Consider the following 72089-nt stretch of genomic DNA (forward strand, 5'->3'; position numbering starts at 1 on the left):
GCGTGCCAAGGTGTGTTTCATGTTAGCCATCAGATTGGGGGCTATACCGAGCCTGTTCATTATATCTTGCATGAAGCTGTGCAGTTCCGATCTGTAAAAGCTCACTTCGGTTCGGATTGATTCTATACTATTCCTCATGGTGGTAATGTACTCGTGCAGTTCAGCGTTGCTTCTCCAAAGAGCGATTATTTTACGGTCAAGTTCCTGTTGCCACTGGAACTCTTCTACCGGGTAGGGGATTTGTACGGACGCTGCCACAATCGCTCGTTTTTTGGGTGCGGGGGAGGCAGTTTCTTGATCGGTGGAATTTGGCTGCGAGATTGCTGCGTTTTGGCGGCCCACCTTGAGGAGTTCTTGTTTTAGGTCATTTTTTTTCTTTCCTAAGAGCTGCCTTGTCTGCTCTGATGTTGGTTATTGCATCTATTAGCTGTTTATGGAAGTTTAGAGGGGCTGGGAACAGGTGCTCTGGTGGGAGGCCTCACCATCGAAGCTTAGAGATTTTTCGTTTTTCGCTGTCTTCTGTGGTGTCGCAGGAGGGTTGGCCAACCTCGTAGAGTTTGATGTGGAGCGTCCGGCCGATGGAGATCTTGCCTTGTGTTTGGACAGCGATCTTGAAAGGGCTCTTCCTCTTTCCGGGGTCTGTGTCCTGGGGGGTTCACAGCCTGAAAGGGCGGGCCGATCTCGCCTGTTTCGAGCGTTCAGCGGGGCGTCTTTTTTTTCTTTCCCGTCCTTCGTTGTTTCTGGTGGCGGCAGGGGCCAACGTGGTTCGAAGCGCAGCAGGCACTATGTGGACACCGTGAGTTGGGCTCCTCCGCACACAATACACTTCGGCTTGCACGGGTGTTTCTCACTGGGGTTGGCGATGCCGCACTTGGGGCAAATAGTCGTTGGGTTGGGTCAGACGTAATGTGGGACCTTGCTGCCAGCACTGCGTTGAAGCTTCTTTGTGCCGGAATGTTGTGCAATGGTAGACGGAGTAGCCATATCGAATCCAAAACGGGCCCTTGTATCCGTCGGATAAGATTTGAGCGGCGTTTTTGCTTTCTAGTTGATTGACCGATGGGAAGGGCAGGTCTGGGTTGAAGTCTACCACGTTCCGAGATATTTCTTCGGTAGCATCTTCTTCGGTAATTTTGAAAATATTTCCCAGCACCGTGTTGGCGGGGGCGGATACGTGCGTAGGCATTTCGTACTGCTTGTTTTTGAGAACAATGAATGGGATGGTTGCGAAATTTCCGGTTCGTAATGGTCGGGGGTACTGATGAGAATGTAGTTGGAGTTTTAGTGCACCCGAATTTGGTATTCTGGACTCAGGGGGACTGGAGCCGATTTAAATATGGTACAGGTGATATTTGCCGGTGCTACTGACCTTAGATCGGGCGCCCCTCGTTAGATCGAGCCCTCCTCGTCGAGCTCTTCTTGGCAAGCGCTACATCGGTGGACCTTGGCGACGTAGCAGCCGGCATTTGAGGGTAGTTGGTGCAACCACTTCTGTCGACGTGTTGGCATTTGGGGTTGTTGAGGTACTCTTCAGGTTCAAGGCTCGGTGCTTGCGCCCAACTTTGGCCCATTCCCCGCTTACGACTTTCTCGGGTGGGGTGGGGGGATCACTTCACCGTCTACAACGACCTCCATCGCTGCAGCGCGAGAGGGTTCCTCAGGGTGATGGGAGGCTGCGGAGCGAGCACGTGGCAATCGACCACGGCAGGCTCCGGTGCACGCCCTGGTGGCTGCTATGGCCTCTGGTGGCTTCTAAACTTGGCGTGGCAATCCTCGCCTGAGAATTTTAACTCGACGGAAAATTTCACGTGGTCCACTTCCCGACTTGAGTCTAGGCTTGTCAGATGGCACTCATTCCGAGGAATCGGGCGGTGCCCATTTATCCACCTGATGGCAGATTTAACCGAGAATTGAGCGGGTTTACACGGCAGCCCATGCGCCGCACCTCAACTAGAAGTGCTTTATATACGAGACGGGAGGAAAGTCATGTCGGGAGAACCTGCCTGGTTTCTCATTCTGCATGTGCTAGCCAGTTGAAGATGTTTTAAGCCCCCCCATTCAGCGTACTGGTGGCTGGAGCTAGCAATTTGTGTACCGTGCAACGCTTTTTGTTTTGTCGTCAAGCAGGCAATAATAAAAAAGACTCCCTACGACGGAACAGCGGGCTCTACTTCAGTTCGCTATCTCGCAGCCCCGCCTGATTCCGGCAGTCATTTAACGTCGACCGTTACAGCGAGCTACGACGAAAAGGCGAGTGCTTCATAACGGCTTACTTGGTCAGTAAGGCTGGGCGACCGATCATGCTTAAGTCGGCACATCTTTAGCGAAAGAAAACAAAAACTTAGCAACAAATGCCTATTGCTTTTCTTGCAGGGGGGGTAGTCTGTTACGTATGCAAATAAACTATTTTCTCGGTTACATTGATGCACGTAACGTTTTGTACGCTCAGTATAACGTTATTACGGTATTGGGCAAGCGAATAATGGCGGTTATGTTAATCTACAATCCTACAATTTAAATGACGCTTGTTATCTCAAACCTGACTGTTATCGAGAGCATGTTTTACCGGACAGTTTTAACTGTTTACAAAACCCCTGTAGATAGCAGTGGAAGCACCTGATGTATTGGCGCAGTTATATTTTTGCTCTCGCTCTATATTCGAAGTTGGGGCTATTTGCGATCTGCGAAATTTACCAAAACTCTAAATTATGAGAAACTGATTGCTCGCGTATTATTTGAACTTAGCTGAACGGCATTAAACGTTTCACATTCGCCTGATTGCAGACATGGTTACGCATGAAACAATAATCCTGTTGGGTTTTTTAGTGCGCTCATTATCTATCGCTTCATTTCTTATTAGATCCATCCATCCATCCATCTATCCATCCATCCATCCATCCATCCATCCATCCATCCATCCATCCATCCATCCATCCATCCATCCATCCATCCATCCATCCATCCATCCATCCATCCATCCATCAATCCATCCATCCATCCATCCATCAATCCATCCATCCATCCACACACCCACCCATCCGTCCGTCCGTCCGTCCGTCCATCCATCCGTCCATCCATCCATCCATCCATCCATCCATCCATCCATCCATCCATCCATCCATCCGTCCATCCATCCGTCCATCCGTCCGTCCGTCCGTCCGTCCGTCCATCCATCCATCCATCCACCCATCCATCCATCCATCCATCCATCCATCCATCCATCCATCCGTCCGTCCGTCCGTCCGTCCGTCCGTCCATCCATCCACCCATCCCTCCGTCCGTCCGTCCGTCCATCCATCCATCCATCCATCCATCCATCCATCCATCCATCCATCCATCCATCCGTCCATCCGTCCGTCCGTCCGTCCATCCATCCATCCATCCATCCGGCCGTCCGTCCGTCCGTCCGTCCGTCCGTCCGTCCGTCCGCCCGTCCCCTCATCCACCCGTCTAATGTCTTTATCTATATTACTAAAATAAACAAAACATGTGCGGGGAAATTTAGGTTTGTTTACCTGGTCCGAATAGCAAGTCTTTTGCTCCCCATACTTGTTTAAAGCTGCATCATGTTGCTTCTCTTTGATTGCTTTGTACTCTGACAGGAATTACTCCGACAGTTCGACTGACCGCAATTCACGCGGTAGCAACGTACGGTCAACAGATCATCCGCGTGAATATGTTCTCCTCACGGGCCCTGGCTTTCACCGGTTACGCGGTAGTAATGTGTCTATTTATGGTGCCACTGTGTCACCGTGCGAGTTAGCGGACCTGGTTGCGGACTGGTTCCCATTCTCACTACCCGAGTTGACCTTCCGCCCTTTTTTGATGGGTTTTAAAGCGAAGCTTTAGCTGATAGGCGAAAAGAACAGGGGTCCTGTGTACGAGGAACAGTACGATGCAGCCAGATAAGCATGTGCAAAAAATATAGGTGGGAGATGATTTGGAAACAAAGGGAGAGACAATAGTTGAGTGCATCTTTCCGGCTGCAGAGCGTGCTCGGTGAGCTACTCTGTGACGCACAGATTAGCGATACCTACGAGCAGGGCGGTGAAAATGTGCCAATGGAAACAGGGGCTGCACGTTACTTCAGATAGGTGTCGGTTGCCGTATAGATCATCATCATCATCAGCACCAGCCTATCTACGCCCACTGCAGGGCAAAGGCCTCTCCCACTATTCTCCAATTATCTCGGTCCTGTGTCAACTCGGTCCCGCAAACTTCTTGATCGCATCTGCCCATCTAACTTTCTGCCACCCCCTGCAACGCTTGCCTTCTCTGGGGATCCACTCTGTTACCCTTAATGACCAGCGGTTATCTTGCCTTCGCATTACATGCCCTGCCCACGTCCATTTCTTCTTCTTAATTTCTACTAATATGTCTTTAACGCCAGTTTGCTCCCTGACCCACTCCGCTCTCTTCTTGCCCCTGAATGTTACACCTATCATTTACCGCTCCATTGCCCGCTGAGTCGTTCTCAATTTAAGTTGTACCCTCTTAGTGAGTTGTACCCTCCAAGTTTCTGTTCCGTAGGTGAGTACCGGTAAGATGCAGCTGTCATACACTTTCTTCTTCAGCGACAATGGTAGGCTGCTATTCATTATCTGAGAATGTCTGCCGTATGCACCCCACCCCATTCTGATCCTTCTAAGTATATCTGCCTCATGGTTGGGATCTGGGGTCACAACTTGGCCTAAGTAGATATATTCGCTTACCACTTCCACTGCCTCGCCACCTATCTCAAACTGCTGTGCTGTCCCGAGGTTATTGATCATTACTTTAGTTTTCTGCGTATTAATTTTCAGGCCCACGGTTCTACTCTCTCGCCCAGTGCGGAAAGCATGCTTTGCAATTCATCCCCCGAGTTACTTAGCCAGGCAACGTCATCAGCAAATCTGAGGTTACTGAGGTATTCTCCAATAACACTTACTCCCACCTGTTCCCAATCCAACGTTCTGAATACTTCTTGTTAGCATGCTGTGAATAACATTGGAGAGATTGTGTCTCCTTGTCTGACACCCTTCCTTATAGTTGTTTTACTGCTCTCCCTATAGGTTGCCGTATAGATGAAAGTATAAATTAGCTGCTTTTGTGCTTCAGGGATGTCGTCGTAGTCAGAGGTCAGTGAGCTAGTTCGGTAAGGAATTACGCCAGATAATAATGACACCTGTTAAATGCAAAAAAAAATTACTGAAAAGCAATGCATTCAGGTACACCGACCATTTCTGGTAAATGAACGGTGACAGCAGGGATCTCAGCTTCATCGGTAGTTGATTCAAATACATTCCACCCACACTACCCTCCTATATCAAATATACAAACAAAGTCCCGGCTGATATTACGGATCTGGCTATACCGGAAGATATACTGCAAGTCACCTTCGACGTTGCTTCCTTCTTAGAATTATTCCACACTTAAAAGTCGTCACATCTTTCATCAACACGGGCAATGATGCACCACTAGACAACAATACTTGATGGGGAAACGCTCGGAGTAGTTCTTAAAGCTTGCGTTGAAGCTAAACACCTCTGAGTTCAACAACACGCTTTACGTGCAAGTCGATGAACCCTCGACAGAAACAAGGATGGGTCCCCACTAGCCTAATATTTCGATGGACAAAATAGAGCCGGAATTTTTATGCAGCGCACAGCTTCACTTTTATTTTTATCGAAGGTTAGTTCACCGCATTTTTCTCCTTTGGTGCAACTTGAAAAAGAGGATTTCATTTAAATTCGCACCGCTTTCAAGAACTCCCACGCAAACATTTATTTCTCTAACTCACATCGGGAATCTGCAATTAAATGTCTCCGTGTTTTAGAGAGGATATCGGACAGCAAGCTGCTGAGCTCAGAGTATAGGAAGCCAACTTAACGACACCAATACGTCCATTTTAAAAGCAGCCACATTAAAAACTGTAAACGGGGCATACCATGCTGTCAGTCTCCACGTTTTAGAGGGGTATGCTATGACCCGGCTAATTTTGCCTCTTTCAACAGCTAAGTAATGACGTAACATACAGCAATGCCCACTGTCATCAATGATGCTATTAAGAAGTCTGAAAAACCAGACCACCGGCGCCTAATAAACAACACGAAAGCCGAATGTTTGAATATTACACCCAACCTCGTTCTAACTTAATCTGCGTTTTTATACAACATACTTTCTCAAAGCGACGGGTTACGAAGAGTTTTCCCTGCGTCTCCCCGTGTCGTATACAGACGGGCGAACAATATTGGAGATATTGTGTCGTCATCTAAGGGGAACATTACCAAGTTCACAAGCACCTGACGCTGCACCCAGTGACGTCTAATCTCAAAACATCCTTACCGTGGAGTTCGTGAATCGTACCTCATCGACAAGTTTGCTCTGTGTAAACACAGGCCGATCATGTTGCTTGCCCAGTCATGTAGTAGAGAGCGCTGACGCTACAAAGAACGGCGTAACTTTGTTCTGAAATAAAAGATTTTTCATTTTTCGCATATTTGCCGCACCCATACATACGAACGTACACACATGGACAAATTAACCGCGAACACGAAAATGTCAACCAGAACGCACAAATAGCGCGTCTTTCCATGCACATCAAACGAATGCGTGGCTCAGTTACAGTAACAAAGGTGGTGAATGTGGCTTTCTAAATATACCAATACCACGCCATTATTGGTCGTTCACGACCAGCACTTTCAATGTGGCGTGTTATCCTTATGTTTTTGTGCTCGAGTTGCGTTTGTCCATGACTGCACATAAAATTCACTATTGTGCCCCTTTTAGTCTTGTTGGACTCAATTGCTGTCGCGTAATATCGCACTCCTTTTCTGTTTCCCGTTTATACGTTTTTCCCACCCATCTTTTTCTTAGGCCTCTTTTTGGTTTATGCGATTGCACAGGATCTTCCGCGATTGCTATTCGAGGGCCACACGTGGAAATGTGTTTTTTTTTTGTATGTGGGCTAGCCCTACTTCCAATAATTCTTTATTTGTGTGCTCAGTCCTGCATGACCAATGTGAGCTTGTTCCCCTTCCACGTCTCTGATTTGATTGATTGGGGGGTTTAACGAGCCGAAGCAACGCAGGCGATGAAGTGCGCCGTAGTGGATAGCTCCGGATTAATTTTGGCCACCTGGGGATCTCTAACGTGCGCCGAAATCTCGTACACACGGGCGTTTGTGCTTTTCGCCTCTATCAGAAAAGCAGCCGCCGCGACAGGGAATCGAACCCGCGACCTCGCCTTCAGCAGCGCAACGCTTTAGCCACTGAACCACAGCGGCGGTTCCCCCTTCCACGACTCATCGAAGACACCTGCTGCTTGTACACTCGAAAATGTCACCGTCATGCCAGCTCATATGAAACCAATAGTTTGGGGTCTGTTTCAACCGTTTTTATTTCCACATTTTCCCGCCGCGTTTCTAGCTCTGCTCTCGCTTTTCCCAATTTTTCCTTTTACTCTCGGGCTCCGTGATTTTTGTCGTTCCGCCCTACCTGTGTTTCTTGTACCCGCTATTTTCTTCAGAGGTTTTTTCTATATCCCCATATTTTGTTAAATTCTGTGTTTTCCCATCCCTGTGTGGGTTCCATATTGGACTGTGGCCACACTGTTTTCTGAAAGAGAGCAGCAGGCGACCGTACCTGGAGGGTTGTGGTGCACGAAAGCCCATGATATCAAACGCCCTGTATAAATCTTCCGGATCCGGACCCCCCCGCTTCCCCCTCGCATATGCCCGTCTAAGGTAGCTCCTTACTCATAAGCCCCCGACAAATTTGCCTCGTGCCGGTAGCCCCGCAGCAAAAGATCTGCACTTTAAAAGAGAGAGATACTTTATTGAATAGCAGAGAGTTTGCCTGCGTTCCTAGCAGCTTGCACGCTTCTCTGCTCACGATTAAGGTTTCAGGAAGAAAACACGCAAGATAAAGCTCAGCAGGAAAAGAAAGAAAACAACCGTGGTGTACTTGTCGTGATGACGGACGTACTCGCATTTGTGTTTTTGTTCTAAGCTTGGACCACATAATTTAAAATTTGAAAGTACCCAATATCATACACATGAGAAAATAAACTATTGAAAGCTTGCCGCTTCTTCGAATGACATCTTCATGGTCTTGAAATAGTCTTGAGATTTATTGGTCCTTCTTCTATACGTTCGAGGTCTCCGCGAAAGTGCGATCTGAGTCCACTGTAGGCCGGGAGGTCTGAAAAATTATGTTAACTCTTTCAGCTCAAGAAAAATTATTGCAGTACTGGTTTACAATTGCTCTAGTACGAAATGGTTAATTTTATGTGTGTGCAAAATTGAGCTGTGCACGATGATGTCGATGATGTCCAAATGTCGGATACTCATAATCTAAGCTCAAAGTATATTGAGCAAGTGCGGTATATGAGAGGAGACCTACAAACTGGAGTACAAAATTAATGAGAAAGGAACTGTGACCTATTTTGCCGGCTTGTCTAGTGGTTAATGTTTTCATCGTCTATAAGCTCGGGTCTTTCAATTGACAATTTAATTAATAATGTCCTGTTACATGTTGGGGTGTCATATTTATATTCATGTGTGAGGAGCGCGTTCTGCTCTTTTCTGGTCTGAATAAGCTGCATGGCTAAGTAATTGATTTAGTGCTGAAAGTCACGCTCCCTCGACCAGGCTCTGGAACAGCCGTTGTCGCGCCCCCAGAGAACTCCAGGTCGATTTTCGATTGTAGGGTTTCAGTCGTCGACGCAACGCCAGCGATGAGGTGCGCCGTAGTGGAGTGCTCCGGATTAATTTTGACCACCAGGGGATCATCACCGTGCACCGAAATCTCGAAAACACGGGCGTTTTCGCTTTTCGCATCCATCAGAAAAGCGGCTGCCACGACCGGGACTCATACCCGCGTCCTCGTGCTCAGCAGCGCAATTCCTTAGCTACTGAGCCACGGCGGCAGATACAGAGACTTCTATGTGACACTGGGCTTTGCCACAAACACTAGTACAACACTCTTTACTGCTTGGATTTACCTTGGCAGCAGTGGGTTCCTAGTACACCCTACTTAGACCGCGCATCTAAATTAGTGCTGATAAGAGGCGAAGACATGCAATCCTTGTGGTGGTTTTGGAGAGGGGGCTATAGGTCACGTTTTGGTAACCACGCGATTAAAATGACTTTTCAGGCAGCTCCTTCCTTTATCTTCGTTTCCATGTTCTCTTTAGTAGTAGATAACTGAGCCAGTAGGTAGCAATTCATTGTGCCGGCAGGTATTCTCAGATAATGAATGGCAGCCTACCATTGTCCCTGTTGAAGAATGGTGATGATAGTTGGATGTTAATGGCGCAAGGCCAACTAGGGCAAAGAGCGCCAAAGCAGTGGTTAAATATGAGAGGTGAGAATGTAAACAGTAAAATCAGTAAGCAAGAACAAAAGTAAAATCAATAAAATATAGTGACGATGGCTGGTGTATAAGGCCAGGTTGTGATCATGCGTGGTAAGAAACTAAGTCTAAGAATTTAACTTCTGCTAAATATTTAAAAACGCACTTGACAGAAAACGTAGAATCATCAGAGAGCAAAAACGCTGGCTGTAAGGGGATGTGTTGTCTGTAAAGTTAGGTGAAGTGTTTGTGTCGTGTTGTGTCGAGTGCTTCGCATTGGAGTAGTACGTGGATTACAGATAGGGCCTTGCCACAGCCGCTACAAAGGGGTCTTGGAGGTCCTGTGAGCAGGTGGGAGTGTGTTTTATGAGTGTGGCCTATCCGTAACCTAGCAAGGGCAACTTCAGTGTGTCTGTTGTGTGTGTCAGTCGTGTATGGTCCCAAGAGCAGCTTTATTATGTGTAGTTTGTTATCTGTCTGTTGATTCCATAGTGCTTGCCATGTTTCGCGAAGGTGTTGTCTGATGTGTGGCTTGAGGTCAGTGTAGGGTACTGTTGCTATGTCCGGTGTATTTGTATGTGCAGCAGCAGCGGCCATCTGATCCGCGGTCTCATTTCCCGCGGTTCCAGAGTGGCCTGGAACCCAACACGTGATCACCTCGAGTTTAATGCATACGCTGACATAATGGTTTTATACACTACATTAGGAACATGGTTTTTAGAAGACTTATTGGATTGTCACGCATGTACAACACTCAGTGAATCCGTGAAAATAATAGACTTGGGTATTTTCTGTTGGACTATGCGATTTAAAACAAGTAATACGCCATGGGCTTCTGCCGTAAAAATGCTGGTTTTCGAGTTCAGGGTGTTAGAGACGCTAAAATCGGGCTCGCGCGCCGCAAACGACAGAGTAAGGGCAGTTCTTGATGCGTCGGTGCAAAATTCTGCACATCGATACTTATACTGCAGGGACAAGAAGTGCTGCGAATTAGCAGTTTGTGGTACCCTGGTTTTATCAATTTTCATGAAGGACAAGTAAGAAAGTTGGTAAAAGGTCTGTAAAGAAGGTGTATAAATGTCTAAACAGAGGATGTTGAAACCCGAAGCTTCCTTTCTCACACTAAGTAAGAACAGCAAAGAAATGGACCAGCGAATTACAAACACTGGTCATGCGGTTGTAGCAATAAAATCACGTTTAAAGTGATAGTTATTCAGCGATGAAACTTTAAAAGCGTAGAGCAAGTCCATGTACGTTCACTGGTCCTCAAGGCACCACTTGTTACACTCAGCATACAAACTTTGGATGGGGCCAAAACAGAAAGAACCCGTCGCAAGGCAAAACCCCAAGTGCAGCACTGAGTCGAGCATTCCTAATGCTGGTTTCGTGGTCGGCCCATACACCACACTGCGATATTCCAAACGAGACCCAAGCAAAGCTCATACTAAGCCACCGAGCTGATAATGCTCAAACGCTTACATCAGCCCAGCAAATAAGCCACATTTTATGGACCTCGGCATGCCTCACGCTACAAATGCAATGTTTGATGACGCGGCCTACAAAAATTCAGTAGTAGATGTTTTGAAACAGCGCCTAAGCGCGAGGCCGAGACAGTACCAAAGACACAACACGACGCTCAAAATAAAATAGCGGAGATAGCTGCTAAGGAAAATGAATACGCGATGGCACTAAAGAACCAAAACTCTGGAGTTATGTGGAACAACCTAGAAGGTACACTGTACTTTTCTGAAACGTGGGCTCTCCTTAATTAAAGTAGATCCAATACAGTGCAACTAGCAACAAAAATACAAAGTATTCAAAATACACACCATTTCCGGCATAGCAGAAATAAAAGCCAGCCCAAGTAAATAAATACAGTTGAACCTCGTTAAATTGAACAATAATATTGCCAATTATCGGGTATAGAGAACTGTACGAAATTTGGTTGGCCACGCTTTACCCGCCTCGGTGGCTCAACACCTAAGGCGTTGCACTGCTCATCATGAGGTCGCGGGTTCGATACCCCCGAACGCGGCGGCTGTAGTGTTCGCGGAGTGCGAGAAACGCTCAACAGACACGTTTGGCGTTCAGTCTGAGAGTGCCTTTTAAGTGCGAATGCACTTCTTAAGCGACCCTGAATCACGCGTCCACCGCCGTCCGTCCGTCCGCACGACATACCCACTTAGGGCGATTGGCCAAGAAGAGTTCCTAATTTCTTTAGCACATACCCACTTAGGGCGATTGGCCAAGTAATCTGAATCACGCATCCACCGCCATCCGTCCGTCCGCACCACATACCCACTTAGGGCGATTGGACAAGAAGAGTTACTAATTTATTTAGCAGATACCCACTTAGCGCGATTGGCCAAGTAATCTGAATCACGCGTCCACCGCCGTCCGTCCGTCCGCACCACATACCCACATAGGGCGATTGGCCAAGAAAAGTTCCTAATTTCTTTAGTACATACCCACTTAGGGCGATTGGCCAAGACTCGGGCGTGAGAAGGGCTAATGCACCCGCTTAAAGGAGTACTGACACGAAATTTCAAAGCTGAGATCCGCTCTAGAAATCAAGTACAACGACAACACAAATAGGGGTCTGTGCATGGCACATACCCACGTGGGGGATTGGCCAGGAATCGGGCGTGAGAAGGGCTAATGCACCCGCTTAAAGAAGCACTGACACGAAATTTCAAAGCTGAGATCCGCTCTAGCAATCAAGTACAACGACAACACAAATAGGTGTCTGTGAATAAATGCATCTTTCTTTCTTTGTAGTTGTGTGTGTGTGTGTGATCTCTCTTTCGCGAACATTACCGAACCGCGCAAATTCAACTCCTGCATTCGTACTTTCACATTCTTCCCCTCGGGGAAATGCGAGGAAATTTCTTTATTTTTGGGTTCCCCTCCCCGGGTCGCGCCCTCGTAATTCCTTCGTCGGGCGGGCCGAGCCGCCGGCTGCGCGCCGTCGGCTCAGGTATATTTATTTATTTATTTATTGCGAATACTGCAAGCCACATTTTCTGGCCCAAGCAGGAGGGGCAACTGGCAATACACAATCATTTATACAAGGATCAAACTTTTTTTTAAAGTAAGAAAACCAACAAACAAAAAAATAAGGCACATCGCTAAATGCTTGGCACACCGTACAATGCACATACTCAGTGACAAATACTCGCATGGAGCGCTTCGGAAAAATTTCTGGCTTGAACAACTGTTTCCGGAAGTGCATTCCATTCAGAAATAGCACGGGGGAAAAAACTAAGCTTGAACTGGTTTGTTTTTGCGAAAATAGGCTGAAGGGATTGCGTATACGTGTGTCGTGTCCTTCTTGTGCTTAAGGGTTGAACTAAAGTCGATGGAGTTATTTGCACTTTAGACGTAACAATATTATGCAAGAATGATAACCGGGCCAAGCGTCTTCGAGATTCTAGGGATTGAATGCCACTGTCAGACATGAGCTTCGAAGGAGACTCGTAACGCCCATATTTGCAAATAATAAACCGTACTGCTTTTCTTTGGACGAGCTCTAGCATGTAAATATCCTTTTTAAAGGGCGGATCCCAAACCACGAAGGCATATTACAGTTTGGCTCTAACAAAAGTATTGTACGCTAAAAGCTTGACGTGACCTGGGGCATGTCTTAATTTGCGCCTCAAAAAACACAACTTCGTAAATGCAGCTGAGCAAATGCGTGATACATGGGACGACCAAGTTGAAGTAGAGTTTAGAGTGATGCCGAGGTATTTATACTCTGCTACGTCTGTGATTGCAGTGTTCTGGAGAAAATACTGAGAACGAAAGAAAACTTTTTTTCGTGTAATTCTTAAAAAAGCACATTTTGCGGCATTAAGCATCATTCCCCACTCGTCACACCACCTCTCTATTTGTACTAGGGATTCTTGCAACACAACACAGTCGTCAGGTGATCGAAAGTTATCAATACAATCGTCGGCAAACAGCCTCACAGAGACCCCTTCAGGAATTACAGACACCAAATCATTTATATAAAGAAGGAACAACAGTGGCCCCAGCACACTGCCCTGGGGTACATCAGACGTGACAGCAAGAGAATGGGAGAAACAACCAGTAATATCAACATACTGTTTTTTGTTTGATAAATAAGCTCTAATCCAGTTCAAAATACAATCGGGAAGGCCAATGAATTCAAGTTTATACAAAAGCCTATCATGCGGCACTTTGTCAAAGGCCTTACTAAAATCTAGGAACACCACATCGACTTGTCCGGACTCATCCAAAGCTGCAGAGAAGTGATGCACTGTTGTGACCAATTGCGTAACAGTAGACATTTCTGTCGCGCCTTGTTGGTGGCCTTTTGGAGGGTCAGCTCCGCTTCTAGCTGCATTCGTTGAGACAGCGTGCGGTCCCTGATGCCCACTACTATCCGGTCCCGGATCATCTCGTCATGCAGTGCTCCGAAAGTGCACAACTTGACCAGTCGGTGTAGTTGAGTGACGAACTCTTCGACACCTTCTACTTTCCGCTGTCCTCTTCTGAAGAATGTCGCTCTTTCGTACACGACATTTCTTCGAACTACGAACCCAGTCGAAAAACACAACAGAAAAATACGACAGAATGATCCTGTGAGGGAATGGGACATCCTGTAGTCTGTAGTAAACCCTGTCCTGTAGTCTGTAGTAAATCCGGTCCTGTAGTCTGTAGTAAATCCTGTCCTGTATTCTGAAGTAAATCCTGTCCTGTAGTCTGTAGTTAATCCTGTCTTGTAGTCTGTCGTAAATCCTGTCCTGTAGTCTGTAGTAAATCCTGTCATGTAGTCTATGGTAAATCCTGTCCTGTAGTCTGTATTAAATCCTGTTCTGTAGTCTGTAGTAAATCCTGTCATGTCTCCAATTTCAACTAAGAAATTTATAAGAAATTTACTTCCCGTGATGTTTTATCTATTAAGTACCTGAAGTATGCAGGATATGCATAACAATTTCAATAAAAATATGACGAACAAACATAAGCATTTGGGGTCATTCTTGCCTTTCTGGTACAAGCTTGAAATTGTTTTCAGTGAATAACTGATTTCAGAAAGCTGTACCAAAAGGCATTTAAGCAATGCAACTAGTGGTACATTCATGCATGCAATACAAAAGTTTGATGTTACGCAGCCTGCACATGCCTGATCACAGTACGAAAAAAAAGCAGTTTGCGGTGCTTATTCATTTTATTTTCCTCTTTTTACAACACTGTTCCTGGGCACTACCGTGGCTTCACTTTTTGTCATGGAGAGGCTTTTACAGCCCTCTGATGTTGCTGTTACACCAAACAAATAATTTTTATTTCATTGCCAAATATAAAAACAAAATATGGCGCGTTATTTGTATGCTCCATGATCGTGCTGACTTGGAAACGGTCAGAACTATAATTTCTTTTAGTACAAAACACCTTTCATCCGCACGTCATGCGAAACTGCGCCTGCTGCAAATTCACGGGAACCTGGACGCTGGTACACGCCGGACGCGGAAACTCGTGGATCCAGCAGCCGCTGGAACATAACGCTGGAACACGCCCGAGACCACGCCATCTCCAGCGAATAGCGTGGCCGATGCTCGCGCTCGGCCTTTTTTTCTTTAATAGCCGTGTAATTGCAAACCCGCGTAGCTGTTAACAAGAAATGCAGAAGTCATTCCTTCAGGGAAACCTCAGTAGCGCTACAAAATTTAGCCAGACTCATTTGGGCACTTTTCAGCTGATTTGGCCGTGCTTCGGAAGCAGGGCCAAATCGCGTCCCATCATCGCGTTCGTCAATGACGCTCAACCTGTTCATAAAAGCAAATTAATTCTCCCCGATAAAAAAAACAATATTAAACGAGCATCGACAATAACCGTCGAAAATTCGTTCCTTATATTAGTTACGGCCATTAAAGCACAAGTGAACAAATATTTCTTTTACACTGCAAAACGTGAGAGAACGTGAGAAAATTAAAATGGAAAGTCAATCTTTAGCTGGAATGCTTGCCTTTGTGAACCTTGTTCCATTGCATTCGCACAGCAAGGCGTGGAAGGGTATCCTGTGGCGAAAAGCGCACGTCTCTGTGGTGCTGCACTATCTTGAAGAGTACGCACGCACGATACCTGCCGAAGTCACGCAGGGATCGTTGCAAGTTCAGTCGATTGTCGAAGCACATCGCACGTATTCCAAACCACGCTGCCTGCGAGATTCGTCGCATTCACTCACATTAAAGTGCCAATTATCCCAAGCACCCCGGTTTGTCGTCGCTGGAGGAGTCCTCACATCGAGATGCTTGAAATCCGGACCACTGATCTTGCTTTTACCACAGCTTCCGAAGCATCAAATGTTGCTGCTGACACTCCATGGAGACATAAGATGCACGTTTTTACAAAAAAGTTAAGCCTAACTTCAACTACGCAAAGCGCCGATGTGAAATGTGAACGAGCCACTGGGCCACGCAGCCACGGCATATTTTGACCGGGAGACGAAAAGCAGGAGGGAAGAAAGGAACGGTAAGGAGGGAATCGGCCGATCACGAGCAGTTGTTTCGCGACCCCTCCTCACCCCTCTCGATTCTTCGTATTGTGGTCTCCCCGTCCCGCGAGTTCTGTCGTGCCGCGACATGCCTTCAGTGGTGACGATGCTTCCCCGAACTTCTTCCGAAGGGCCGGGCTAGAGGGAAGGCGCGCCTTTTCTTTCTTTCTAAAATTATTTTTTTAACACATCTCGGTAATGCAGCGAGTTCACTGGCGCCGTTTCTTTTTTTTCACACAGGTAGCGGCAACTGGTTCGCTGTTTTTAAAATCTAATTTTAACTATTTCGGCTTGATTGGGCACATGTTTCGCGTTAAAATAAACAAATTACTCGCTAAAAAAATAAAACAACAGCACGCAGATTGAAATGGGGCTCTCAAAGACACCCAGAAATACATGTCAGAATGTGCACTGCAATTATTACACCACGTCTTCAAAAAGCACATCTTGCTTGTTTTTTATGCGTCCGTTTTGCCGAGGGGCTACCCTTGTTTCCTGATTCTTTTATCAAACATTGTCCACAGTACAATATATGCAATTGCAATTTACTCAAAGAACCCAAGGAATTTCCGAAGTTCTCTATGTATCCATTTTTTTTTAATGGGGCTACGCTTAGATGCTCCAACATTAGTGTGATTTGTGCTAAGTTGCGTTGTTAATTGCAAATTTGTAGCGAAGGTTTTTTCCAACACGGCCGGAATGCTAATGGCCGCAATGCAACAAACGTTCATTACAACAGACGCTTGCAATGCAATTGAACGAGATGACCGTCACCCGCACGCAGCATTGTTTCCGTGCAGCGCACGCTAAAAACGTGAGATTTTGCGGCACCGCACGGGCCGCAAACACCAAGTTTCGGAACATCTGCGTCGATCGCGGCGCTGGAATACAACCAGTCCACCCCTTAAAGGGACCCTGCAACACTCTTTGAGCAGTGCAAGTAAACCTGCGCGACGTTTAGATTACACTGCCGGGAATACCTGAGCCAAATATTACACGTGCACGTGAAGCGGTGAGCGTGCAAATCGATGTGAAAGACGCGGAAAAACCAACCGCTCTCTCTTCAGTTGTCCTCATTATGCATGGCCTAAGGGACGTCACATAGGCCACGGCTGCCCGATCGGCTGTCACTGGTCAACTTCGCTGCTAGATTCTCCCATTTCCGTCGTCGTCATCGCTGCGTACGAACCTCTTCCATGCCTGAACCTGTAGGCACAGTTTTGCCGTTTCTTTTGTGTTTTGAGTGCGCTCGGAGTTTGAGTGATGAGCTCAATACTTCCCTTTCAACGCGACCACTCGACTACAAACGTTTATTGCTTCAAAAACGCCCTACCAGCCCGAGCGCGCACTTGCGAGCAGGCACCCATGCCTGCTTTTTTGTGGCACCAGACCGGAAATAGTCCCCTCCGCGTTGCGAAGAAAAGGAGGAAACTACCCGGCATGTGATATATCGAAGGCCGCCGAGGAGAACGCCGCGCGCCGCCCGCCTCTCCGGGAGAGAGCGCGCAGCTTTCGTCGCGTTGCCCGCGGTCGAGTTGAGAGGGAACGATTATGCGCGATTTCTCATCGCGCGTAGTTTCGTTAATTGTGAACGGATTTTCATAATTCTTGCGGGAGGAGATTTCTGGGACAATAGACTTTATCCCAAAATACATTACTAGTAGTCGATGGCAAGTGTTGCAAAGCGCGGCATTCCCGTGTCCAGCCAAGCAGCGGCACCATACCATCCCGTACTATCCCGTTAGTGCTATCCCCTTCGCATTGGCTGAAGCCCTGTCCCCAAAGGCAACGTCCCCATGTTATTCGATGCTCTCCAGCAACCTCCCCGCGTTGGTGTCGTTCAGCGCGGCGTTTTCCTGTGTATTCCGTTCTTTCCGAGCTATTCCATCGCTCTCCTAATGCCGGAAAACGCGGGGTTTTCCGACATGGTAAGCAAGAGATTTTGTAGGAATACTGAACGGTCTGCCATGTGACACTTTCGCAATGGATCTAAACTTCTCTTTCACGCTATAAAAATCTGCAGGGACTACAAAATGATCTGTCGCATGGCAGATAATAATGGTAATTACGGAATGCTGAATGTAGTGGCTGAAGGACAGTCTGTGGGCCAACAGAAGTCTGTGTAGTGCCTACAGGGTGTTGCACAATAACTGTAGTACAACAGAAATGTCTCATGCGACAGAAATTTTGTAGTTCTATTACAAAGGTGTTTGTAGTGGGGACTGCAGAATGTCGGTCGCATGATAGATATGTCTGTTGTACTACATAAATTTCTGTCGTACGACAGACATTCTGTCATCATTCTGCAGAGATTCCTGTCTCACAACAGACCATCCTGAATTCTCAACAGAAATTCCTGTTGTGCGACAGAAATGCCTGTCGTACGACAGATTTTCTGTAGTTGTACTACAGAAATTTCGGTCTCACGACAGGCCACCCTGTAGTTCCAACAGAAATTTCTGTCGTGCGACAGAAATGCCTGTCGTACGACAGATTTTCTGTAGTTGTACTACAGAACTTCCTGTCGCACGACAGACCATCCCAACAGAAATCCCTGTCGTGCGACAGAAATTCCTGTTGTGTTTTTCGACTGGGAAGTGGTTCTGGAACGCCTGCAAAACGTCGTTGTAGCTGTTCTTCTGTGCCTCTGTCAACTTGAATAAGGCAAGGATATCTTCTGCCTTGTCGCCCATAAAGTAGACCAATGCGTAGACTTGTTCAACCGCGCATTTTGACGCGAGGCCACTCACAATGCGAAGACGTTCAAAACGCCGTTTCCAATAAGGGCACTCACTTGGGCTTGCGAAAGAAAATTCCTCCGGAGGCTTGCATTGAAAACTGGATAGAGTCATTTTTTCTTCCTGGCCTTGCGACCTCTTCATTGGTGCCTTGGTAGCATGTTGGAACGTACGCTGCCACAATGTAGTGTTCGCTGAGCGCGAGAAACGTACAACCGACACGTTTGGCGTTCAGTCTGAGAGTGCCTTTCTTTTTCGGTTTGCCTTGTCGGGTCATGCCCTCGTAATTCCTTCGTCGGGGGGGCCGAGGCGCGGGCTGCGCGCCGTCGGCTCAGGTTTCCCTTCCGTCTGGCCATAAACACACAGCACAGCGGCCGCTTTTCTGATTGAGGCGAAAAGCAGAAACGCCCGTGTGTGCGAGATTTCGGCGCACGTTGAAGATACCCAGGTGGTCGAATTTTATCCGGAGCCCCCCCCCCCCCACCCCCCCCCCTAGAACGAGCCTCATCGCCTGCGTTGCGTCGGCGTGTTAAACCCTACAATCAATCAACGGTTGTTTATGCTTTATTTTAAAGACACTTAATCATTTATATCGAAACTGGAACCGACAGAGCCAGGCTGAATATCGGATATAGCGAAAAAATATTGTACCAGGAGTATGAGAATCTACCTGAAAGAAAAGCCTGGTCGTCTGAAACTGCAGCAGTGTGCAGGTCCTTTGTTCGAAGACACTGTGGAAAACTTGATCCTTCTCAGTGCTGTGAGTACCCACAAGATAGAGATCACATCCTTCGTAAAATAAATACGTATGCAGGCCTGTTTTGTCAAATCAACTTTCTTCTCTTGTAGTTTCATGTACTCATGTTCCGGTTCATTGAGGTTGAAATGAAACTGGGAGAAAAGTAAGGCTTATCTTTTTATAGTGGCTTCAAAGCCTAAAAAATACAGTTTTGTAGGAGTTACTTTTTCGGCAGACAGATTTTCTATTTCTTTGAGCCGATTTTTACCTGTACTGTTATAACAAATATCGAATATAACGAAATAATTTGCTTTCCCGATTCTACTGTGTTACAATGAGGTTCGACTGTGTATCAAAAACCCCACACAGGTTGGGCTGCCAACGTATACACGTACACCAGCCACACCAAGCCAACTGTTGATAGGCCATACACTTAGGCATAAATGAGGCGGCTGTTGAAAGCACCGCCCCCGCAAAGGCGGAATAAATTTTAAATACCTGAAAAACCTAGACGACAGGGCGTAGAATTTCTCGCTGCATACTACCACAGCCACATAAAGGAAGGCACCCTTATACCTGAAAGGAAGGACGTGGAAGTATTACTTCTAGCCAAACCTCTTAAACACCGTCAATATGCTACATAAGACCAATTTATTTAACCTCCGATGTAGGTAAGCAAATACAAGAAGTAGTCCAGAACACATTCAACAACTTAACATAGACTAACCATTTCTTCCCAATTGCTATATAAGACTGCAGGCCAAAGTTGTCAACCCTGATATGCAGCTTCAAATACAGGAACAAGTTCGCCACCAGCTTCTTACCTAAATCAAATAGTATTTAGGCCCTTGATTTAAAATTGGAATTGGAGAATATAGCCCACCAAGCAGTTCGACCGAACCTTAGCGCTGTAAACGGCGTACTTATTTTTCAACTACATGCGTGCCTTCTTGGTGGACTGGACGGCCAGGATAGGAATTGCGGAAATACGCACAGACACGGAGCCCTCACCAAATGCACAAACCAAGCCTTGGTGATATCTAAATGTAGCTTTCCAATGCAGCAATGCACAACCTGCCGCAAAGGCAGGACAATGTCCCCAATATTCGAAACACTATATAAGCCGGCGGTATAGCTATAGGGAAAACTACGGATCAGACGAAAAAAAAGGAAGAAGCTTTTCAAACCGCAACCACGGCAGTACAAAGTATGACGCCCTGTTCGGACTAGAGCGTTACGTGGAAAAGTCACAGTGACTTCAAATACTCAAAAGAATCATGGTAAAACATATGTAGCGGTTATCCCGACGACAATCAACCCAGACGGGAAACCTATCGCAACACAAGAGATTTAAAACCGGGCTGGGCATGAGAATACAACAAGACAATGGCTGGGCAACACAGCACTACAACATATAACAAAGCACCTAGAGCAAAGACCACAAACCACTATCCGAGAAACCTGCAGAAGAAACGACATGAAAGCACGAGACATTCTGAAAATCGTTAATGTTCTTTTAACTTCCCAGGTAGCATCCCAAGCCCCACTCTTTGTGTAACAAGCTGTAACCTAAAACATACAATAAAGCACATGGGGAGGCAACCAACATTGCGCTAGAATTATTCTTGTGGACGTCAATGAAGACGTTAAAGGAATTTCGGGTCAGGCATACAGTGGAAGAAACGTTCGTGGTATATATAATCAGATGGTCTGAAACATCAAGAACACTACGGCCACTGGGCTACCCAGTATATTACAATATGGAAGCAATCACCCTAAAGATTCCTGATTACATATCCGGGCCATGAAAGTAGCACCTATGCCTGAAAAATTGGCTCCAATCCGAGCTGTGCAGGTGGTTGGTAAGCAAACCTTTAAACGACACCCACAGCAATTGCCAATGTGACGTCACTTGAATTTATACACGTGGCTCTACAAAGATTGAAACCACAGTTTCTGCCAGCCGTAATCTGGAATTCGTGGAGGCGGCGGCTCGAACGCACCAGCAGCGTCGGCTACGACCGGGCTAGAGCGGCGGCGTCCGCCGCTCTAGCCCGGCTGTGAGTCGGAAGAAAAGAAACAGAGATCAGCGTCTATCGAAGGGTGTGACACCGGAATCTAGCCATCCTGATGTGCTAGTAGGGGCTACACCACCGCTTGATACAAGCGCAGACAATGAAACAATTCGGCATGTGAGCTTAGTGATTCCCTTTTATAGCCATTTCAACTAGTTAGTTTAGTAAGTTTGACAATTGCGAGAAACCGGAGGGAACTCTTTAATCGATTGTAATCAAAACAAGCTGGTACTTTCGCTTTTCTAATACCTCTTAAAACACAACCGAATTGGTATTCACCAATTTAGAAATTATTGACCAATTCCTGTGAAGAAGTGCGCAAAAAGTCGCATTTTGTCTAGCGGGCCGATGTCTGTATGTGGTTTGTACATTTGGTTTTTACAAACCAATCCTTAACGTACGTTTGCCGTAGGACCACCTGTTTCGACAGGGTTCGGGTTACGCTGGAGGTGCTGTCGAACAAAGTTAATTAAGCCGTGCTTAGGCACAGTGCAATTGACGCGAAGCTAAATCAAAACAGGCTCAAAACAACCGTCGCTAAAGCAGACGATAAAGCCGTATTGTCGACGCTGCCACCAGCCAGCACGCACTTCCGCGCGGGGAACGCTGGGTAAATTCGCCGCGGAATCTCTAATGTTCTCCGTCAGTGGAACCCTCCACATCCGCCCCTCCTACCCCGCCGCCACCTCCACCGCGTTGGAAGTTTGTTGTCCCTCACGCCACGAAAGAACCATTGGCTGGTTGAGCTAGAAAGCTTTGCTTTAAAACGTGAACCCGACGAACTATTACGGCACAAGATTACAAAGATGCTGTAACAAGAAATATATATACGGGTAGTCACACTACACGTGGTACACGGATGTTGCTACTAAGGCTGTAGCAAATCGAACAATAATATTTAATAGGTTGATAACGGTATGCTCCATATACATTCCTCCTGATGTTTCACTTTCGAGCTCTGACTTCGAGGCGCTGGTTGACCAGCTGCCCGAACCGTATATCCTTACAGGCGACCTTAATGCTCTCAACACTCGTTGGGGCTCTTCTCGCACGGATGCCCGAGGTCCCCTGGTAGAGAACTTCCTTACATCTTCAGGAGCATGCCTCTTCAACAATAAACAGCCTACATACCATAAAATAGGACACAACACATGCTCATATCTTGACTTGGCGATTGGCTCCGCAGTTCTCTTTCATCTTCTTGAGTGGGGTGTGGGCACTGACCCATACGGTAGTGACCACTTCCCCACCTCACTAACGTATATAGGTAAAGGCCCATGCAGTCCATCTTCCCAAAACAGGTTCAATGAAGCAAGAGCTAACTGGAATACATTTACAGAGACATCCAAACTACACCACACATCCATAGGACACCTACAGGTTGAAGAAGCTACCCAACTGCTCACGGCGCACATCCTCGACGCCGCCGAAAGGTCCATTCCCCACGCCTCTGGTGCCTCGCGCAACCAGCGGAGGCGGTGGTAGAATGAGGACTGTAGGCGGGCGCGAGAGGCCCAGAACAAGGCGTGGGGTATCCTTCGTCGGTACCCCACGTCGGGAAACCTCCTCTTGTTCAAACGGGCCAAGGCGTTAGGAAAACGTGTGCGCCGTGAGGCAAAACGAGAGAGTTGGCGTACATTCATAACATCAATAAACTCCTACACACACACACGGAAAGTATGGACACAAATACGCAAACTCAAGGGACAACAAACACACAGCCTGCCTCTGGTCAGCACTACAGGGGACACACTCGAAGACCAGGCTGACACACTCGCACAACACTTGCAACACGTTTCTAGTTCAGAACACTACGCAAACGCTTTCATGAAACACAACCAAATGGCCGAAAAGAAGCCTATACTAGATAACAATAGGTCAACATCTTCTTATAGCTCAGAGTTTTCACTGCATGAGCTGAGGGCTGCTTTGAGCACGTGTAAACCCTCAGCTCTAGGCCCAGACAACATCACATACACAATGATACAACACCTGCACACAGACACTCTTCTAACACTCTTACACCTATATAACAAGATTTGGCTTACGGGGCACATTCCAAACTCTTGGAAGGAGGCTATAGTTGTAGCTTTCCTGAAGGAGGGAAAGGACCCGTTGTCCCCTTCAAGTTACCGTCCTATTGCCCTGACGAGCTGCCTGTGCAAGCTCTTCGAGAAGATGATAAATCGCAGGCTCGTGTACTTCCTTGAGTACAACGGTCTTCTCGAGAGCTGCCAGGCAGGCTTCAGGGCAGGGCGATCCACGAATGATCAACTCGTAGCTCTTGCAGCGTATAGTAAGGATGCCTTCGTGCATAAACAGTATTGCGTAACTGTGTTTTTCGACCTCGAGAAGGCCTACGACACCGCTTGGCGCTACGGGATCCTGAGTGACCTGAAGTCTTTCGGTGTTTCGGGCCATATGCTCAACACTCTGGCTAGTTATCTGTCCCAAAGAACGTTTCGCGTCAGAGTTCGTAACGCACTGTCAAGGATTCATGTGCAAGAAAACGGCGTGCCGCAAGATGAAGTTCTAAGCTGTACTCTTTTTATAATTAAAATGAACTCTCTTGGGAAGGCATTGCCACCTACTATTTCTTACTCTATGTATGTAGACGACGTACAGATATCTTTTAAATCTTGTAATATGTCAATCTGTGAACGTCAGGTCCCGCTTGGTGTTAAAAAACTTGCTAGCTGGGCAGACAAGAATGGTTTTAAACTCAATCCAGGAAAAAGTTCTTGTGTTGTGTTCTCCAAAAAGCGCGGGATCCATCCGGACCCAGATATTACTCTGAATGGCGTTTCAATTCCTGTTAAAAAGGAGCACAAGTTTTTAGGCATAATATTCGATAACAAGCTAACATTTGTCCCACACTTGAAACATCTTAAGCAAAAATGCTTAAAAACTATGAATATTCTCAAAGTTCTCTCCCACCAGTCGTATGGTGCAGACAGGCAACTCCTTCTGCGGGTTTATAGCGCCCTAGTGGGATCCCGCTTGGACTACGGCAGTGTTGTATATGGGTGCGCAACAAAAACGGCACTAAAAATGCTGGACCCGGTGCTGCATTTAGGGCTACGCCTCGCATGCGGTGCTTTTCGCACTAGCCCTGTCCAAAGTCTCTATGTAAAATGCAAAAAATGGTCCCTAGATGACCAGAGGGTGTACATGGACGTTTTATATGCCTCAAAAATCATATCTATGACAAATCATCCTTTTACTCCGACCAATAATGATGCATCCTCACAGCAACTCTTTATAAATCGTCCATCAATCTCCATGCCGTTTCCCCTAAGAGTGCGAGAAGACGCCTCTGAGCTAGAAGTCTCGTTTTCAGGCATTCACAAGACGCCCATCATTGATACAATTCCACCATGGCATCTCCGCCCTGTGTCATGTGACCTGTCTTTTATGCAGTTTAGCAAGAACAGGTCACCAAGGATTGCGATTCACCAGCATTTCTTGTTTTTGTGCAGCATAAGTACCGCTGTGAAGAGTTTTACAGTGATGCGTCCAAGACTGCAACTGCTGTGGCTTGTGCTGCGCATGGGCCAAACTTTAACGTCAGTAAAACAATGAACCTTTGTAGGAGTATATTCACAGCGGAAGCATACGGTATTTTAATGGTAATAAATCACATAGTCCAACATCAAATCCTAAAATCCATCGTGTAAATGGACTCTTTTAGCGTTGTACAAGCACTTGCATCAGGAAAGCATTCTAAAAACTCTGTCATCAATCATGTTTTAAATGCTATCATGTCTGCATATGCATCAAACCTTCAAATACCTTTCCGTTGGGTTCCAGGGCACCCTGGAATTGCCGGGAACGAAACCGCAGATCGAATGGCCACTGCAGCTACACTCTTGAATACAATGGACATAGCAACAGTGCCATACACAGACATGAAGTCACACATCAGACACCAACTTCGCAACAGATGGCAAACACACTGGAGTGAACAAACAGATAACAAGATACACGTTATGAAACCACGCTTGGGACCATACACCACTGACACACGCAACAGATACACAGAAGTTGCCCTTGCTAGGCAACGGATAGGGCAGACACATGTAACACACTCGTATCTCCTCACGGGGTCTTCAAGACGCCAGTGTGGCAGGTACGGAGAGGCCCTATCTGTACTTCACATACTCATTCAATGCAACGCACTTCACACAACACGACGCAAACACTTCCCACAGCTATACAGACTACACGTCCCACTACACCCAGCGTTTTTCCTCTCTGAAGATCCCATGTTTTCTATCAAGTGCGTTTTTAAATATATAAAAGTTCAATTTTTAGACCATATCATACCACGCGTGATCACTCCCTGGCCTATACACCAGCCATGCTCACTGTCGTTTTGTGATTTTACTTTTGTTTTTGCTGACTTTTCGTAGTGTTTAAGGTTTCACCCCTCATATATGACTATTGTTTTGGCGCTCTTTGCCCCAGTTGGCCTTGCGCCACAAACATCCAACCATCATCATCATGTCACTAGACGTTCAGCACCAGCAAAAATGACTGAAGGCTAAAAAAGTTTCATTTGAATCCTCAGAATGCCAAGTTAGCAGCCAATAAAAGCTGCGCAATTAATGCACCAATGACTTGCGTTCACTTATCATGTATGGACACCTAAATAGTTTGTGTGCCTGTATTCACAGGATACCTATGCGGTTGTCATTCTCATTCTCTGCCTATGTCAGTTGTCATGCATTGTGCAGTTGTAAGTAGCTAGAACACACAAGAAGCCCAACAATATATTTAAGGCAATATAGATGTCCACAGGACAACTGCTGTACGAGGGAGGCTCACTAACTCTAAAAAGTACTGATTAATATTTTGTTGTAAGCAGCTATTATGTAGCTTCGATGTCTGCTCTCTGTCAATTACCATCAGTTTTTTTGCAATGCCTTTTCAATGCCTCAAAATTTGTTTAGCTTTCGAATTCATTCATTGCTGAGACGTGCGAAGGAACGTTTGATCCCCTGCTTAGGCGGGGGAACATATGGATCTCCGCTTATTCCTTTGATAGACGAGAATAATTCGAAATACTATCCACATTAAAAACCACTGTTGTGAACGATGTGCAGAAAACAAGTTGTCGTTATTGATTGGCAATTTAGGCTCGTATGTCAGCTCTTTTGAACGCATACTATTCTATGGCTAGCAACATGTAGTGTTTTACGGCTTCGAATAAATTTCCATTCGTGATGTTTTACCACAGCAGCTTTTCCCAGTGCGAAAAAGCACTAATGCCATGATGGACATTCTCTAATAGTTAGCCCGAAGACGAAATGCATATAAGCAAAACTCTTCCAACCCACTTCTACTGGTTGCATGGTTCATGTCAACACTGCTTAGCATGCTGGCAAAGCAGCCTTGAGCAGACATAAGAAATACACAAATGCACAAAGAACAGTTACAGAGCTTCCTAAAATATATCCGGTTTGTTTCAAAAAAAAAAAATGCAGGTTATAAAACTGTTGAAAGGTGGAGAGACTAAGCGGCACAGAAAAACATCCTGCCTTATGCTGCCATAAAGAGTGCCAAATACAACAATAATAAAATCGAAAGGATGCTGTCCGTGTGGGGAGACGTGAGCCAAAGCCGAGCAAAAATAAGCAATCGGATGAACTATTTTCTCATGAGCAACGCCAACAAACCAAAATGTACAACTGTAGTAATGTAGGTAAATATTCAGCTCCACAGAGCAAAACATACAGCACAAAGGGACAAAAAAACACAGGACAGGCTCTGAAGTCACAGAAAATTATGCAGCCAATAGATACACGAAAACAAAATTTAATCCGATGAAAGCGTCGGGGATTATTGGGTTAAGATTCTCTCGTTTTTGTATGCATGCTGGGAATACATTTTTGTGCAACTCGAATAACTTTAGTTTAGTTGACATTCATAGCTTGTCTATGTTTTTATTTCCCTCTGTCCTGTAGTTTTGTGCTGAGGATATAGAGATGCACAACTGCAAAACACGCAATGAAGACGAATAAACTACGATTGATACACACTGCGTGAAAGTCCCTAACAAGGAGTTCTGTCCAAAAATTTTTAATTAAGCATTGAACCAAATATTTCAAAGCCGGGGCTATACGAAAAGCTTACTGTGTATGAAGAGATCTGTCAAGGAAGTTTGAACAGCAACAGGTACGGATAATGCAGATTGTCGTATTTATAGCTTTATTAGCAGAAAAAAGACAACAAAAATTTTATGAGTAATTTTTCAAGTTTCAAATGCCCCTTTCAAAGTGCACAGCTATGGATACGTCATCATCTGATAATTACAACCAACCAAACTTCGCACGCCCACAGAATAGTCGTCAGCCACAAATATGTATGTGAAATATTTCCTTTTCTTCACTGTTCATGCTCTTATTGGCGCAGCCAAACGTACACTGGCACTAAAGATTGAGTAGAAAGTGTTCACAATATACAATAAATACAATAGTCAAATCCTGTCAACCCTAATAAACAGAGCCATAAATACTTCAAGTAAACTTTGCGAAAAGCCATAACTTGCTTTAAAAGTTTTCTAGCAAAAGAATATCTTACCAGGCAAATTACCGCTAGTAAAAGTTGGAAAGAAAACAGCATAAAAATTGGACCTAGGCTCACAATTGTAAAAACACAGGAAAAAAACAAGTGCTTATTCATCAACATCAAGTTCATCAACACGAAGAATGTATATACACACAGAAATATTGCACCGGTGCCCAAATGCTTCAATAATGCCAGGCATTTCGAACTGGCAACACCTCTTTACCCGGCATCCCTATGTGCATCCAAAAAAAAAAAATGTGTGTAAGGTGTTGAACCACGGTTTATTTTTCTCTCTCTGCGTCGCACAGTGCATTAATGATATAGCCAAGTAAATGGGCATTGACCACTTGCGACAGGCAAAATTGTAATTTGGCCCACTTGCCCCCCATTTCCTCCCCTTTGTGGGGCGTGCAATCGCGACCAGAATTTCAGTGGGGCTAGGATTTTAGGGCAAAGCAGATACCAACCAGCCCACAAGGTCATTAAAGCTTCTATGAAGGGATGCTCAGCAGGGCACTACTGTTTAGTTGAATCTGTCAGACATTTTTTCATGCATTTTTAAGTTTTTTTCATTACGCGCACCACTTCGGCTCACGAGAGGGATGACCTGCCTTTATAAATTCAACTTGGGGGTTCTACACGCTGAAGCTATATCTAGTCTTGAGGGGTGCAGTAGTGAAGTACGGCACTTTGGTTTTTTTTTTTCTTTTATTCCAAAGTTGGCTGCCGTGGCTGAAAGAACCTCTCGAAATGATTGGCATCATTCGAGGCTCAGCAGCACATCTGCGTCTCCACAAATGTTCAGTATATACATACATTTAGTGTGCAATAAACAAATGAGAGTCAGCTCGTATCTTGTGTTGTTTAGATTGTAAATCTACATCAAGCATTCGCAGTGGTACATTGTGTCGGAAAAGATCTAATTTGCAGAAATAGTCACCAAAAACCGCACTGGTGTAAGACTGCCTAAACACCTCCTAAAGAGTCCCTAGGCAAAAAATGACGAGTTCCGATTACTGAAATTTCGTTGTGCACGTAACAGCAAGACGAGGTCCATAAAAACCGTAAAACAAACGTGTTCACCCACTTTTGCATAGACTGAAAAATAGTCGGTGATGCCCGATGAGGAAACAGCCTCGGTCCTTGAAGTAGGCCGCACCAATAAGTCATTTTGAATGCAAATTGCACCAGTCAGCAGCCTGAAACATGTAATTTATTAGGAAACGACAGGCTAGACACCAGAATCATCATACACTGCCCTAAACCTGCGAAATTCCCAAATGCTGCGTTACTCTGATCACCAAGGTATGCTGCACACTAAAAGTCATTCAGCTGAAAATTTCTTAAGGGACAGAAATTTATAAGCCATTTTTGAATATTTTTACTAGGTTCTGAATGGTTAATTTACGTTTGCAATTCTGCAGTAAGAGTATGAAGCGCAACCAGCGCTGCTCATACTACTGTACCAGTTACGACATGAGTGTAGTTATGACGTTACAAATAAATTCGGATTCCATAAGCTTTCAACATTTCACGACCAAACTGAGCATTCGAAAAGATTGAACATTCAATCGAAACGCGAAAAAGCACCCAGATGGCATTTGAATCTAATGCTGTACGCTCGGAAATCACTAGATTTATTATTTATTCAAATGCTACACGTACGGTAATCATTCAGTTTATTGTGCGCGTTTTTTAACTGAAAACTTTTATGACAAAAAAAAACAGCATCTGCAGGAACAAAACAAAAACGAAGAGTGCATAATAGCACGCTGAAAGAAGTACACAATGTGCGTGTAATGCATACACGCACTTATATTCGCACACGCACTTATAATCGCACTCTCCAGCTTCCCGTATTTCACTTCATATTAAAACAATCGGCTAGCAAAAGAGTACAGGACATAGACACTTCACCAAACACAGGGCTAGAAATTGCGCGAGAATTGATTCTGTTTACACAGGCAGCAGCTAGGTACAAAGGTCTACCGACAAATCTGCGCAACGCACAAAGCGAGTCACTGAAAACGTTAGGGCTAAGCGCTTACGCGGACCGAAGTTCGAGAGCAACTCTGCTACGTTAAATACACATGAAAAGAAAACAAGGTTCACTAGAACTCACTTACCTTCACTACTTTGCAGTATTTTTTCTTCCGGTAGATAAATCCATGGTAGTCAAATCACCGAAACAACGAAAGTTGAAGGCGTCCACACCCGTGCCATCACCGGCCACCAGCACGCGCATCGATACAGAGTGCAGTTAATAATACTGTCGGATGGTCGCACTCGCCGCGCAGCGTCTTTCCTGCCTCGTGTTCGTCCGAGGGAAAAACTAGTCCCTGAAATCACACCCACAGTGAGAAAAACGCGTTACGAAATAGATGGCCAAGATATTGGCAAATACAGATATTAGTTGCCAGTTACATACAAGAAACGCTTGAGCGCGTTTTTTTTTTAAGAAAACAGTAGTTGTACCGACAATCTAGATTACGGCATATAAGGCAACTTCAGGGTCTACGGTGGTAATACAGCTGGCGTGGGGTTGCGGGAGCCGTAATTTTACGGTTTTTTCTGGGCCGCAACCACTTGCAGCGTATTTTCCGCGCTTTCGCGCGTCGACCTCGCTAGTCGTTGACAGCTCGGCAAAATGCACGGCGATATCTCTCTGCACGGCGACATGATCTGAGGCTGGAGCTACGGTGACGTCTATGCTCGCCACATATCAGCGTCGACGCAGTGCCAGAAAGCATCCGAAAGCAGGCGACATCGTCCGGATTCCATGTCTGTCTCCTGGTTTGGGGTCATTACTTTTGCAGAAAACAATCAATTTGTTTTTACCCTAAGGTAATCGGGCACCTTGAGGCAAATTACAAGCTATTTCTGTTCGAAAGTGCGCATTCCTGCGCATTCCTTCATGGCTAGCTTGGCTTTCGTCGGGAAGTTTGGGGGATTGAGATACGGGAGCTCTGGCTACAACGCTTGTAGTGCTAGAATGATGGGCTTGTCTGCAAGATCGTTGCGCAGCGAACAAAGTTTAGCAACGCCAGAAATCTAGCGGCGCATTCAAATTCATTCGCGGTTACCGTAGCCTGCTTAGGGGGAACGATGAAGCGCGATACCTTCGTTTGGCCTAAATAAGGGCGCTTTGTTTATACCACTTTCACTATTAGCATAATCACCTCGGCTCCAAGATCGGTGCGGAAGAAACAAGCGTTACCACTGCCGAAATTTGTCAAATACGACCAAAACGAATTACTCGAAAATATTCGTTGGCAGCCTCTGTTAGGGTACCGAATTCTTGGGTACTAACCTCTGCTTCCGGCGTGGGCCCGCATCAAACATGCGGTATTAGGGGAAGGAGTATCTTTAATAACATCCACATAGCACGCAGTATCTTAGAAACATGTGATATAGACATCAGAAAGCTAGCCATGTTGCAGGTAGACTTTGAAAACGCGTTCGACAAGGTGTGTCATGACGTCGTTTTCAAAATACGGGAACATGTAGGAATAGGCAAAACAATTCTAGACAGTGTAAAAATGGCCTACCAGCAGTAATTCATTATTAAAGGGAACCTGACCTCCGCGGTCGATGTGCATGCCTCGGTGCGTCAGGGCTGTGCTCTGTCGTTACTCCTGATGGCGCTTTACCTTGATCTTTGTGTGTAAAAATAATTCAAAGTCCTCTCGTGCAAGGTTTTTGGCTTGAATCCTGTGACGTTAAAGTAATAGCTTACGCCAATGATGTTGCCTTTTTTTGTATTATCCAAGAGAGTGTTACAAATGCAATGAAAATTACGCAAGAATATTGCGATAAGAGTCTTGCGTCCCGCATGGGCCTCTTGGTGTAGAGAGTCCAACTTTGGGATAGGAACATAGATAGGAGGGTTTATCAGGATTTGAGTGGGGTGCTCCGACGGAGTAGAGAGGGCGCTAGATTGCGCTGGGTGTTGCCTGTTGTCGTTCGGTTCTTTGCAAGCTGTAGAATGATGAGCGACCGTTCCTGAGAAACGAGACCGGAAGAGGCGGGCAAAGCCGGTCTAGACACCTGGTCAGTTCGGCGAGGTTCCTGTGATCCGGACCTGGCAGGTGTTACCTGTTCCTGGAAAGAAGTGTGGTGAATCCGCCCTTTTCCTGGAGCACTGGAGGTCAAGCTGGGTGAGCGGTGCGAACGAGCGGTGCCGGCATCCGAGCCACGTGGAGGCAGCTCGTCTTCTGGTGCATTGTCTGTCCTCGGAGGTGCTGTTGTTCCATAGCTCCCCGCGCAAACTCGCTGCATGGGGCAACGCGCCGACAGCGGAGCCGATTCGCGTCTCGACCAAACCGCCCGCGGCAGACATGCTCAAACTTGAAGGCGCCGCAGAGTCGCCTCTCCTTCTCCCTTCTCAACGGCTGGGCCAAATCATGCCTCGGACGAACGACTCGCGGCAGTCAGAAACACGCCTGGAGATAGCGCCGTGGAGACAGCGATGGCGTCGCCTTCTCTTTCCCCGTCAGGGAGGCTCGGCTGACACAATTACTTCGCCACCATTCGTGGGACTCAAACTTTGTCCAGCGAGAGTCCTGATTGGAGTGATTTAAACCGCTGGCGGCTGCAACGAACTCCCAGGGGTATGAAACCGTCCGTGAAGCACAGCGAGCGTTGCACTTTTCGGAGGGACCGAGTGTAGAGGTGCTGTCTCCTTACTGCGAGCGATGTAACACATTTGTTGCCCTTGTGCATACTGTATATAAATGTTGCATTACTTTTCGTCGGCACGACAACTTCATCTCTCTGCTCTAGGCCGCCTGGACAGCGGATGGAGCAAGGCAACGTCGCTACACCGGTGACTGTGGTGTGATGGTCTAGTCCCAGAAGTTGTGAGAGTGCATGGTTGTTCGAGTCCCAACAACCTAGAGACTTGAATCTGCCTGAGTTTATTTCTCTCAGGAAGTAAGGCAAAAATAAAACGCGATTATTTGAAATTGTGCTTGTAACAAAGGAAAAGAGAAATATGTGTTTTCGCAAATTCGTGGTGCTACCACTCGCCTGTCCCGATATCGATGAGTTCCCTGCTTATAACATATGTAGCCCGCATAAAGCTCCCAAAAGAAGTTTTAAGGTTTTACCATATCAAACCCTAACGGCGTGAATTGGTATTCCAAAGAATATAAGGTGTCCTTAGAAAGATATCCCCAAATATGTTTTACTTCTTCGTACATACAATTATTCGTTCCTTATGAATCTTCCTTTAACAAATATACAGAGCCAATTTTAAGTATTTCGCCCTGCGACGCCGATGAAAGGGATTTATCAGGAAAGAAGTCTGTGGCTAGGATCCAGCAGATCGTCTCCAGAACAAAACAATTTAGACAAGAATCACACGCGAGCGTAGCAGCATGGTGAGGGGCCCACTCAAATACCTGGGATCGTAGCATGGAGCGCCACACATACAGCACATGAAATAAATAAACAAAATCCGCCCGCATTCATATTTTAAAATACGACGGCTGATATATTTTTTCAAAAAAATATTTTCAGCAACGCATTTGTGCTTATAAGTGAAACCACCTTTATGGCAATTATTGTAACCTTGTGTCCGGCACGACCCCGCTGGTTGTTTTTAGGTGTACTCACTGGTGAGTGGGGCTAGCCACATTACCAGTACACATACGAGGGCGCTTTGAAAGAATATGAATAAACATGTATTGTCAAACAAAGCAGGAAGTGGACACTAAAACACGTACAACTCACCAATACGGAACCAATGAAAACCTTAAGGCCTTAATAATGTTTGTAGCCTCTAGGATCTCTAAAATTAAGATCCCTAAAAACCGTAATGAAAATTCACAGAAACAGTTCACCGTGACGTGGCGAATTGTTCTAGGTGTCGGGACGTCGTTGTGCGATGCAATGCGAAGCGGTGCGGTGCGCGACAGGGCACCGACAGCTTCGTCCCGCGTGCCAGGACGTCGCTGGAGAAGACCTGTCCTAGCTCTGGCAGGGGATGTAGCTCTTAACACCAGACACGAGGAGGTGCGAAGCCACAACAGGCCACGAACAGAGACAACTGCCAGCTCCGGTGGACGACGGTCACCAGAAAGTGGGTTGTCCAGGAGCAGGGCACGCCGCAGCTACGTGCGCCAGCCTCCGGCCAGGATGCTGGAGGGCTGGACTTTGGCCGACAGAATCAAGGCGTCAGGTCCACCTCTCGTGACCTCGGGTCCCGGAAACCCGACGAGCTCTCCGGTCTCTCAACAAGCAAGAACATGATTTCATAAAATAAATACGGCATATAAACTTGGAATGACATCAAGGCACTTAAGCTACAACAATTTTCAAGTCATTGAAAACAAGAAAAAAGAGCTCTCGAATATATCAAGACGACCTGAATATTCATTATATGCGCATTGTATTCTGCAGATGGACTAGCGTCGTCTACCTAAAGAATCTGTTGTGAAAGTTCTAAATGTTCAGAAAAGTTTGTTCGGCAAGTTCACATCGATACTTGCAACCAAGTCATCACACAGAATATCACCATGAAGAAGTTTATAGAGAAAGATAATATCACCCCGCATTCGTCGACACCAAAGGGAAGAAATACTTTTCAGAAAAGACATGATGCCGCTTGTGTCTTTTTGCACATGACAGAAACTGTTCTTAAAGATAGAAAGGAACTTATTTTTAACCCTTTCGTTACGGACACTATTGGATTCGCAAGTTTCATTCCAAAGAACAGACCCGTATTCGAGAAGAGGTAAGCAGAGAGCCGAATACAACTTTAAGAAAGGAAGAGAAGCTTTAAACTCTCTAGAATACGTGCGAAGAGCACCCAGACATCAAAGAGAGCGTCGGGTATGTTGTGTAATGTGGGAAGAAAAAGTCAGAGAAGAATCAAACATTACTCCCAAGTCCCGAATTTCGCTCACCCTCGGCAGTGCAGTGCAGTTTTATAGGAGTATTGCAGCTGTTGAGTTTTTATACGAAATGAGAACCCTTTATTTTTTGGAGGGTTCAAAATTAGGTCGTTTTTGGTACACCAACGATGGAATATGATATCAGTCTGAAGAAAATTACAGTGCTGACATTACGCACTTTTCTAAGATTTTTATATCATCAGTATACAACAAAAACGAAGAAATTTGAATTGCAGAAGCAACATCGGTAATGAAAATGGAAAAAAAGGGGACCCAGAACAGGCCTTGGGGTAAAACACCGGAGCGAGACTGGCCTATAGTTTATGGCGTTAGTTTTGGGGCTAATTGAAATCAGGGAATCCACGTGAGATTTTTTAAGAGCGAGGGATCGTGCCAGACCGGAGACAGTTAATAAATATTGAAGTGAACACAGGAACGAATATATTTTCGTATGTTTTTAGAATGGCAGCAGGAATACCATCCGGCCCACAAGAAAGCCAGGGCTTTAGCCGCTTGATGCTGGTCCGCACGATGTTCTCATCCAGTTGGAAATGAGAGTTACGGCCCTGGTGACAAGGTACGCGGCCGCCATTACTATTACGGCTAAGCCCAAACAAGAAGAAAACTGACGAGCAAAGCAGTCGGCCACCTCTGCCACCTCATCGCCGCTGGAACCTAGTAGACGGATAGACGGTTCAGTTGTACTTGATCTAGAATAAATTTACTTCTAGAAGCCTCCCGGTTGATGAGCTTCTTTAGCTTCTCCCGACACCAGGTATAAAGTATGATCACGTTTGTGCAATATTTTACATAGGGACCGTAGAAGCTGGAATTCCTGAGCAAACTGGTTGGTACCAGAGCGCTTCATCTTTTTGTTCGCACGTTCTTTGACTTTGATAGCATCCCGCAATTCAGAAGAAAACCAGTATTGGAAGTTGAACTTTTTTGGTAAATATTTCGGGATGTATTTTGTCATACCCAGAAGCACAACCTCAGTAAAATGGTCCACTTGTTCATTGACATCAGAGTGGTCAATGACTGTTCACCAAGGGGCAGCAGAACAGTAGCCATATAGCCCAACGTAATCTCCCCAGGCGAAAGCAAAACGAGGTTGCATGTTGCTGGAACTTACGGAACGGTGGAAAATTGTACGAAGGCAACAGGAAATAGAAAGAGGAGGATGAAATTTGTCGGCAATTACTAAAGAACAATCAGAACACGACACACTGACGCCATCAAAGTTCGAAAAACACAGGTCCAGATTGCTTCCACTGCATTTTTGTGTGTGATTACGCTGTGTCATGGAAGTGAAAGACAAACATCTAGTGATCGATTACCCTTATGTTCAATGTGCTGGTTATAATGGGAACAGGTTAGCTGGCACCACTGAACGCCAGGAGCATTTAAGTCTTCAAGGAGGAGGACCTTGCGGTTGCAATGAGTGGTAAGCTCCTGTTCAATGGAGCACATTAACTGATTGAACGCGGCAGGAGCTACATCAGGGGGAATGTAAAAAAACACCAACTAGAAGTGTTCCAGTTTTAGAGAGATGAATTTCAATCCATAAAGACTTAACTGCAATCTCAATAGCACTACGTGGCACTCACGGGAGAGATTTGTGGACGGCAAGAAGGACACCGCCCCCTTTTTGCTTGCTTCCCGTTAAGGCACAATCGGTATGATATACATGGCAATTTTGATGGAAATAATCAGTGAACAGGATATCATGGCACAACCAAGTTTCAGAAATAGCTATTAACAAAAAACAAGAAGCCAGGACATTACCAAAGAAGTCACTTGCCTTAGTACTAAGACCTCGCACATTTTAATAAAACCCATCTAAACTACAGCATTTCCCGCTCAATTTAATCCAAACGCCAGTGAATATAATCCCAGCGCCAGTGAATATAATCCAGGCGCCAACCAATATAATCCAGGCTCCAACCAATATAATCCAGGACCCACGCAGTGCACAACACATGACAGCGCTTTGTAATTTAGTTGGCAACCAATACCATCCGGGCGCAGTGTATTTTCATCCAAGTTAGATGAACTGGGTTACGTGACCAGTTTAACCAGACGACCTAAGAACTGCGCAATAAAACAGTCACGTGACTATCCAGCACTCTCGCCTAATTACTATAATCAAACCGAGGATGGCGTGATGGATATGAATTATCTCATTTAAATTGCTCGCTTACTCGAAATTTTAGGGCAAACTGCCAAAATGCCTAACTCTCGAAACCCAATACGGGCACGAACGTAGGACAGACAGGTGGCACTGCTGGCGCCGTTCAACAGCGCCGCCCGCGGAAGAAAATAGCAAAAAGGGTCGGGAAATCCCCTGGATAGTAGGTGTGGAGAACACGTGTTTCCGTGTTGTTTGAAGGGGCAACCTCTCGTTACCGTGATGATGTTAGTCATACGAAACTGACTTTTTTTGTCAAAATCTAGGTCCGGGCGACACGCGTTGGGCTTAATAATTACCTAACATAGGTACTTAATTGATTATTCATAAGTCATTGATTTGGATAAAAGGCAAATTGATGTAACCAGGGCTTGTAAGGTACCAAATTAATGGTCTCGATAAGAGGAATCACGTGGGAGAAATAAAAAATAGCTTCCCCGTTGTAGTCATGAGAGAGCAACGTGAGACCTTGATTGGGGTAAAAGTCATAGCGATGGCACTAGGGCTAGTGAGGTATCAAATCAAAGGTCTCGATAAGAGGAATCCCGTGAAAAAATTAAAAATTCCTTCATAGTCAAAGTCATGATAATAGTCACGTGAGTCAAATATTGGGTTAAAAGTCAAAGATATGTCACTATGGCATATGAGGTATCAAATTAAAGGGCTCGATGAGCGGAATCACGTAGTACAAATTAAAAATTGCTTCCTGCGTATAGTTATGAGATAGTCACGTGAGCCCTAGATTGGGTTAAAAGTCAATAAGACGTCACTAGGGCATGTAAGGTACCAAATTAAAGGTTTCGATGAGGGGAATCACGTGGGACAATTTAAAAATTTCTTCCTAGTTATAGTCATGTTAATAGTCCGTGATTCACAAAGTGGTTGAAAGTCAAATTGACGCCACTAGGGCTTGTGAGGAATCAAATTAAAGGTCTCGATTAGGAAAATCACTTAGTACAAATTAAAAATATAGTCCTGGTTATAGTCACGAGATGGTCACGCGAGTCATAGATTACATTAAAAGTCAATGTGATGCCATTAGGGTTTGTGTGGTATCAAATAAAGGTCTCGATGAGGGGAGTCACGTGGGACATATTGAAAATTGCTTCATGGGTATAGTCATGAGATGGTCACGTGAGTCATAGATTACGTTAAAAGTCAATGTGAGGCCACTAGGGCTTGTGGGGTATCAAAGTAAAGGTCTCGATGTGGGTAATCACGTGGTACAAATTAGAAATTTCTTCCTGGTTAAAGTCATAAGGTAGTTACGTGAGTCATAAATTGTTTTAAATGTCCATGTGACGCCGCTAGGGCTTGTGAGGTATCAAATTAAAGGTCTCAATGAGGGGAGTCACGTGGGACAAAATAAAAATTGCTTCCTTGTTATGGTCATGAGATAGTCACGTGAGTCAGATTGGGTTAAAAGTCAACTTGATGTCGCTAGGGCTTGTGAAGTATCAAATTAAAGGTCTGGATGAGGAGAATCGTGTGAGTCAATTTAAAAATTGCTTCCTGGTTATAGTCATGAGATGGTCACGTGAGTCATAGATTACGTTAAAAGTCAATATGTGGCCCCTAGGGCTTGTGGGGTATCACAATAAAGGTCTCGATCAAGGGAGTCACCTGGTACAAAATAAAATTGCTTCCTGGTTATAGTCGTGAGATAGTCATGTGAGTCGTAAATTGCGTTAAAAGTGGATGTGAGGCCACTAGGGCTTGTGGGGTATCAAAATAAAGGTCTCGTTGAGGGGAGTCACCTAAGACAAAATAAAAATTGCTTCCTGGGTATAGTCATAAGATAGTCGCGTGAGTCATAGAATATGTTAAAAGACAATGTGATGCCACTCGGGCTTGTGACGTATCAAATTAAAGGTTTCTATGGGAGTAATCACGTGGGACAATTTAAAAATTGCTTCCTGGTCATCTTCATGAGATGGTCACGTGAGTCAGAAATTGATTTAAAGTCAAAGTGATGCCAGTAGGGCTTTTTAGGTATCAAATTGAAGGTAGTGAGGAGGGGAAAGACTTGTAACACATTTAAAATTCCTGCCTGGTTATGGTCGTGCGGTGGTTACGCGAGTCATAAATTGGGTTAAATGTCAAAATGATGCCACTACGGCTTCTGAAGTACAAAATAAAATGCCTCGATGAGAGAATTACGTGGGACAGACTTAATATTGCTTTCTGTTTAGAAGCATCAGATAGTCTCGTGAGTTAGAGACTGGCTTCAAAGTCAAAATGACGCCTTAGAGCTTGTTATCACCGTCCCGAATGTAAAAAGAAAGTTCCATATGCGAGAAAGATGCTGATGGTCTGTTGAAAAATTGTTAATTGGAGTTCTAATGATGTCGCGTGACCTCTACGGATGAATAATCAGTCACGTGACTTACCATGACGTTTATTTTTCACGAGTAAAAGCACTATAGGCATCAAATGATCGCCATTTATTTGCGTGTTTGTGGTATGTGCAAAAAATTTGTCTTTGCAAACAATATTTGCAAAGATGTCGCATGATTTTCATGCGTCATAATTTAGTCACGTGACTATCCATGAGTTTATTTACATCACGAGTATTGGCATCCTGGGTATGAAAAGAACCATGTTGAATTGCTTGTTTACGTGATGCGCAAAAACTTCTTGTCATAGTGAAATGTCTCCTCTTGATGGCGCATGACTCCTATAAATCATGAATTGGTCACGTGACTCACTATGAGGTCTGGAACTACGGGGTCTATGAACTACACCAATGTGTTTTCAGCATTCGCGAAACCAGGCCCCTCTTTGTGCTTTCAAACGATGTGCCTGCAATCACGCACTATAGCAAAAAAAGCGTGTATACACAAATCACGTGAAAAAAGATTCAGTGGCGTTTTCTTGGATATATATGGTGACAGTACGCGTGACTTCATAAGCCTCTGGGTATGTCACATTACACATTTATGATAATTAAAAACCATGTCATATAATCCGTAATCACGTGCACCACAAGAAACAAAATGACATCACGTAAGCAGCAATTCAACCGCATTTATTTCATACGTATGATGTGATTACTCGTTGTATAATTAACCTTACAACTCGCATAAATAATTCAGGATCAATAGGTGTGATACGAGTTCTAAGGTAATATGTTCACAATACCAGGCTTTTTCTACACATCACAAAAGCAAGCAATCCAACAGGGTTGATTTGACATCCATTATGCCAGTACTGGTGATGTAATACACCTCATAGTAAGTCACGTAACTAATTCATGATCCATTGGAGTCATGCGTCATCATAAGGAATCATATTCACCATGACAAGATTCTCATACACATCTCAAATACAAGCAATCAAAGAGCGTTTATTTGACACCCATGATGCCAAACTCGTAGTGTAATACACCTCATAGTGAGTCACGTGACCAATTCATAACCTATAGGAGTCATGCGCCATTAAAAGACGCCATCGTCACTATGACAAGAAGTTTTTCCGCATCACGTAAACAAGCGATTCAACATTGTTCGTTTCATACCGATGATGCCAATACTTGTGATGTAATTAACCTCACGCTGAGTCACGTGACTAAATCATCACGCATGGAAATCATGCGACATCTTTGGGAATAATGTTTGCAAAAACAAATTTTTTGCACATACCACAATCAAGCAAATGAGTGGCAATCATTTGATGCCTATGATGCTCTTACTCGTGAGACATAAACGTAACGGTAAGGTACCTGACTGAGCAATCATCTGTACGATTCACACGACATAATTAAACATCCAATTAACAATTTTTCAACACACCATCAGCCTCTTTCTCGTATATGTAACTTTTTTTTTACATTCGGGCGGCCGATAACGAGCTCTAAGGCATCACTTTGACTTTTAACCCAATTTCTAACTCATGAGACTATCGGGTGCCTATAAACAGGAAGCAATATTTATTTTGTCGCATGTAATTCTCTCATTGAGGCATTTAGTTTGATACCTCACAAGCCCTAGCGGCATCATTTTGACATTTACCCAATTTGTGACTCGCGTAACTATCTCACGACCATAAAGAGGAACCAATTTTTAATGTGTTCCAAGTCTTTCCCGTCAGCGCTTCCTTCTATTTGATGCCTAAAAAGCCCTAGTGCATCAATTTGACTTTAACCCAATTGTTGACTCACGTGACCATCTCACGACTATAACAAGGAAGCAATTTTTAAATTGTCCCACGTGATTCCCCTCATCGAGACCTTTAATTTGATACGTCACAAGCCCTAGTGGTATCACATTGACTTTTAACATAATCTATGACTCACGCGATTATCTCAAGACTCTAACGAGGAAACAATTTTTATTTTGTCCCAGGTGATTCCCCTCATCGAGACCTTTATTTTGATACTTCATTAGCCCTAGAGGCATCATATTGACTTTTAACGTAATCTATGACTCACGTGACTATCTCATGATTATAACCAAGAAGCAATTTTTTTGTCCCAGGTGACTCCGCTCATCGAGACCATTATTTTGATACCCCACAAGCCCCAGTAGCCACATATTGACTTTTAACATAATTTATGACTCACATGACCATCTCATCATGAGACTATAACCAGGAAGAAATTTTTAAATTGTCCCACGTGATTCTCCTCATCGACACCTTTAATTTGATACCTCACAAGCCCTTGCGACATCAAGTTTACTTTTAAACCAATCTGACTCACATGATCTCATGACTATAACCAGGAAGCAATTTTTATTTTTCTGCTACGTGATTCCCCTATCGAGACCTTTATTTTGATACCCCCAAGCCCTAGTTGCCTCACATTGACTTTTAACGTAATTTATGACTCACTTGACCATATCATGACTATAACCAAGAAGCAATTTTTAAATTGTCCCACGCAATTCGCCTCATCGAGACCTTTATTTGATACCTCACAAGCCCTAGCGGCATCAAGTTGACTTTTAACCCAATCTATGAGTCACGTGACTATCTCGTGACTATAACCAGGAAGCAATTTTATTTCTTCCCACGTGACTGCCCTCAACAAGACCTTTAATTTGATACCTCACAAGCCCTAGTGGCGTCACTTTGACTTTTAACCCATTTTGTGAATCACGTGACTATTATCATGACTATAACTAGGAAGCAATTTTTAAATTGTCCCACGTGATTACCCTCATTGATACCTTTATTTTGATACCCCACGAGCCCTAGTGGCCTCACATTGACTTTTAATGTAATCTATTACTCACGTGACCATCTCATGACTATAACCAGGAAGCAATTTTTAAATTGTCCCACGCGATTTGCCTCATCGAGACCTTTATTTTGATACCTCACAAACCGCAGCGGCATCAAATTGACTTTTAACCCAATCTATGACTCACATCACAATCTATACCAAGGAAGCAATTTTTAATTTGTCCCACGTGACTCCCCTCTTAGAGACCTTTAATTTGATACTACACAAGCCCTAGTGGCATGACATTGACTTTTATTGTAATCTATGACTGACATGACTATCTCATTACTATAACTAGGACGTGATTATTAATTTTTATAACGTGATTCCCCTCATCGAGACCTTTAATTTGATTCCTCACAAGCCCTACTGGCGTCACTTCGACTTTCAACCCATTTTGTGAATCACATGACTATTATCATGGCTATAACTAGGAAGAAATTTTTAAAGTGTCCCCCGTGATTCCCCTCATCGAGACCTTTAATTTCGTACCTCACAAGCCCTAGTGACGTCACATTGACTTTTAACCCAATTTGTGAGTTACGTAACTATCTCATAACTATAAGCAGGAAGCAATTTTTAATTTGTACTACGTGATTCCGCTCATCGAGCCCTTTAATTTGATACCTCATCTGCCATAGTGACAGATCTTTGACTTTTAACCCAATATATGACTCACGTGACAATTATCATGACTAACTAGGAAGAAATTTTCAATTTTCTCACGGGATTCCTCCCATCGAGACCTTTGATTTGATACCTCACAAGCCCTAGTGCCATCAATTTGACTTTTAACTCAATCTAGGTCTCACGTGACTCTCTCATGACTACAACCGGGAAGCTATTTTTTATTTCTCCCACGTGATTCCCCTTATCGAGACCATTAATTTGGTACCCCACAAGGCCTGGTTACATCAATTTGACTTTTATCCATATCAATGACCTACGAATAATCAATTAAGTACCTATGTTAGGTAATTAATTAAACCAAACGTGTGTCTCCAGGACCTAATTTCTGACAAAAAAAGTGAGTTTCGTATCACTAACATCATCACAAAAACGAGAGGTTGCCCCTTTAATTAAAGAACACGGAAACACGTGTTCTCCACACCTACTCTCCAGGGGATGTCCCGACCATTTTTGCGATTTTATTCCGCGGGTGGCGCTGTCGAGAATGGCGCCAGAGCGGAGAGAGGGTTACTGCATTCAGGGAGTGGGGCAAGCAAAGTGCGTACAGATAGAGAGCTAAAGTTGGAGAATCTAAACTGGAAAAAAGCCGAAGAAAATGTTCCAGCAAATACGGCAACAGGGGCGGATGAAATTCCTATTCGGATGGTCAACATACTGGGTCCAAAAAGCAAGGCACAAATGATTCGAGCAATCGAAAAAGTGATAAAAACTAAGCAAGTACCGGACAATTGGCGTAAGAGCAGGATGAAGATGATATACAAAGGTAAAGGAGACAGGGCTGATGCCAATTCGTACAGGCCTATTGCAGTTACCTCAGTGGCATACAGGCTGGCAATGCAAGCTATAAAAGCGGAACTACAGGGGTGGATAGAGGGGAACAGCATACTAGGAGTACTACAAAATGGTTTCAGACGAGACAGACGCTTAGAAGACAATTTATTTGTCCTGACCCAAGGCATAGAGGTGTCAATGGGTCAGGATCGACCACTACGGATAGCATTTCTCGATATAAAGGGAGCCTACGACAACGTAGATAGAGAAATTTTATGGAGCATACTTGAGCGGGAGGGATTAGCCAGGACGTTTTACAGCTGTTGCAGGGAATTTACAATGAGAGCGAGGTGCAAATTACCTGGGAGGACCAAAAGTGCGCGGAACCGGTAGTCACAAATAGAGGTTTAAAGCAGGGTTGTCCTCTGTCGCCATTGCTGTTCATGCTGTACATGGCTAGACTAGAAAGAAAGCTTGAAGGCAGTAAAATAGGTTTAAATCTATGTTATAGCCGCAAAGGACAGGAAGTGGAACAACATATCCCATGACTGATATATGCAGATGACATAGTAATACTAGCAGATAGCAAACAGTGTCTGCAACAGCTCACAGATATCTGCGGCGAAGAAGCCACTGAACTGGGGTTAGAGTTTACCACAGCAAAGTCGAGAGTTCTAGTTTTTAATGACAACGGCCGTAACGAATCGGTATTCGTTCAAAAAGCAGCAATACCCTGGGTAACGGAATACAAATATCTGGGCATATAGTTAAACGAAGGTCAGGCGTATCTAAAAACTCATGAGGAGCATTTAAGAATGAAAGGCATAAGAAACGCCTCTGTCATGAAGCACAGAGCACTGTGGGGATATAACAGATATGAAGTAGTGAGAGGAATCTGGGAGGGAGTAATGGTACCAGCGCTCATCTTTTCAAACGCAGTAGTGTGTGTCAAATCAGTGATTCAATCAGGGCGAGAAGTAAATCAGAGGGCCGTGGGTCGATTGGCATTAGGAGCACACAGCAAAACAACAAATGAGGCAGTGCAGGGAGATATGGGAAGGGCATCCTTCGAAGTGAGAGAAGCACAGAACAAAATATGTTTTGAAGAAGGACTTATAAATCTGGATGATCAGAGATGGGCGGCCAAAGTGTTATGGTATCTTTACATGAACAGCGTGGACACACAATGGAGGAAAAGAACCAGAAGGCTCAGGACAAAGTATATGAAACCTGGAAGTGCAGGGGAAACGACCAAGGCAATAATAAATGAAGTGAAAGAAACAGAAACAACGACCTGGAAAAAGAGGATGGATGCGAAGAAGTTCTTAGATATCTACTGAATCGGGAAGCACAAGATCACAAGGGAAAAATTTTTCGATAATACAAAAGAGAGTGCATTGCTTTTTGAAGCCCGAGTGGGTTGCTTGCGGACAAAAACGCTTACCCGCGAGTCGGTACAGGAAGAACTGTGCGCAGGCTGCGGAAATGGGCCAGAAACCGTGCGACATATTGTAACGGAGTGCAAAAGTATCCGTCCAGTCCTCTGTGATGGAGCCATCCAGCTTCCGGAAGCCCTTGGCTTTAAGGTTAGCGGAAAAGTGAACTGGACAGCAGTAGAGGTTAGTAAAAGAAGGTTAGAATGTTGGTGGGAAAAGAGCAGAGAACAATCTGGGAAGACATCCGAACAAAGAAGTCAGACTAGCACCAAAATTTCGTAAAAGTATTTTTTTTATTTTGCTATTATTTTTTTATTTTGTGTGTATTTTTTGGCGAGGGGATTGTACAGTGGCGTTGCGACTAAGGCCGCTGTGCAACGCCACCCCGTTACAAAAGGGAAGCCACTAAGCAGGATCATCATCATCACCAGCGCCACCTGTCTGTCCTACGTTCGTGCCCGTATTGGGTTTCGAGAATTAGGCATTGGGGCAGTCTCCCATAAAATTTTGAGTAAGCGATGCAATTTAAATGCGATAATTCATACCCATGACACCATCCTCGTATTCAGTATAGTAATAAGGCGATAATATAAAATAAGGTGTTTTGCTGGTTGGTTGTTGACTATGTACAGTGTAACCTTTTGTTTTTCGAATCGTAATCCTGTGACCTTTGTGTTTATCAGACTGCACTTTTGGGGTTGACCTGGGCACGTGTTCTTTCTTTCTGAGTATATATTTGTGTTTACGCCTGATAGTCAGTTGCGAGTTAGCGCCGTCGTGTGTGTCTTCTCTTCTGTGTCCCGTTTCAAGCGCTACTTACGATGGATAGATTAATAAGGCGAGAGTGCTGGATAGTCACGTGACTGTTTTGTTGCGCAGTTCTTAGGTCGTCTGGTTAAACTGGTCACGTAACATAGTTCATCTAACTTGGATGAAATAATCTGCGCCTGGATGGTATTGGTTGCAAACTAAATTACAAAGCGCTGTCATGTGTTGTGCACTGCGTCTGTCCTGGATTATATTGGTTGGCGCCTGGATTATATTCACTGACGCTGGGATTATATTCACTGGCGTGTGGATTGTATTGAGCGGGAAATCCTGCAGTCATCCTTGTTGTTTTTATGGGATGCGGTCAGAGCTGTGAAGCATGCCTTCGCGAAATATGCCTAGAAACTCCTCATAGACAGTCTTTCGGCCAAACAGCAGGGCCATTCAAGCGCGCGAAATACTCTTCACTCAAGGAAGTATAAGAGCTTGCGTACGAGTCAAATTTAGTCTTCAGTCGTCGGCAGCTGAACGGCGAGACACCTAAGGTTGACAGATGGGCATTAAGACTAGCAGAGGTAGTGGAAGGAGAAAGCTTTCGAAACGAACATAGCTTTGAGGCGCTTCGGCTGTGGAACAAGGACGAGTTCACATGTGTCCAATGCACCTACACATGCCCGGTTTCGGCGCTTCATCTCTATAGTAGGAGGGTGAGTCAAGCACAGGCCCCGAATGCACCGGGGAAAGTGGGGACGGAGTAAGAGACAGTGCCGGAGGAGCCGAACACACCAACTGCAGCAGTGCCGATGTAGCCGACGGTGACCCTTTCTTGTTTACAGCTTGGGCGAAAGACGGCTTCTCGAGCTGTGACTCACTCCTTCCTGGAAGGCGGGAGGGTGGTGAAGTAATTGGGCACGCAAGGAGCACACCTCCTCGCGCAGGAAAGCAATCACCTTCACATGATCAGCACGGTCTCCCTCCCCCTTGTAACGGAAAGAGTCCAAAGCCTGCGCATGAGGTCGTTGTCCTCCCGCAGCCGGGCCAGTTGGTCGCTGAGAAAGAAATGCTGCCCAGCGCGTCGATGGGGAGTGCCGAAGATTGGCAGCTTCGGCGCCCAGGTGAACCGGTTGGGACGGCGGGGCCGGGGCCTTCTCGACGACGCGCGGCGAGTCTGGTCGAAGGCAGCAGGGGGAAAAAGCCCGGCTTGCGGACTGGCTGATGTCGTCGCTGGCTGCGCTAGGCCTAGTCGCCACCACAGTCGTTTAACAGATATTGCACTTGAACGGCCGAGCACCAGATCTCAAGAGCTTATGCTCAGCGTCCAGCCATACAACACAATTCGCGTGCACGCGTCTCTTACAGGAACTGCAGCGGAAAAAAGTTTTGCTTACTGTAAAAACCATAGAGCGCAGAACACAGCCATCCTTATTAGGCGCCATCTTGAAAAGAATGATACTAATACTAATAATAATAATAATTCCCTCAACGTTTTTGAACGTACCCACAAATGGCATTGGCCAGGATTAAATTTGTTGTTCAAACACGTGAGTACCTCAAAATAGTAAATTATTTCCAGAAAGTTAGAAAATTATTTCCAGCAAGTTTCTTACGAATAAACCCCCGAATTACCCATTAATTAGCACCCTTCAGCCGTTCAAACGACCTGAAGCAGAAAGAAAGTCTTGAATGCGATTGTGTATATCCCTTTTTGCGTAACCCAAGTTTGTTGCGCGAATGGATAATATAAGTAGAATCGATAAAGTAAATCGCAAACGCTCAACTTGATCCTTCAAATGCAGTGGTCTATCCTCTGAGAAACGGAGACAGTTGAGAAGAAACTGTTCCATTGTGTCAGGGACCTGGCACCACTCAAATCCCGTGCCTCGTTCCACTTCTTCGCCTGCATTGTCCCGAGACCCCTTCGGATTATCGCTTCTTCCTTCTCTTCACTCGTAACCACTCGCGCGGTTTCTGCGTCTGTTTTCCCGCGATTTCTTCTTGTGTTTCCTGCCTTCGGGGCACCTCATAACACCATGTTACCTATAGTCACAAAATCGACCGACCAACCTACCGACCGATCCAACACCCAGCCGAAACTGCTCGTTTAGAAATTTGTATTTTCTAGAGCAAATTCACACATAGGGTAGGGGTTGAATAAAGCGGGATTTGCCGAAGCTTTGTCTGTAACAGAGGAACAGGTAAAAATTGTATTTTTTTCTAATTCGATAGTGTCTCGCTCACCAATTGTGATATTTAAGTGCTTTTTTTCTGTTATCTGCAGCCCGCAAGAATCTATAAATAGCAGTTTTCAGGTGTTGCCCTACAAACAATAATGGGGCGAATGTGCATTTTGGAGGATATAGGAATTTGAATATAGGGCGCTATTAAATTCTTATTTTTAGCGGTATTAGTTTCGAACTTGAATTGGGGTTACCTACATTGTATTTCCTTTAGTATGCGCTATTTGCTTGGTCATATAAACCATGTTTATTGCCTGAGCGCTCCTTGCTTTAAATTATTTTTAGGTGCGGCGAAATCGTGGCATCAGAAAAAAAGTTCGCAATCTTAAAACGATGATGACAAATTCATTGGTAATAAATATAGCATTGAGCCTGTGCAACCATGTACGATGGAACAATAAAGAAAGGAGCTTGTAGATGCAAATTCAGAACGGCCTAGAATAAAGGTTGCGGAGGTCTGGCGGTTACAACCTTTATATGTTGGATTGACGCGCTATCGATACATCCCGGATCATGTTTACGAAGTGTGGAATGCCAACGAAATAACACTTCAAATACACATGGACGCAAAAGTGGTGCACAAAATTTCGGTTTTATGCCACATTACAAAACCGGAAACTGTACAATGCCTGCGTGTTTTCGGCGAAATGTTTTTGTGTAAGATTTCTTGAATTCAATCGTAGTCGATTTTTGCATACCGGTATTCTCGGAAGTGCCATCATTCCATAGCAACAACAATATTGAAGGTGTCTACTTTTCTGTAACCATTGTAATTTATACTGCAGTCCTGTGGAAGAAACGTCCTCCAGTGGTATGCATACGATGGCAGAAAAGATGGTTTTAGTTAAAACAACAGGGAAAGTTGGACCCTTCTCGCTCGTCCTATAATAACACGCACAGCCTCAGCAAACGTATACATCAGTTAGTTCATGAGGAAATTTTCTGAGCAGCTTCCAAACCACCAGCAATGTTGAACATAAGCGAATTCGTTTAAATTTGCCGTGATATTGTTGTGTAAAATGAAATCAAAGGTCTTTTTTTCCCTTTTCCAGCTGAAAATAAATTGAGGTGACTTGACATTCGTTAAATGCGGCGAGGCGGTGAAGCAAAGGAAAGCACAAAAATTGATTTCTAGGAACTCGTCCTTTAAAAAGGCACGTTGTGTTAAGGAAATTTTTCTTTTGTCGCAAACAATACGCGGTCATGCACGACCCTCGCCAACTTAAGAAATGTCAGCAACAGCGAATACGGGGAATAATGTTTTGCATCACAGAACCTTCTGGATTTTAATGAAACATTCAAGAGCAGTGCTTTTTATCTCTGATGAAAATTCACGAGTCTGAAAGACAAATAATAATTTGAGTCAAAGTTCGTAGCGATCACTTTGCGAAGCTTTTAATAAAAAAACAATAAGGCTTGCCCACGAGTCTTTATGTACGGCAAAAATTCCCCTTCGGTTCAATTGGATTGTCAATTTGCAAGCTCCGCGAAAGCGTTGTATTTGTGTTCTTCTGTGTGCACCGAACGTGACCGCTTTTGGTGTTGTTAACGTAATATTTACAGCTGCTCCTGGTGTAAGAATGCCGTGGTGAGCGTATACAAGGACTTTCACCTTACTGAATTATATTGTTGTTACGCACTCACACTGATGTCTAGCGTAATTGCATTTTTTACCAAGACCGCAAGACGCAGTGATAAAAATAAGCCCCATCTTCCCGAAGGGAACGCTGAGTAGATGCGGAGCATCTCGGGGTTGTATCGTGTTTCCGTTGTTTTTGTAGTCGAATTTGGGGGACCCCCTAACTGGCAGGACTGTTGCTTCCATCACACTTCATCGGAAGAACGGAGTGAAGTAGAGTCAACCGCAGCAAGAGCTGAACTGAACGCGCGCAGCGCACTACCCGATTCACATTCAAGGTTGAAGGAGAGGAGACGAGACGAGGAGAGATGCGCAAGCGGCGAGCAGGCGCCGCAAATGCAGCAGCGAGAACGCGGGAGAAGCGAAAGCGAAGTGCACGCTGCTGGTACGAGAGAAGAAGTGGCGGGAGTATCGCGCAGCCATGGGAGAGAGGGAAGGAGCAGAGTTGCGCATGCGCAGTGTGAGTGCGGACGCCGACGCGGGACATCCCCAGACTATAAGATGCTCCGCATCTAAAAACTTGCATAATACAAACTTTTGGCCATGCCCCTTCTTACGTCGTTGTACCTGGACAAATGGATAATTTCCTTCGTATTCTCGTACAGAGAACTCCCACTTAAAATAGTAGCTTCGGAACATAGGACAATCTAGTCACTAGACGAAGCTAAAGGGGCAGCAAACTTCGTTCACTGGCGCTTTCCAATTTTTACTGTCCAGGTTGGTGCACCGGAAATAGCAGCATAATCCAGCGCAGTAGAAGACCATATCACCCACGCCGATATTTTCGTCCCTTTTGCCTTGAAAGTATCCGCGCTAGTCGTAAATGCATAATTCAAGGTCGTTGCGAAATTGTTTAGCCCAATCTAGTCTATAGAAGCTTTTTATACAGGACGAGCATCCCCACGGCGTGGTAGTCTCTGGAAGCCGGAGCTGAGATTTATTACAATTTTGTCAGTCTGTATGTAATGGTCGTGCTAGTTTTGTCAGTAGCTGGAAGCCAGTGTTCAAATATATTTACTGGTATGCTTCAAATATATTCTTGCGTTGTTCACTTAACAAAACCTGTTTTCTTAAAAACAATCTTACGCTGCTAGGAGGATGCTTCCCCGTTTGGCGCCACAGACTCCCCTTAACTATAGGAGTAAAATTGGCTTTTTCCAATGTAGGGCTGTACGTCTTGGATCATTTACTTTAGGCCATCTCCGCTTCGGCTGTTTTGATCTCTGTCAAGTTTGCTTTCTCAAAGGGAGTTGCAAGACTTTGAAAAACCATTGGGTTCCGGTGACCAGACGTACAGGGTTTACACAAATGCGGTGCACGCACTTGGTTTTTGGCTTTCTTAACGCTACAAACACGTGGGCTCTAACTTCAGGCGGGGTGTTAGGAGGACATTCCTGCTCAAGGTAAAGACTCTGTAATGCAGTGGTCTCGACCACCTTCTTCACCGAATCAAGAGAAGCCCATGTTCTTGCTTATAAAAAAATTCACGCTGACTAATTGAATTGCTTTCCAAAAAAAATTGAGCACGCAGATACATATTCTCCCATTTTTGTTTCCGTGGCGCTTTATTTTTTTCGCTGTATTCTCGTCATCTCGCGCAGAAACGAAAACCATGGTATGTGCCTGGATATCTTTCCGGCCGTTTAGCTCGGTTTCATGTCTTCCTGCTCTTAATAAACTACAAGAAGCTACATAGGAAGTCTTAATGGCTAATGCTTCAATCAGGAACAAAGCGAACAAATTAGAGTAATCGAATATTGTTTCTACTTGGGTTCTATATATTCTCTTTCCAGGTTTGGTATCATACATTTACGAGGATACAGTTCAATTGGCAAGAGGTGTGAAGTGTTCTGTGGCCACAAAATGTAAGCACAAAAGCTGCCGAGAAGTTTTCAGGTTGTCAGTTCTTAACGGTCAAATTAAAAGCATATTTTCTTGTCATAAGGCTCGTCATGGTTTGTCGAAAGCTCAATTTCCCATTTGCCAAAGAACAGTTCAAAACATAGTGACCTCTTTTATCTTCTTATTTTTAGTACAGCGATACTGCAGTTCTTTACGGTTAGTGTCTCTCCGAAGGACAGGCGCTTTTTCACTCCAGCGAATTATGCCCTGAAGCACACAAACATGTGCTGAAGTAAAACCACCGAAACAAATTACTTAAGACAGATACTGATAAATGAAAATTTCTGCCAGGGGTAATAAGAATATTTCGTGAAACAAGAATTTCCTGCACAACTGATTTTACTCAGCAATATTTTAGTAAAGTAACAAAGAGTAAAATTGGGAACTTTTGGTTCTTTTGCGGCAATCATTAAAAGTTTACTCACACGTAACTGAGTTGAAATAATATGAGGCCTGTAACGATGATTGCAGCTGTGAATTTCATGCTTGCAATGCACAGGAGTTAGAACAACACTACGTTTTCCTCTCAGTACACGTACTTTAGGACTAACGGCGGCACCAGCAGCGCGTTAGTTGGCGACGGATATTTTTAGGCATTCTAGATATATCCCCATGCCACACATCCTCACTTAAAAAAGTAAGAACGTTGCTTGCAAGGCCACTTCCCGTGAACTTTGCAAAAAAAAGGTGAGCACCCATGCAGCTTAACTAATAAGCTTCTGCCAATTCCAAAGAAACATAAATAAAACTTATCCCCTTGAAGGAACACATCCTACCAAATCTAGCTGGCGTTATACTCGACCTTTGGTATATGCTAACGCGATGTCTACTCAAAACATCAGTGACGTACACAGCTTTAATTCAGAGGAGGAGGAGGAAATAACTTTATTTAGTCCAAAGAAGAGGCCTATTCAGGCCCGTGGCGCCTTCGACGAAGGCCAAGATATCTTGACTCCTGGCGGCGTCTTCGGCCCTTTGGACGGCCCACTGCTAGATGTCAGGGTTTTCGCTGCGTAGCACGGTCTCCCATTGCTCTTTACTAGTTATAATAAATGTGCCTTTGGTATCGCTAAAATCTTGTTTCTGAGTACTGGGGCATTCCCATAACATGCGTGTCAAGCTTGCAATTTCGGGGCAGTGCTTGCATTTGCCGTCGTGCATGTCCGGATGGAAGTGCCTGTAAATGCCTGGATTAGGATACGTGTTCGTCTGGAAGCGTCTCCACGCGACTTCTTGCTTCTTGGTGAGCGAGGGGTGGGCAGCCGGGTAGGTTCGTATTTCCCCTTTGTAGTGCTCGAGCACGTCTCGGTAAGCACAGAGGCGATCCTTGGCGTTGTCCATTGATTGTGAGCCGGGTTGCGGGGCTCTCGGTGGGTAAGATCTCGAGCAGCCTCGTTGGCCCGTTCATTGCCTTCTAGTGCCGCGTGTGCGGGCGTCCACATGAACGTGGTTGTGGCATTTTGGTTTGTCTCGCGGCGGGCAAGAACCCTTAGCGCCACGCCGGAAATTCTTCCTCGTGCGAAATTGCGGATCGCTGGCTGGGAGTCGCTAACGATTTTCCGCGCATGGGTCGTTGCTAGGGCTAGTGCAATGGCCAGTTCTTCGCCCTCCTCCGCGTGTTTGGTTCGGATGGAGCAGGCGGCTAGAACTTTGCCTGAGTGGTCAGTGACGACCGAAGCCATAGTTCCACGTGGTTCGTAAGTGGCCGCGTCTGTATAAACGACGTGCGGATCCTCTCGAAGTTGTTTCTTGAGCGCCTGGGCTCGCAGCTGTCTCCGCTTCTCGTTGTATAGCGGGTGCATATTCTTAGGAAGAAGTGGAACGCGGATGCCTTTCCGTAGTTCGGCGGGGACGGAGAGCTTGTCGCCGAAGGTTCTCTCGTATGGAATGCGCAGGCTATCGAGTAGGTGTCTGCCGGTGGCCGTCTTAGTGAGGCGTTCGAGGTGCGAAGTGCGTTGCGGCTTGATGAGTTCTTCGAGCGTGCTGTGTACACCCAACGCGTCGAATTTCTCGTTTGGGGTACATATTGGTATCCCGAGGGCTTGCTTGTGTGCTCTCTTGATGATTCTGTGGATTTTCTGCTTCTCTACCTGTTTGAGGGGTAGGAACGAGGATACATATGTAACCCTGCTAATAACGAAGGCGTAGACGAGCCTTAGCAGCGTCTGTTCTTTCATGCCCCTGTTCTTGCTGGCAATCCGCGTAATTAGTCGCGTGATTTGGTGGGCTGTCTTTTCTAAGTATTGCACGGTATTGCCATTGTGCCCGTTGGCTTGCAGATGCAGGCCGAGGACTCGTATTTCGGACACCTCGGGGATCGGAGTTTCTCCCACTTTTGGCGTTATGCTGTGCGTCTGGGGCCCGCACTTGGGTTTTCTGCCCCTGCGTGTGGGCTGGTAGGTAAGCTGCTCCAATTTTTCGGTGGAGCACGAGAGGCCTAGGGTTTTTGCGTGTGCCTCGACAGCGTCGATGGCCTCCTGGAGGCGTTCTTGTATGTCGCCGTCTCGGCCGCCCGCAGTCCACAGCGTGACGTCGTCTGCCTAGATGCTGTGGTTTACTTCGTCAATACCCTTCAGCCTGTTGGCAAGTTCAATCATAGTGGCGTTGAACAGGAAGGGAGAGAGTACTGAGCCCTTAGGCGTCCCTGTGCTCCCCGTGGGGGTCTCCGGCGATGCGTGTGACCCCACCTTGAGCTGCGCCGTCCTGGACATAAGAAATTCTCTGATGTAGTAATTCCTATGTCTATTAGTTATGTTCCGCAATATATCATTCATAGGTTTCCGTGCTTTTTAGTATATGGCAGCTTACAGATTCCGAAAAAATCACGTTAGGTTAGATAGTAATTTTTTTCTTACCGTGTAAATACCGTTGTTTAGTTATGTAAACTTTGTATCAGAACTTTTCTCCTACTAATTTTATGTTTAGCCTGAGGCTTTTTCTTTTATATAGTGTTTACGGGGATAAGTGTTGCTTTGGGACCTCACATAGTATTAAAATAAGGCGAACATTTCGTAAATTCACCGTAACGTGAATTTACTGCGTTACCTCTGATAGTGGGATACCTTTGAAAATCGGCATTACCTTCGAGAGTGGGCACGGAAACTGCATTACTTGTGAGAATGGCCACGGAAACAGCGTTACCATGTAGGTGGCTACTCCCATCTGCTACTTTGCTCTGCAGATTCTGCCCGGGATTTCCTGCCAAGATCAGGACATCCAGCCATGTCTTGTCAAGAATACTGCGCCACAATTATCATGGATTGACCGGCACACGTGCCAAATTGAAAACACGCCCAATATTCCTCCACTCGATGGCCCTATTGATATAGCCGAACGAAAGCATCAACGAAATTGGTGACGTCAAGCAGTATCGGGTATTTCAAGGACCTCCAGGCTAAGGGGGCACAGAAACGGCGTCGCCGTGCAGGTGGGTAATCCCATCTGCTCCTTTTCTCTGCAGGTTTGTTACCACCCATCCTTTTACAGTAAAAAACTAGTGACCGCACCCTACTGCTGTTTCGTTGCCGAAACGTGTTGCTACACGTTCTTTGCGGCCTTGCGGCCGTCACATGGCGGCTTTTGGTAACGACCGGTGATCTCGAGGTGAATCCTGGTCCCGATACGCGCTCCGGATCGCAAAAAAAGCAGACATGACTGAGACATGACAGGTTCCTACAACCTGTGTTCAATTCGAACGTGTGCATAGATTAGGCAAGTTAACTACAGAAAAAAAAACCGTCAAATAATTGCGAAATTCACCTCATTCAAAGACAAGAATAATATCCTGGGCGCTGCTCACAAACTAAAAAACAGATTTCGCTATCGGTGAAGACTTTTCCTTTTCAACTCGGTTAGCTAGAAGGAAATTAGTAACGTTTGCCCGAGATCTAGACCAACCTTTCAAGCTTACTGTTGACAAACTGCACATAGATAAAAAAACGTACTTTTATGACAATGCAACAGACCCTCGTCCTATGTAAAAGATAGCCACAAGGTTCGACGTGCCCTCAAGTTGCAAATCAGCCTCTGTTACCTCGCTCAGGTTCGTCACTATCAATTGCTTTAATCAACATTTGGAGCGTACTGCATGAACGTAACTATGTCTGTTCCCTCTTAGACGATACTAATGCCGACATCCTTGCCCTAACAGAGACGTGGAGGAATTCTGACATAAACGATATCGAAATTCTCCGCGATAACAAATCATATAAAATATATCGTAAAGATAAGACGAACAAAAGAGGTGGTGGTGTTTTGCTAGCCATTAAGAAAACCATTTCTTCATACCTTTTGTCATTTGACTCTGGCGTCGAAATCATATGGGTTGCTTGTTTAATGTGTGCCGCTAAAATACTAATAGGTGTTTGCTACCACCCTCCTAATTCCCCGTTTTCCTTTCTGAATGACTTGCGCACGAGTGTGGCTACAGCTACCCAGTTATGTGCTGCCCACGAAACGTATCTCTTTGGTGATTTCAATTTTCCGGACATTGACTGGGTTCATCTATCATCGTGTTGTCGTGATTCATTAGAACTAATCAATCTTACTTTATATTTCAATCTCTTCCAAGTAGTTAATGAACCCACCCGAGGATCCCACAATTTAGATTTAGCATTTACAAGTACTCCTGAAAGCGTTCACTCTGTCTTGAACAGAGATGGTTTCAGTGATCATATTATGCTCATTATAACACTTAACGTGCCATTACTGCCTCCCGTCTTCAATGTAAAAAAATTTACGAATATAACAAGGCAAACTAAAATGAAATGAACAGAGAGCTGGAGGTATTCTATACTACAGAACTAATGCCCTTCTTTGAAAGTCGCTCGTTTGATACTAACTGGTTGCTTTTTCGAAATAAAATATCTACTTTCGTTAAGAAATACGTGCCACTAATATCCATCTCAAATGATAGAGCTAACCCATGGTTAAATAGGTCTCTTTATGCACAAAGAAACAAGAAGAAACGCTTATACAAAAGTGCCAGAGGCTCGGGTACTAAGGAGGCCTGGCAGATATACAAAAAGTGTCGGCAAAAGTCCTTGTTGGCCGTGTCTACTGCTAAAAATAAATACGTCTCAAATGACCTATCTTCTATCCTAAAAACTAACCCCAGAAAATTTTGGCAAGAAATATCCACCCCACACGATACTAACAAGATTGTATTACACGATGACGAGCACATTCCCATTCCTGAAAGTGACTGCCCCATCGTATTCAACACATTTTTTTCGTCACTATTCACTAAGGAAGATTATTCCAGCGTTCCTTGTTTTGATGACCTAGACTGTCCATACATGCAACCGATTGTCATAACTGCCGAAAGAATTGAATGTCTTATAAATAACCTTAAACTATCTACCTCCGCAGGAGTTGATAATAATGATTCGAAAATACTAAAAAATACCAAGTCTATTTCAAGTAAGATTTTGTACCACATCTTCTTGCAGTCCCTATCATCCGGACAGTTGCCGAGTGACTGAAAAACGGCTAAAATTGTGCCAATACATAAATCTGGGAATAAAAATTCACCTAACAACTACCGTCCTATTTCACTAACATGCATATGTTGCAAATTGCTTGAACATATTATCGCTTCTAACATTTACTCTCACCTGGAAACCAATAACTTTTTCTTTGATAACCAGCATGAATTCAGAAAATGTTTTTCTTGTGACACGCAGTTATTTGAATTTACCACTGATTTGCTCTATAACATGGACAATACCTTGCAAAATGACTGTATTTTTCTTGATTTTTCAAAAGCTTTCGACCGTGTCTCCCATTGCGGTTTAATCTCTAAATTGTCCGCCCTTCGACTAGATTCTTTAACATTATCTTGGCTTCGTAACTTTCTTTTTATGCGTGTACAGTTCACGGTAGTAGGTGATTATACCTCGCCGCTGTCCCCAGTCACTTCGGGTGTGCCTCAAGGCAGCGTTCTCGGTCCCCTACTCTTCTTAATATTTATTAATGATTTGCCTTCACGCGTGACATCCTGCATGCGCCTTTTTGCTGACGACTGCTTAATTTATCGAAAAATAAATGACCCCACTGACCACGTAACCCTTCAAAAAGACCTGCACCTTATCTGCGATTGGTGCAACACATGGCAAATGTCTTTAAACTTAACCAAATGCCAGAAAATATCCTTTAGCCAAAAACACACTAACTCTAACTTTTCGTATTTCCTGAAAAACCATTTAGTTTCTGAGCATATAGTTTCTGAACATATAGTTTCTGAACATATAAATACCTTGGCGTGCTCCTAACGGCAAATCTTTCATGGTCCACCCACATTAACGCAATATGTGCTAAAGCCGCATGATCATTAGGATACGTACATCGAAATTTGCATGCTTCTCCGTATAACATTCGTCAACTAGCCTATAAAACATTTGTATTACCACAACTAGAGTTCACGTCCTCAGTTAGGTCCCCCTATCAAAATTATTTAGTTGATAAACTGGAAGCCGTACAAAATCGCGCAGCTCGGTTTATATCCAAATCATACGACTTCAGTTCAAGCGTAACAAAAATAAAACATAATCTGTCACTAGAACCATTGCATATCCAACGACAAATCGCGCTTCTATGCATGTTTCACAAATACATTAATCGTGCCAGACCCTCCCCATTACCCACTGTAAGCCCTCTTTCCACATCACGCAGATTATGTAATCAATGCAGCTTCACCAGAATCTACGGCACCACAAAATCTTTCAATTCATCTGCCCTCCGACGTGCTATACGGTTATGGAACGATCGGCCTGATAATATTGTATCGCTGACTAACCCAGAAACATTCCGCAATCACCTGCACAAGCATTTTTCCATGTAAAATCACCAAACAAGAACGCTGGCATTCCTTTCTTGTAGCAACATGATGTTTTCCTTTTTCTTTCTTTCCATTTTTTGTGGCTGCGGCTACCACACTAGATGTTATTATTGCTTGTACTTATTTTCTTGCCACTCTTGCTCGCTTTTATTATGTTCTTTTTCTCTTGATTGATTTTGATTGTACGGTTTTAACGCGCCGACGCAACGCAGGCGATGAGGTGCGCCGTAGTGGAGGGCTCCGGATTAATTTTGACCACCTGGGGATCTTTAACGTGGGCCGAAATCTCGTACGCACGGGCGTTTTTGCTTTTCGCCTTTATCAGAAAAGCGGCCGCCGCGGCCGGGAATTGAACCCGCGACCTCGTGCTCAGTAGCGCAACGCCTTAGCCACTGAGCCACCGCGGCGGGTTCTTTTTCTCTTGTTTCACTGAGTTGTTGCTGTATTATATATCTAGTTTTTGTATAACTTCTGATGTTATTTTTTTATGATCTGCCCTTTTGCCCCCCTTACCAAATGCCCTGATGGGCCTGTAAGGTATTTTGAATAAATAAATAAATAAATGTCAAACTGCTTCGCGAATTGCACGCCAGAACAGTTGACCTGCAAAAAAGCAAGATATATTCAAATTCATCTCCGATGTATCTCAGAAACAAGATAACATAGACAAGAAAATTGCTCACATTGGCGACCACCTAATAAACTTTAATGAAAAAAACGTACACCTTCTTCCCGTGGGGAACCCTGATGAGGATGCGAAACATCATGGGGGTTCCGTGTAGTTCCATTTTGTTGCCGTTATGATGAGTGATCCGGTGTTTTGTAGCGCCAGAAGGAATTCCGCGTCCGAGTCCACACCAGTGGCAAAGGCACGCAAGTACTGTTGTGTGACGGTGAGTAGGCGGTGGTTCTAGAGGCGCCGAAACTCGTCCATCATGTTCTTGTCGATGTTGTCGTCTTTGTGGTAGAATTGGTAGTCTCCGTCAGCGTTGGTGAGGTAAAGCTTGTTGACGTTTGTGCACCGGCTGAGATCAATGTACACGCCCTCCTATTCGCAGCTTTGTCTTCTTCAGTGGTTCCCCTACAGTAAAATGACGAAGGTGGTTGAACACGAAGCTATATCATGATGGATTAGCAACGTACACGCCCTGCTCTTCGCAGCTTTGTGTTCTTCTTCTTCTTCTTTTTCTTCTTCTTCTTCTTTTTATTTTTCTTTTTTTTTCGTCTTCTTCTTCTTCTTCTTCAGCGGTTCCCCTACAGGAAAATGAGGAAGGTGGTTGAACACGAAGGTATGGCGTAATGAATTAGCAACGTACACGCCCTCTTCTTCGCAGCTTTGTCTTCTTCTCCTCGTTCTTCTTCAGTGGTTCCCCTACGGGAAGATGACGGCGGTGGTTGAACGCGAAGCTATCTCGTGATGGAAGTTTTGGTTGGCCAATCCCTAGAAGCATCTTGCCACAATCACCATCAGAGGCGCGGCGGACGGAGCAAGGACAAGTGACATCCCACCGAGCATGAGATGCTCCTTATCTAAAATAACAATGTAAAGCTGAGTTTTGACAAGATTATTATAAACTATAGAGCTTTTAGGCAGGACAAAGAAAAGGATGAAGTGGTCCCTGTCACAAAACGTTGGCGCAGTGCCCAAAAGAAGACACGGCCTTGTCTCGACCTCCGTGCTTTAGTTGTGAATTGCCGAAGCGTGAGCAATAAAGTGGATGAACTTGTAGTCTTGATAGAATCTGTAAAGGCTGATATAATATTCGGCACAGAGTCTTGGCTGAACCCGTCAATCAGCGATAGTGAAGTTTTTTTATAAAAATTTATTGCGTATGGCAAAGACAGGCAGAGCCTTGGTGGAGGCGTTTTTGTGCTTATGAGGTCCGATTTGAGCTCCCACGCTCTTGATAATAATCATGATGCGCTGGAAGCCGTGTGGTGTAAAGTTACTTTAGCTGATAATTTTTCCTTCACCGTCAGAGAAGTTTATCGACCACCAAACTCTGATATAGCGACACTTCAAGCACTGAGCGAAGTTATCGCGGAAGGTTCAGATCAAGTTAGGTTGCTTTCCGGTGACTTCAATTAACCCGACCTCGACTGGAGCGATAATATGTGCGCAGTGAAAACGTGTACCCACGCTAACATGAAAATGAAGAATATTGTAGATACTTATGGGCTACTGCAGTATGTTAACGAGCCAACCCGTGAAAACAGTATTTTAGACTTGTTGTTTTGCAGCTGGCCATACTTTGTTAATTCGGTCACGATCATCCCGGGTGTAAGTGACCATCAGTCCGTAGTCGCAACTATAAAAACAAAAATTCCTCGCTTAAAGTGCCACGGGAATAGAAGAGTTTTTTTTTCATCGAGGTGATTACTCCAGTATATGTGAAAGACTTTATAGTTACTTACCTCTTTTGGTGTGCCTGGCGGATGATGTGAATGTGCATGATCTTTGGAGGTTTCTCAAAAATAAGTATTTGAACTCACCGACGAACATGTACCAAATGTAAATTTTGCAAACTAAAAAACGGAGAAAGCCTTGAGTGACATCTCGCCTTTTGCAGCTAATCAAAAGAAGAAAGCGCCCACTTGCTAAATTCAAACAAACTAAACGGGCTTGTCATTGCCAAAAATTGTGTCAGCTTACCCAAGAATTTAAAAAAGTTATAAAAGAGGCCAGAGACACCTGTTTAAAAAAAACTAAATGATAAATTGAGAGCCGACCGTAAACCTTTCTGGCAATATGTATTAAAGGGTGCGGGTCTGACAGTCTGGGTATAAACATATCGTATACAATAACCAAGCTTTTGTTGATGAGACAGCCGAGGCGAACTGCGTAAACAATTCTTTCAAATCTATCTTTTCACCAATACAGGATTTCACTTCTTTATTCTACGAAAGTAGCGTATCCCGAATGAACCCGATTGATATTAGCGTAAGTGGCATTGCAAAGCTACTAAAGCAAATAGATGAAACAAAAGCAATTGGCCCCGATGGAATTTCTCTGCGTATTTTGAGACGCTGTGCTGAACCGATCTCACTGTATCTGCACATAATTTATGAACAATCTTAGTTGACAGGTGTTTTACCTCATGACTGAAAAATTACCTATGTCGTTCCAGTTCATAAGGGGGGAATCGAAAAGAATGCTGAAAATTACAGACCAATTTCTTCAAGCTCACTAGTGTGCAAATTAATGGAACATATTCTCTATTCCGGAATAATGAAACACTTCATTGAAAACAACATCCTTACAAACTGCCAACACCAGTTCCGCAAGGGGTCCTCATGGACCACGCAACTTGTTGAATTTTACCCTGATCTGGCATCTGACCTTGATTCAGGGGGTCAAACCGACTGTATTTTGTTATATTTTTGTAAAGCACTGGATACTGTCACGCATTCGTTTCTTTGTAAACTTAAATGACTAAACATAGATCCTGGTTTGCTTAAGTGGCTAGAAAATTGTGTCAACATCGACAATGTGTCATTTTAAGCGGCAAAAGTTCTGAGCACGTTGAAGTGACGTCGGGAGTCCCACAAGGCTCTGAATTGGGGCCACTTTTCTTTTTAGTTCATAATATTGTTATTTTAGTAAGTATTCATTGAAGTGTCAGACTGTTTGCAGACGATTGCGTCGTGTACAAACAAATCAGAAGAGAGAGTGACTCTACCCAACTGCAAATTGACTTAGAACGTGTTCAGGATTGGTGCTCTACGTGGAAAATGAATTTAAATAATAGAAAGTGTTCACGTTGCTTTTACAAGGAAACGGAAGCCAATTGAGACTGGGTACCTTTTAAACAATGAGCCTGTAAAAAAATCTTCTAGTTATAAATATCTAGGTGTAGCGTTTTCTTCCGACTACTCATGGAATGCACATGTAAGCGACGTAGTGGGGAAAGGTGGAAGGGCGCTGAATTTTTTGTAACGCAACTTAAAAACTCCAAAGAAAGCCTAAAGAAGACGTCTTACTTGACATGTGCATGACCTATACTAGATTATGCCTGGGCGTATGGGATCCCTCCCAAGTCACCCTGCCTGACGTACTAGAGAAAATTCAAAACCGAGCGGCTAGGTTCGTCTTGGAACGGTACAAGAGGGGAGATAGTTGCACTCATATAAAAAACGAACTTGAGTGGGAGCTGCTTTCCTCAGGACGACGAAAATTGCTATTAATGTTTTTTTTCAGATATTTCACAATGAAACAGGAATTAAGAAAGAAAATTACTTCAAAGAACCTGATTACCGTTCGTATAAAACTGAACATGTTTTCAAAATAGGCGAATGCTGTACCAAGATGGATATACTCGCTAAGTCATTTTTTTTTTGTAAAAACCATTAAAGAGTGGAACAGGTTGTCTGAAGCACAAGTGTGCTATAAAAATGAAGATTCATTTATGTCCATGCTGCAACCCCCCTGGTGTAGCGCCTTCGGGCAATGCGGGGTAATCTCTAAATAAAGAAAAGATAAAAAAACAACGAGAACTGGACTCTTTCAATGACGGGTGTTTCTGACCGTGACGCATCCCCAGTACCGGCTTGGTTTCCGGAATATCAGGGAAGGAACATAGTACTTTATTTGACTATGAAAGCGTCGGAACGCAACGCGCAAGAGAGCGTGGGTGAGAAATCGCCGTTCTTTCAGACATTTTCATTTTGCCGTGCCTGTTTCCGGGACGACGACGACAACATCAGAACCTGACGCTGTGGAACTGGCATGCCTTCCTTCGGATGAGACACTCTTGAAATGCGAATCCTAGCTAGGACCCTATTTGAGTAGGAAACGAAGAACCATTGCTTCTGTCCGCAGTAGAAGACCGCACATGGTGAGCCATCCTAAAGTAATCACGCGCATGGAGGGAGCACTTTCAGCATCCCGCACAATGTACAGAAATGGTCGAGAGAAGGGCCCGATCATACATTTATTACTACTGACTATAGAGAAAAAGTTGCCTGGACAGCCCGTGCCTTGAATCGTGCTCAACCCCAGCGCAGCCATAATGCCACCTTTCTAGCGTTGATTTGATTGATTTTTTGTAGGGTTTAACGCGCCGACACAACGGAGGCAATAAGGCGCGCAGTAGTGGAGGGGTCCGGATAAACTTTGACCGCCAGCGGATCTTTAACGTGCGCTGAAATCTCGTATACACGGTCGTTTTCACTTTTCGCGACAAGCAGAAAGCGGCCGCCGCTGCCGGCAATCGAACCCGCGACCTCGTGCTCATCAGCGCAACGCCTTAGCCACAGAGCCGCCTAGGCGGAAATCTTTAGAGCGTTGCCCGCTGTCTTCTTGCTAAGTTAAGTTGGCGGCAGTTATCGGTATTCACCTAGCAACCAATGAATTCCATCATGGCAGCCTCCGTTGCAGTGAATACGGTGGGACTACTTTCTTGTGTAAAAATATTGTGTGAAGATTTTCTTGTCGTAAGTAGGCAATTTTTTGCCATGCTAACGCGTTAGCTGCAGTGTTAAATTCTCCGCAACTTGGAAGGACAGCGCCTCGAGTAGTGCGCACTTCGTACGCTCGGAGCTAATCTTTGCGGATGTGGCAGGGCAGTTCGGTCGTCGCTTAAGAGTTCAGCGGACGTGTTTTCTCGGGCTGGTACGCTTCAAAAGGACTTCGTTTCGGCGGCCCGTTGTCGGCGGGGGCCATGGCCATGGATTTGGATGCCGCCCTGCTGTCGCTCTGCTGGTGTGGGCAATCGAGTGCCAGCTCCCGCGCCCCACTACCCGTATATCGGCCACACTCCATTCACGCGAACTGCGAAGTAGTCGGGACCGCCGTAGACTTCACTCCACGTCACAGCAAGCTCGCCTTTACGCTTCACAGTTCCCGTCTAGGCTTCTCGTCACCAAGACGGAGCCTGATGCCTGATGCCTGATGCCAGCAAGCAGTGTTCTAGGTGTGTCGTGTGCGACGGAATGAACCACAGTGGCATGACTCTTCTCTATTCGTTCATCAGCTTTTGTATGTTTACTTTTCTTTATCCTACATTATTTCCCCCGCTATTCCAACCCCCGCACTCTGCCTAATGCAGGTGAGCTCCCATGACTGATGATGATGTCCTCAATGATTTCGGCACGTACCGACAAGAGGGGATTGGCCAGGGCTAAATCTGTTTTTGACATACGTTGGAACTTCAAAATACAAAACTATTTTCGGAAAGAGGCCGTAAAAGGGAACCTATTGATGAATAAAACCCGAATTACCCAATAATTAGCACCCTTCAGCAATTCAAATGACCTGAAGCAGAAAGACTGTTCAATAAAATCCTGAGTCCATTCGCTTCCCTTCTGGAATGAGGGCACCACCCCTAAGACAATCGCGCCACCTCCTTTTTTTCCTAATAATAAACGTTTCATCTCTCTCTCTCTCTTCTTGCTTTACGAATGAATCGCTTCCCCCTGGTTGCTTTTTCCTTCCTGGTGTCTTTCCTGATTCCTTCGTCCATGCTCGCGAATGCGCTGTTTCTGTATATCATCTTTTGTGTGCGGTAAAAGAATTCAGTTGATGTCCAGCGCCGGTCCTGTGTAGTCTTTTCTTTGTTGTCCCGTCTCTGCTGTTTTAACATGTGTCAAACTCCTTCACAATCTCCCTTCTGTTCCCCCCCCCAACGGAGGGCGACAATACAAGCAGCTGACGCAAGCGTTAGCTGATGCGTCAGGTGATTCTCTCGTCGCGCTCTGTTGGATGCCCTTTAAAACCACTTGCGTTTCTAGCGAAAAGAAGCTTGAACAGGACAGGAATGCCGAGAAATGCGTGTGCTAGATTTATTTATAACCCAGTCGAGTTGCTTCGCGTGGAAACGTCGTCCCGATCACGTGATTCTCAAAGCTAGAAGGTCGCCAGTGGCGAAAAAAAGAAACGCTTCTGTGTTGCTCCAAAAAGTCTGATTCAGCAGACCTATATTGAGCATTAGACGTATGCATGTTCAATGTTCCGATTTCAGTAAACTGGGGAGGCTCGTTACCGCGTCTTTTTAAACGCCACTTCAAGATATGTGTTGCATGAATATGGAACAAATACTATAAAGTGGTGGGGCTCTTTTAAGATTACGCCCATTCTATACACCGTACGCGTCTTGAAAAAAAAGGAAAGTCTATGCACTGCATGCTGAAATAACGCAAGTTTTTGAGTCTGGTTTTGCAAGTTAGATCCCCCCTAGTAAACAGTGGCGGAAGAAAATAAGTGTCAATTTTGTGTGGAATATCAGTGTAGACTCGTGAGTACTGCTCCGAATTACGTTCTTGTGCTGTCAATACAAGGAACAAACGAAGAGCGCTTGTACTTTTTGTTCTACGAACATGAGGAATATAGTATATTTAAAGCAGTTTATGCTGAAAAATTACGTTTTTTGTTAGAATATGTAAATGCCTGTCTATGAAGTTCCTGAAAAACGTCTGTCAACGTTTTGTCGCCAGTTGAATGCTTTTATGTAGAAGCCCTTGGATTAGCTTATATTCAATAACCATGAATACCCAAGCCTAATATTGGTACTAGGCTATGTGCACGAGGAAACTCACTAAAGAGGTTTATTCTCTTTTTAAGTAAGCTTAGAATATTGTAATTGGTTGCATATTTAGGGAACGTCATAAAAACTATATTATCACCTTTGACGGGTTGCTTTAAGTGGCAAACAATGTATTTACTAGCAGCCTAAAACATCTTAACAAAAGCAAAGGAGAGACTAGAAGGGTATCACGCAAAACACGCAGTGCCATTCTGGGCTGGTGGTAACTATAGCTTTCAGTTCTTCTAAGCACAAAGAAAGTAGTGCAAGTGTTCATTGGTATCACTGCAGGGCTCTTTACCATTTAAAATTTTTTTTGTCACCTCCCCCAAGAAGAAATCAAGAGGGAAATAATGTGGGGAGCTAACTTGCTCCAGCAAAGCTAGGGGAAGTTTAAGGCCGACAATCGAACACACTAAAACTAAAAAAACGTTTTGATGAAAAACGAATTTGAACATAAAAAACCGTATGCACTGGAGAAGATCAGAAGAACAAAATAAACTAACACAAACAGAGGCAGTGTATATTAGCAGTAAATGAGGCAAACAAGTAATTTGCACAAGTCAATTAATCACAAAACCGTGCCACAAAGGAGCAGCTACACTTCGGGAAAAATTTAAAACATCAAAACTTTTGTACACTATTTACATCATGTACACAGCAAATCAGTCATATTTCACTTGTTTTGGATAATGTGCAGATGAAGCAGTAAAACCAATTCTTGTCATGGGGAAGAAGATTGAAGTGCGTAAGAGATCAAAACACACAGAGGTGGCGTAGGGACGTTGCCAGCAGGCAGCATCCTTCCTGCGCTTATGTTGTCGTTTTGCCTGCTTACTTTTATGCCTTACCTTTTTTTTCTGTGTGGTGTTGTCTTTTCATTTTCCATTTCCACGCCCTGAATTTTCCCCAAAAATTTCCATACTTCATTTTATGCCTGTGTTGTCGTGCCCTCTTAGGTACCTATTCCAATTTCCATATGTATCGCAGTGAACCGGACACTTCTTTCCTTGGCTAACCTTGTTACCATTCTTCTACTATTTCTTCCTTTTTTTTTAATTGGCAGAGTAGGTCATCTTAGCGTCACTGTTAGCATCACAAAATAATTTGTTTGATGGCAATTGCTCGTAGATATGAGCCCCTTGCCTTTGGTCTTTTTCTTTTCGCTTGTTCTCGCAGCCAAAGAGTGATGTACTATATGTGGTGTACGTATCGAAAGTAATCTAGTGATGTATGTGTACAGGAATTTATTGGGTTCTGCTTGCACAAATACCTTCTCATGTCTCGAAAAAAAATCTGCGGAAGAATGAGACGGCACGGCTGTCAATGTGAAATTGGCCTTTGTTTTGTTGCCAGAATTAGAACATGGAATATGTTCTGTGGTAAGAAGTGCATGGTACACACAGGCTGATGTCATTAAGATGCTCCAATTATTTTTGAGGAAAATAACAAAGCTGGTGACCTGAACCTGAAAGAGTATTATCCGAAACTTTTATAATCAGCTACAGCATTGCTGGCGCCCAGCTCTGGTGATGCAACATCGTAATCGTTCTTGTTGATTGAAGCACGCCGGAATGGAAGCTTGGAAATTTCGCAAGGTCTTTAATGACACACCTGTGGCCAGGTTTGACGGTAGCATAAACAAAAAGGCTGTGCTACGCATAACGAACGGGGAGGCGGACGGTTTAATATTCTGTCCTTCAAGCGCACTTTTCCTAACCTTGGAGCCATAACAAAATGTATTCACCCCTTTTTTGTTGCATTTTGAGAACGCTGTTTTATTGCGTGTATTTAGTTTTATGCTTTTATTGTTGCATCTAAATTGAATTGAATTATTAAATTTGAATTGCTCCCATGAGAATTTGAATTTTGGCATTTTTTAACGTTACTCTTCGAAAACGCTGCTTCATTACATGTATTTGCACTATCACGCTTGTCCCCGTTTTGCTTATTTTTGTGCTTTGTTTATGTATAAGAGTGCACAATTTCACACTGTAATTTGTTACACCGATCTGTTATTTTCTTTAACATTAGGCAAATGATTTACTTCTTGGTTTGTTATAATGCTGTGTACCACACTTTTCTCTTTTTTGCAACACAGGAATGATTGTGATCGCATTATTGTGAACGCATGCTGCCGGACTGTGTTGGGTTCTAAAACATTGTCAACCCCGCACGGGGCACCTTGAGTAATCTTGGTGACGGTACTGGCGATACCGCGGACCCCGAGCCCACAACATAAACTGTAACCTACCGTGGTGATGTGATTAAAGGTGAAGGGTAGAAGCCTCAAACGGTGGCCGTCGGAGCCCAGGTCAAGCTCCGGCGGATGGGCTCCCTGTCTGTTTACCAGGCAGGGAGCTCCGGGACCTCTCAGGCTATCAGGGTAAGGTTTCAGAAGAAAGTACCCCAGTCTCCCTGCTTTTATACTATGCCCTATGGTAATTACAAACTACAAACCCCCCCCCCCCCTAAACGTGATCGGTCCCTGAAAAGGGGCCGCACCGAAGTATCTTTTCCTTCATTGCCATCTTTGACATTTCCTGAACCAGATCATTACTCTCGATTTCTTTTCATGGAGTTCCTCAATCCAACCCACCCTCTTGCATCTGAGGCAGTCTTCTTGATCGCAAAATATCTTGAAGCCATAGTAGGAAAATCATATAAGTGCAAAAAACAAAGGTCTGGTGAACTACTAATCGAGGTAAATGACAAGCAGCAGTCCACGAAGCTTGTAGCTCAGACTAGACTGGCTGATCTAGACATCAGGGTCACACCCCATCGGAGCCTCAACAGCTCGCAAGGTGTGATATCCGAGACGGATCTCTTGAACGAAACGGATGCGGATCTCCTTGCCGGCTTGAAGGATCAGGGCGTCACTGCCGTGAGACGCATCACTATCCGCAGAGACGACAAGGAGATTCCCACCAAACACATTATCTTGCCTTTCGACCGCGCAGTTCTTCCACAATACATAAATGCAGGTTTTATCCGTTGCTCCATCCGTCTCTACATCCCGAACCCGCGGCGCTGTTTTAAGTGCCAGCGGTTCGGGCACGGTACAAACTCTTGCCGTGGCCGAACGACGTGTGCAAAATGCGCGTCGCATGACCATCCGAGCGACAACTGTCCATCTGACACCCTCTCTTGTGTAAACTGCGGGTGGGGGGCTCATGCAGCCTACTCCCGCAAGTGCGAAAAATTTCAAACTGAAAAAAAGATAATCAACATCAGGGTAACTGAGAACATCACCTCCCCAGAGGCGCGAAAGAGGTTCACCTCTTTCCCCCTTGGGAGGTACGCCGACGCAGCTCGCCGGGGGGCGGAGCGGCGTCTGGTTTCCACAGGGACCCAGTTCAGCGAGTCTGACCTGGTCCCCCCCCCGCCCCCCCCCCCCCCCCTGGGTTGCCTCAGCCAGCCCAACCCGCCACCAAGCCGCTTGCTGAGGCAGCAGCGGTTGTGGTGCCAACCTCTTCCGTCGGGACCGGTGCCGCTCCCGCCTCTGTCTCCCCGTCCTCCAGTGCGTTGGAGGGTACCGAGGTGACGGACACCACGGGCCCCGCACCGGTTCCCACCACCACCGCACCGCCCGTGCCACCTCTGGCGCCCCGGACGTCCTCAGCGGTGGCGGATCAAACGAAGGGCTCCCGAGGGGGAGCCAAGTCCGGGGGGCCGGTCAGTCGGGCACCCCTCGGACATCCGACGACGAGATAGATGTCGGGCCGTTCCTGCCTGCAACGCAGCGCAAGGAACGCGCCCCGACGCCAAAGCCTCCCGACAAGCCAAAAAAGGCGAGAGTCACAGCCTCGAAAGACGACACATAAACAAACACACACACTCCAGTAGCTCTAACACATCATAATGGGAAGAGAAAACATAGTTCAATGAAACTGCAGAGGCCTTCTGAATAATCTTGACGACGTGCATGAGATTCTGCATGCCAACCAGCCAAGTTTAATGTGTGTCCAGGAAACACATCTGAATTCCAAACACACAAATTTCTTGAATAGTTACCTGGTATACAGGAAAGACAGGGATAGCTGCACACACTCTTCTGGCGGTGTGGCCATAAACGCCCGCAAATCCTTAGCATGCCACCCTGTCACCTTGAACACCATTCTTGAGGCTGTAGCCATTCGCACAATAATATTTAATAGGATGATAATGGTATGCTCCATATACATTCATCCTGATGTTGCACTTACGAGCTCCGACTTCGAGGCGCTGGTTGACCAGCTGCCCGAACCATACATCCTTACAGGCGACCTTAATGCTCACAACTCTCTTTGGGGCTCTTCCAGAACGGATGCCCGAGGTCGCCTGATAGAGAAATTCCTTACATCTTCTGGAGCATGCCTTCTCAACAATAAACAGCCTACATACCATAACATAGGTCACAACACATACTCACATCTTGACCTGGCTATTGGTTCTGCAATTCTCTTTCCATGTCTTGAGTGGGGTGTGGGCACGGACCCATTAGGTAGTGACCATTTCCCTACTTCATTAACGTACATAGGTACAGGGCCGAGCAGTCCATCTTCCCATAAAAGGTTTAATGAAGCAAGAGCTACCTGGAATACATTTACAGAGACATCCCAACTACACCACACATCCATAGGACACCTACAAGTTGTAGAAGCTACCCAACTGCTCACGGCGCACATACTCGAACCCGCCGAAAAGTCCATTCCCCACGCCTCTGGTGCCCCGCGCAACCAGCGGAGGCCGTGGTGGAATGAGGACTGTAGGCGGGCGCGAGAGGCCCAGAACAAGGCGTGGGGTGTCCTTCGTCGGTACCCCACGTCGGGTAACCTCATTTTGTTCAAACGGGCCAAGGCGTTAGGAAAAGGTGTGCGCCGTGAGTCAAAACGAGAGAGTTGGCGTTCCTTCATAACATCCATAAACTCCTACACAGACACACGGAAAGTATGGACGAGAATACGCAAACTCAAAGGACAACAAACTTACAGCCTGCCTCTGGTCAGCACTACAGGGGACACACTCGAAGACCAGGCTGACACACTCGCACAACACTTCCAACACGTGTCCAGTTCGGCACACTACATGACCACTTTCCTGAGGTATAACGACTCTAGTGAAAAGAAGTCACTACACGACAACAACAAATCACAGACTTCTTACAACTCCCTGTTTTCACTACATGAGCTGAGGGCTGCACTGAGCACGTGTAAATGCTCAGCTCCAGGCCCAGACAACATTACATATACAATGATACAACACCTACACGCAGACACTCTTCTAACACTCTTACACCTATATAACAAGATATGGCTTTCGGGGCACATTCCAAACTCTTGGAAGGAGACTATAGTTGTAGCTTTCCTGAAGGAGGGAAAGGACCCGTCATCCCCCTCAAGTTACCGTCCTATTGCCCTGACGAGCTGCCTGTGCAAGCTCTTCGAGAAGATGATAAATCGCAGGCTTGTGTACTTTCTTGAGTACAACGGTCTTCTCGAGAGCTGCCAGGCAGGCTTCAGGGTGGGGCGATCGACGAACGATCAACTGTTAGCTCTTGACTCGTACATCAAGGATGCCTTCGTTCACAAGCAGTATTGTTTAACTGTGTTTTTCGACTTTGAGAAGGCATACGACACCGCTTGGCGTTATGGGATCCTTAGGGACCTCAAGTCATTCGGTGTTTCGGGTAACATGTTGAACGCTCTTATCAGTTACTTGTCAGACAGAACGTTCCGAGTAAGAGTCGGTGGTGCACTATCAAAGGTTCATGTGCAAGAAAATGGCGTGGTACAAGGTGGCGTGTTGCGCTGCACTCTCTTCATAGTAAAAATGAACTCTGTTGGTAAGGCACTGCCACCTACAATCTCTTATTCCATGTATGTAGATGACGTCCACATATCTTATAAATCATGCAATATGTCAATCTGCGAACGTCAAGTCCAGCTTGGTGTAAAGAAACGTGCCGGCTGGGCAGACAAGAATGGTTTTAAATTGAATCCTGTAAAAAGCTCCTGCGTTGTGTTCTCCAGG

The sequence above is a fragment of the Haemaphysalis longicornis genome, unplaced genomic scaffold (assembly GCF_048455015.1).
Source record: "Haemaphysalis longicornis isolate Haplotype H1 unplaced genomic scaffold, Haemaphysalis longicornis Haplotype H1 scaffold_7, whole genome shotgun sequence".
Lineage (NCBI taxonomy): Eukaryota > Metazoa > Arthropoda > Arachnida > Ixodida > Ixodidae > Haemaphysalis > Haemaphysalis longicornis.